This window comes from Ptychodera flava, chromosome 6 (assembly GCF_041260155.1).
Source record: "Ptychodera flava strain L36383 chromosome 6, AS_Pfla_20210202, whole genome shotgun sequence".
Lineage (NCBI taxonomy): Eukaryota > Metazoa > Hemichordata > Enteropneusta > Ptychoderidae > Ptychodera > Ptychodera flava.
Genome location: NC_091933.1, coordinates 4,030,962 through 4,103,050, shown reverse-complemented (window position 1 = coordinate 4,103,050; position 72,089 = coordinate 4,030,962). Strand labels below are relative to the sequence as shown.

Here is a 72,089-nt window from a genome sequence, read left to right as displayed (position 1 = left end):
TGCAAACTATGCAGTGAAAGTCTTACAATCCTTTCAACCTGATTTACACTTTGATGTAAAATACTGACTTGCTACAATGTTACATTTAAAGGTAGCACTGACAGTTCTTTTTCGCAAAAGGGCTATTGTATCACAGAAATTACAGGATTATCGAAAACTGAATTGAGTTTTGACTTGTCTGAATTGTCACCATTCATATAGAATTTCCATATTCACAAGATCTATTTCCTGAAAACTGATAAAAATGGGGGTAAAAAGGTCTTACAGAAATGATTTCCAGGTCCCGCGTAGTGATGACCTTTGAAGGCAGCAAAGAGTCCTGGATTAATCCCAACCTGAAAAGATATACAAGGTATTCAGTGTTGGATACAGAGGGCAATACTTTGAAAGGCAAGCATATATTGATAAGCGTTATTAAACGACTTAGCTTGCCTTAGATCCAATTACATGGGTACCAAGTTAGCAGCAAGCATCTTGTCACGTAAACCAGCATGCTGTAGCAATAATTTCTCAATTCTTTTTTTTGCTAGTTATCTTACCTTCATGGCTTATATGTATGTTATGAGAATGGAAATTATAAACATACACATGGCTTATGCTATCACATATCACATGACTCATGCCATCATATATCACATGACTGATGCTGTTACATATCAGGCAATAGGAATACCAGAATGACTAAGATAAATCTAACAAGGACACTGTCATGGTCATGCACACTGCCCCATTATGCTTTGCGAAGAACAGTCAACGATATAAGCAAAGAAGTTAGCACTGAAACAACAACTTACAATGGCTATATCAAGGTTATAATCTAAATGATCAGGTAGTGTTCTCTTCAGAACCTCTTCCTCTGGCATTCCTTGGAATCGGTCAACTTTCCTCCTTTTTTTGGCTGGGAATGCATCTGTTATTTTTTCTTGCTTGATTTTTTTCTTCCTTCCCTTTGTTGGAGTGTTTGAAACTGCCGGCTGCTGTTGCTGCTGCTGCTGCTGCATTTGGTGTTGATATTGAAGGTGTTGCTGTGGGTGTTGTTGTTGTTGGTGGTGTTGTGGGTGCTGTTGATGATGTTGTGGATGTTGTGGATGTTGATGGTGTTGTTGCGGGTGCTGTGGGTGTTGATGGTGTTGTTGTGGGTGCTGTGGATGCTGTGCTTGTTGCTGGTGGTGATACTGCATCATCATCATTTGTTGGTGATGATCCGGAGGTTCCATTTTAACCATGTTCTGGTCTGGCGGTTCCATCTTAACCAAAGGGTGACTAGATTTAGAATGAGAAAAGACATGCAGGGGTCGCAGTCAGAAAAATTGTAACAACTTAGCTCGGTCATTGAACCAATCTTTTTTGAGATTGGGGATATCGCCGAGCAGTTTTGTCTGTAGCTTCTCCACTAGGTGACTGGGTGCCGTACGTTGTGAGTTAGAACCCGATTGAAACCAACATATCATGCTAAATTGAGGATTACAAGGCATTCATATAATCATTCACACAGGATGAAACTGATCAATAAACAACTCTAACTGGTAAAATTCACTTGGCCAGAGTTTTCAATGGTATACATCTATATTCACAGCTTTACGGTGTAGGTACATCAACATTATTGGATAGGGTAAGGCAAATAAAAGTTAGTTCTTCACTAACATGTACACAGTTGAAATCTTGCTACTCTGATGAACACTTGTTTCCATGGCATCATAACTAGTCTTAAGTGTTGCTGATGATCAATCCTACCTGTACCTGTATTACTGAACCTCAAGTGAAAATAACACAATATTGACACACACTTTTGAAAAATCATGTTTCTTCATTCATCCACCACTTTCACTATGTGCATAGTAAGGTGTTTTCTCACAGACCATCTCAGATTGTCACATAGGCTCAGAAGAGTTAGCATCTTGCTCAAAACCCCTTCCCTTTCCCCTCCCCCTCCCTATGAACAAAAAGTTCAAGAGTGCAAAGCGTTGATGTCTTATAGGAGGTACCATGTAAAAGTCTGCATACAGCTACAGAATAATACTCAAATGTGAAACAAGGACATATTCAAATCAGGGTTACTCTACCCCCACGTAGAGAAACCATAATCAAAAGTACAACATACCGTACAGGATGAAATTAAGTTACAATAAAATATATACTGCAAGAAAATGTCAAAATTGCATTTAATGTCAAGTTCCCTTTTTGCTTTTACTCCGTTGTTTTCTATATTTGTGAGTATGGAACTTAAATTTATATGGGGTTGTAAATACAAATGTTTCACTGTTGACAAATTTATTGATACCTGCATGAGCTTGATGTGCAAGTCACAATCTTAATTTTGGACAATGTCTTTAGTTTTTTTTCTTCCCTCAGTCACTCACAAAAGTTCAAAGGGTTACTGAACCTTGTTTGCTGCATACATCTTCTACAGGCAGTATGACTAACCCTGAAGTGTGGCATGAAAGCACATAGACACTTGGAAATCATTTAAAATTTCATACTAAATATCATCATTCACCATGACATTGAGGTTATGCATGTTAACCATGGGATATTTACGAGCAGCACACAAAGCCACTGTCCAGAGTAAAAATTTAATTTGGTTTTGAAATAGTTTGTTTTTTGTTCTTTTAATAATTTTCCTGCCAAGTCCATATTTCACCACCAGGTAAAGATGGTTAAAATTAATGAAACACAACGTATTCCATATGATGTATTTTAACATAATACTGTACATTTGAAGGCTGTTGAAAACATAATACTGTAAAGTTGATTTTTTTGGACAAAAGACTCTATAACATACCAAGCCAAGTGGGTGAAAATATGTCATGTTTTGGCTCAATACGGCTTTTTACTGACTTTGCTGATGGGGAAGTGATACAGTTGTTACTGTCTGGCAGGAAAGGGTTAATAATTCTTGCAGCCACCAATTTATGAGCCAAAGTGAGGTTCACTGAGGATTTCTAAAAACAAGAGAATTTCACTTTTTGAAATATGACAATCTGAGACAGTCCCACATAGAGCAACATATACAATTTTTCTACCTTTCATACCATCAAGAAAAGTGACACATGCACTACTTCAGACAGTCACTGATTGACAAAACTACTGTTGTTGATAATTGTTGGTAACCTTCACATGGACCCATTGTGACCCATTCAAAGAAAAACAATGGGGTTCCCATTCAGTGTCTGTCTATACATGTGTCCTGACCAGCAGAGCCAGATGTTTTTACTTGTGAAATTAGTGGTTTCCGTATCAAACTAACTTCATATACTTAAAATTTAACATGTAAAGCTGAATGTGTACTTTTCTCATGCTGTATTATTTTTGTTCACATCTGTCAGCAGTGTTCAAGGCAGAATTTGAATACACTATTTCTTTTGAATTTTGCAAAGCAAACACAGCCTGCCACATTAATGGGGAAAATTGTGTCATCATACAATTTGCTAAACCTTTATGTGGATTTTCCTCAGAAAAAGGAAAGAAAATCCACAGAACAAAAACAAGAGAAATTAAACTGAAGGACGGCTGAGATATTTTCAGGAAGGTCTGGTGACAGTTACGGTTAATTTACATATGTTTTGTCTTTGAACGGCAATTTACAGGTGTGAAGCCAAATTTGCATGTGACAACATTGACTGCTGTAAATTTTGTACACAGGATTTTTGCCACTTTGGTACTTACAAATATGGGCTGGGTTGATGAGGCGGCTGAGGGTAGTCCATACCTGTCTCGTGGCTGTAGATGGGAAGAAAATAATAACCGTTAAATACTTCCTTAAAATGTTTTTTCGTTATGTTAACAAAGCGCTGTGCGAAGGGTTTCAGTAACACGAATAGACAAGCAGTGTATGCCATGTACCTTGCACCCGACCACTTGTATCGAGGTGTGATTAATCGAATACCGTCTGTATTTCAATGGAGAAATGTAGATCGAGATTAACAAAATTCATCTTCGGGATAAAAAGACGCATTCTATGAATCAACTGAACATACTTTACCTTATTTATGATATTTAAAGGCCACTCTTAATCCTCTGCGAGAACAATGAATCTGCAGACTGAAACCAGCAATCGGAAATTTTTTGTATCAGGTCACCGTTGGTGGCGTCCTTGTTTTCAATGTCCAGCAAATGAGTTATTAATAAACATCCAGACCTCAGCGTTGTCAGCCGTTTGAAAACGTTGTTTGTGTAACCTAACCGAATACCTATGCAAAATTGTCATTTTCAAATCCTTTTATCAAAGTTCTTTGTCCCATTGTAAGCCTCTAATACAAATATACAGAAAACTATTTAAAATTCCTCTCTGCCGTAAACCGTAGAGGGCTGCCATCGGCTACTTCCGGTACTTTTACATGCAGTTGGCTTTGGATTCCGATGTGGCACATTTCTCCTCTTTCAAGACTTTTTAAATATCATAAGGGAGCTGTCAGTTATTTCGTAGGGGGAGGCTCTGAGACAGGGGAACTCAGGGATGTTCCGCTATGTAAAATGTGATTTGACCCTCTCCAAAACCCCTATCTAAATTGTGACCTTCCCCCTTTTTTCCAATTTGTGAAACATAACACCCCCCCCCCCCCGCGGTTCCAAATTATAATAATAATAATATTTTTATTGCTTGCTTGTAAATATAGGATTTACATCACATTTGTGGCAATAAAAGTATGATACAAAAATAAGTTAAAATTTTCTTCAATAAAGATAAAGTATTACAGTATAATAATAGTAGCTAATAATAATAAATATAACTAGGTATTTCTTTGTTTATATAAATTGAGAGCTTGATAATGCGTTTATAACTTTACAGGAACTGCTTTGCCCGGCTGACATCCATGTTTACTAATGTTCACCTATGTCCTCACCTCTTTGTTTGTGCCCCTATCATTTGCCAATTCTGTGGAATTTGACCTTGTTTTTCATATATATACTTTATACTAGGTCTTACTTACCAGAAAACCCTTCAAAATTAACCCTTAATGGATCATGCACTACCTTGGGTGGCACTTAGCCAACGCACATTTTTCAGAAGCAATATCTCTATCAAAGATGACATGAAAATCCCTTCTTACTATATATTTTCAAAAGACAGAGAATCCAAAGTTAAGTATGGTAGGTTTACTTGAAGGATGCCCGGAGTACATTTTGAGATAGACCTCAATTTTTGTATTTAATGTTAAAAAATTGATTTAAGCAAAAAGTTGATACTACTCTGTGAAATTTAATATCTCATTTGAAAACTAGATTTGGAAATCTACATTTGGAACAATTTTGTCTGTATTATCTATTCTCATTCTAACAAATGGCAGGGGTTGAAAGAGTGACATTCCGAACAAAAAGTGATAAATCATGATATGCAAAATTGAAAGGACTATTAATCAAAATGTAGAAATTTTATTTCCAAAAAAAATGACCAGTTTTTCATACAGTATTTAAAGAAAATAATGTAAACATTTCACAGAATTTAATTAAGAGTGGAGGGCAGGTTTGTAAAAAATATGACACCCCTCCTACGCCCCATTCCCGACCCACCCTCCTAATAATAACTGAAAGGTCCCTAAGAATCAGGTTAAAAAATATGAGTATTCATATCACATGTCTTTGTTGCATGAATAGGATTTTAAAGAAATACTTGTTACAGGGAACACCCGTCCAATGGGCAGATGGAAATGAGTTAGTTGGGTAGACAGTCAAGATATAATTACATAAACGCAGGTATAACTTTTCACACTAGGCAGGAAAGCTTTCAAAAATACCTACCTAGATCACAGAGGGCTCAGTCTCCAATAATTTCTCATCGTTTGTGTGTTTGTTTGTTTGTTTATGAATACATACAGTAAAATCACAATATAGCTGAAACATGCATAATGTATGTTTGTTCCAAAATTAAAGTAATAAATAAAAAACAAAATGTAAAAATGAAAGCCAGAACAGCATGATGCACACTCTGCAAGAACTACCACTCTTACCAGACAAACAAATCCAAGTATTACTTTCTGTATACTTGAATGTATTTGTCTGGGCAGAATTCGTTCGGGTTGGATGCGTAAAGTTCTGGCTTTCATTTTACACTTCATATTACATTTATTGCTTATAATTTCAAACAAAACACTGAAAATATATCATCATGTTTCAGCTATATTGTTTTTACTCCATGTTTTCATTAAAATCAACACAAACAAGAAGAAAACATCAGACACTGAGCCCCTATGCCCAGATGTCTTGTTATGTTCAATGGTTTTCTTGCACTGGTTGGTTTATAGGGAAGAGGTATATTGAAAATGAATTAAAATGTAATAAAACTGAATTGAAATATTTTCTTTTCAAACTTTCAGACACTTTTTCGGACAAAGTGTGGTATGGTGAAAATCAATAATATACGTTTTGAATTACACTTTGAACTTTTGTAAATAAAGATTTCTGTCAAAACATGGAAATTTCCTTATCAGAAAATGTTGAAATAAACATAGATTATGTTCTGATGCTTAAACCTTGAGTATAAACTGCCATTCACCACAATTATTTTTCTACCATTTTCCCTTTTTTTATTTGTTTCCTTCCACTCTGAAATTATCAATTGCAACTTTGTGCCACTTAAAAGGAAAACCTTAGTATGTAACGATCGAAATATTTTTCTTTGTTAACCTTTCTCTGCAAAATATTTCCTGTAAATAATTCGTAAACACTTACTGAAAAAATTATGTATGTGACAAGACATCTATTTTGATGACTTCTTTAGTTAATGAAGCATCTCCACATGATCGTATCCACTATGGTACCCATCTTTCGGACATTTTAATAGTTTCAGGCTTTGTATTTCCTATCTGCATGCAGACTATTCCAACTGCACATGCACGTAGGTTTCACTGATCTCGAGCAACCAAATCCAAATCTGAATCTGAAGCAATGGCTAATATTTGAGCATGTTGAGTGCATTGATTACGAAATGATATGAATCGCTTTGACCTTACGCAAAGTTCGCCTCACGGTTGACTAGTCCTGCATGCCGGTTAATAGCTTATATAACACATAGAGTTTTTCCTTGGTCAATCGTGATCACGACTTACTCTTTCAGAGTAGTTTCATTGCATTCCAAGTGCAGAAGTAGTGCTCGACGAAGGAAAGGTCGACAGTCAACGGCTGCACACACGCGGTGCGTGTCCCACATGTCCGTAGTCAATGCCCTCTCAGTTGCGGAGCAGACGACTTCGCCGATTACTTCAGAAGTGGCCAGGCAAGAAGTATTTCGGGATATATAGATTCTTACCGGTTTTCTTTTTGGTCGGAGCGGCAATAGAATGGACCATGATAAATGCTAGAATAGCACCTGGTGGCGAAACGTTTTGTAAGTTTCATATCATTATAGACTCTAAAAAAACTCCGAACATCTCATCTGATATTCAGACATTATCAACTTGTAATGTTGGCTGGGATGAGATCTCCAATGATCTGTATCGTCACATGACAGTACCGTAGCATACATTTACTTCGATGTGGTGGGGCCGCAGAACAAGAGGCCTGTTTAATGTGAAACAGATATTCGTATGTTTTCGTGTCCTTTCTCTTTTTCCCTCTCTCTTTCATTTCAATTTCATTTGATATCTAGGGTCTATGGTTGAAGTTGTCAGTCACCATCCAACAATGAAGCGATACCTTTTAGAACCCCAGTTGATGTTTCCGAGTGAATAGCTTTTTATTACATTGATATTTATGTCTCTCAAATGTATACAGCACTGTCATGTATTGTGAACAAGGAAAAGTGTGTGGCACTGGCAGCTGCGTATATTTTTTTGCAAGCAGTTGTGTACGATTTACAGTTTATGGGCAACTTGAGTGCAGGCAAACATGCAACAGAGAAATATTCTTGTCATCAACTGTCGGCTACATGTTGTTCTTTTGGTATTTTCTGTAATTTTTTTTTTTTTGGTTGAGAAACAGCGGAAACGTGGTCAGCACTTTTGCATATGCATGCTCAGTTTTATTTCAATAATACAGGGGGTTTCTTGCCATCTCTGTACAAATATGCTGTTTATATTTTTGTGGGAAAGTCCCTGTGTAATTTGAAATGTTCCTGCATCAGCTGTTTTGCCATGATATTTGTAATTGTCATATGTAAAAGTCGAAGTATACAGTGGATATCTAGAATAATGGATATTATATGTCTTTACTCATCATATTTTTTAGATGATGTTCATCGAAGGAAACAAGCAGAGAGATTAGCAGAAGAAAAAGATCAACATTAATACCAGAGTCTCTGTGAGTAATATTATCTGTACCTAGGCAGACATCAAGACAGCATTCAGAATGCCTGCAGGAGTACCTTGGTCTCAGTATCTCAAGTTTTTAACCGCAGGGCTTGTCACCATGCTTGCAGGAGCCCAGCTTGTCCACGTGATTTACAAGCCTGACCTGGTAAGTATGAGATAGTATCAGATACCAATTAAGCAGATGTTCAAGCCCCTTGCTAAAAGTGCTTTTGATGCATGGCTTTCACCACTGAGAAAATACTGGGAAAATCCTTGTTGTATGTTTGGAATGCAAAGTAGTCTGTACTGTGATAGTTTGCAGTCATTCATTAACTTTTGCATTCTTGGAAATAGTTCAAGGGCACTCTTTGGACCACAGGCGACCCAATAAGTTCTGAGTTTTTCACACTGTTTTCTCTATCATTTTCTCTTCTTTCTTCATGCTCTGAATGATCGGAATAAATAAAATAAATGGTTTATATAACCTAACCTAGCCTCTGTGACTCTTTATTTATTTTACACTCCATTACAAGGGCGTATATCTCTCATACACACATGCTGTAATTAATTAGTCAACACAACTAATTATGCTAATCCGTGGACTTATCAGGGATTTTACGGGTTGTCAACATCGCGAAAGATAGGAATGGTTACTTAAACGGGAAGGTAAGAAGCTCTCCTGAAATGTGTCCAGAAATTACCAAATTGCGGCCAGTCATGACCATTTATCCACAATCTACTGCAGCCAATGTATTTTGGTGGCCGAGGAGAGTCAGCTACTCTAATTTCAAACGTTTAAATGGTCGCGAACAGTGCAAACCCTGCCAGTGCCTTGCCTGCAGTTCATGGCATGAGGACGTCCGTAAAGCAGAAGTCGGAATTGAAACCTTTGACCTTTACGTTGTTATATGTGGGCAAACTTGTAAACATATTTCCCGGGACAAGCCTGATTTTGACTAGGGTCAAAGTTTGTGTACGTGGTTAAGCGTGGTTCTCTCAATCGGGTGGTGTTGCTAAGGTTTTGTCTGCCCACCGTCCGTGGGTGGAGGGACGGTGGTCTGCCTTAATAATTTTGCTGTATTTTTCTCATAAACATTGGAAATTCGTTTGAGTTTTAAGAAACATTAATTTTATATGAGGAATATTCTAGCTCGTATCCTCGAATTAATCAGCCGATTTTCTTTGATACAGTTTTTTATATGGTTTGGAGAACTCTTTGGGGCGGCGTCAGATAACAAGTGGAATGAGACAACAACATTTCGTCCATGTAAGGAAATCATATAGCAAGTACTGCTTACGCTGGTGCAAACTCTACGAAATATTATGGTATCAAAGATGTTTTCCATGATAGTTTACAAGGTTTCTTGTCTAAATTCGCGGAAATAATCAAGAATATCTAAAAAATACTACACGTAATTATGACCACATTTTGTATGTGTGGGCCTAGAGGTGTTGTTTGCCGTTCCGAACGTATGTTCTACACGTACGCGACGTATGGTATCACTGATCAGCTGATGATGGAACGTAATTACGTGTAACTAAACTTCTCCATAACTATATGTTACCGGCAGACATGGAGATAATAGCGAGTGAATAGAAATGACGGTGACTGGTTTAAAAAATTCACAGTGCTGGTAAAAATTCTCACAGGCTTCTTAACGTAGTGGCCGACATCATCGGTGATGTCAGTTTGTGTGTCGATGTTGCGAGGTCACCGCTGACGTGACTTTAGTGACGGGCTGCACTGAGCCTCGTCAATCGCTTGTACGCCAGAAAAAGAACGGTCTGCGAGTAGTCATGTCGGAAAAAGCTGGAAAACGGCGATAGTTTGGTGATTTTTGAGCGGATTTCTGGTAGTGGTAGGCCCCTAATAACCATGTTGTCGATGAGTGTTGGCAATTTGGGTGGAAAATTTTCGAAATATCGACAAACAAAGTTGCGACAAGCGTGCTGTCGGGCAGAACATGGACGTTCCCATGGCTGTGGTGGTGACGTTAAAGTCAAAACCAGCCGTAAAAGGCAGAAATCCCGTCCGAAAACACCACAGCTATGGACCCAAAGCTAGCCTAACAGTACAAACGAAGTTTCATAGCCCGTGCGCCGCTTCGGGAATTTTGTGCACTAACAGTATAAGGCGCGATTGAAAATCGATGAATTCCCTAGACTAGTAGCGACCATGGAGCTAGAAACTAGCTCCATGTAGCGACCAAATCTCTTTAGGAGAAAAAAGTAACCGGCGAGATTAACTCTTTGACGCCGTAGAGTCATTCTAGTCATGAGCTTGGTTGCTACCGTATACCAGAAAACAACCGACTTTGACGTCAAAGGCCTGTTGCTGGTACGTACTTTGAGACAGAAAATAACGATATGTTACCGGTAGACATGGAGTTAATAGCGAGTGCAGAGAAATGAAGGTGACTGGTTTAAAAAAATCACAGTGCTGGCCAAAATTCTCCAGTGTGTGCTCCTGTTAATGTGTCACCATTGTGCCTTGAATCACGACGCGGTTTGTAAATTATACTTGGTATATACACTCCCAGAAAACGACGACATGAAACATACATCTATATAATGTTGTTGAAAAACTCATGAAACGGCCACTCCGGCAATCTTTTTCTGCTTGGTCGGTCGATACTTTCTGGGTGGCATTTGTTACATGGAGCAGGACCATAATTAGTTATGTTAGAATTTGGCGCTTGGCAATGAAAAGCATGCGCGTTTCCAGCGTTCCTTTCGATCTAACTTCCCGTTTATTTTTGAATAATGAGCAGTGTTTGTTTGCGCATATCATGAATATATAAGCGTCCACTAGGTTTACGGACGTCCTCGGGACATGTTTCCCAAGATCTTCATACCTTCTCCTTTTTCATTAACATCACTATCTTTCCGATGTTGACCAACCTCTGATAAGTCCACGGATTAGCATAATTAGTTGTGTTGACTAATTAATTACAGCATGTGTGTATGAGAGATACGCCCTTGTAGAGGCTAGGTTAGGTTATACAAACCATTTATTTTATTTATTCCGATCATTCAGAGCATGAAGAAAGAAGAGAAAATGATAGAGAAAACAGTGTGAAAAACTCAGAACTTATTGGGTCGCCTGTGTTTGGACCATAGATAATTCAAACTTAAACATGGCGGAAGTCATCGTGTTTGAATTGAGGCTGAGAACACACGACCCCAAATGAAATAATTAGTTTCAATTACTGGCAGGTTTATCACATGTATCGGAAGTTACACTATTTCCATGGTGTGATTGTGGCCAATAGTTAGAGTGAATAATCAAAATCAAAGCTGACTCTCACTCCTCTGTAAATACTGTTATCATGTCATGTGCATAATTTACAATATGACCCTTTGGACGAGGAAAAAAACATTGCTCCTCTGATTTTTTTTGCAAAGCTACAGGCGGAGCAAGCAAAATTTTAAAGGAACCAGCAAAACTCCCACTAGTTACATTGTTGCAGATGACTTGAGTCTAGATTTTACAAACTGTCCAGAATAATAAAGGCATTACAGATACAGGCAGTGTTAACAAAACAAAATCTTAGCATTTCCACATGCTCCAAGAAAAAAATACTGCACAACAAATAATCGCAATGCAGAAGTATATATTTGCCACAATTTCAAAAAAATTACAAATTGGCTAAAGTATTTAGTAGAAGTAGAAGTGGCAATTCAAAGTAACAGTCTAATTAATATTCATTCTTCCAGATCCATAGGCGCAAATGTTTATTTTATACCTTTCATGAACCTGTTCACTTCAAATTCCCAACAAGCAGGTCCACAATCGTCATTGATAACAAAAGGTATTGGCCAACCCATGGTGGTGAAAGGGTTAAAATTTACCACCAGTCTTCGTCATACTTCTTCCTCATATCAGTTCTATTAACAAGTTCCCTACCACAATATTTATTAAATGAATAACTTTTCACACTACTCATAGCTTTAAATGGAAATATTGGTAAAAACTGCTAAATTTATATTTCTTCATTGTTTTGCATTTGTAGTCAGTACCTGGTCAAACTGAAGACAATGGTGATGACCCTGACAAGCTACCTGCTGGGAATTCTACTGAGACTGCAGAAGATCAAAAGTAAAAACATGTATGCAGAACTGGACGATAAATTTATTGACATCAGAGTTAGATTCAGATTCTGTTGATAATTCCCTGCTTCTCACCATAAATCATGACAGTCTGTTAACTCTATCATTCCTAATGTGTACAACTATTCATTCATATTAGTGGGATATCTCCATCAGTTTTTGTCAAAATCACACTTTGCAAATGTAGCCCTTAGTCCCTGATATCACCCATAATACCATACAGCCCTTGGTCATTCCTTAAATTGAATTGAACATTGTGACATTTCTGTTATATGTGCAGGTAATTCAAAGACACTGCCAGGGTCTTATCCGGTCCTGTATCAATGATTGCATGAGAGCAACACAGTAGAATGTCTACATATTCAGTGTTGTCTGTCCAATCAGAAAAAAACCTTTATTAATAAACTAGAATACAGTTCAGAGTTCAGACTTCATCTACTCAGATTCATTTTCTGCTTGTACCTGGCATACACTGGAAATCCTCTATACAATACCTGTCTAGTTGTCTTCACTCAAAACCTGGAACAATTCAGCACCCTCTCAGCTCTCTCTAAAGAGAAGGCAGTTGTCTGTAGCTGTGTTCATTATGCTGTTTCATAAACCTCATCCTTCACTTCACTTGAACTTGACATCAAGGACACAAGGTTGCAATCTACATAGCGATTCTCCCCAAAGTTAAAAGACTAGTACCCACAGTAATTTAACGCCCCCTCAGACTAACACATCAGGTTCGGCATTAGATTCAACCTGTATCCAAAACATTCCCACATGCCCTCCACAAAGCCAAATGTTGGGTAATGCATACTATACACAACATAGCCATCTCATGTGCACACCCAATTGCTTTCCATAAATACATCCAAACAGCAATAATATGCACAAACATCCATTGTAGGACAGTATTCTGCTGGTGATACCAGAATGCCTATCAATTCAAAACCCTTGCATAACAGTTTTTACTAGTAGAATAAGGTAACTGTGGATCCCTGTAAAATATAGAAAAGAATCTTTAGCTCATTGTACATAAATGTCAAACTGTTTGAGACATTTCTTCCCTGGTTACTTTAATGAGATAAAGTCACCAGTTTGCCACATTTCAAAGAAATAAATATTATTGTATTGTGCAGGCTGCAAAGGTAATCCTAGATCATCAGTGTTTTTAAGTTTTCCATCTAAAGGCAGGTTGAGGGCAGTATTTGGACAATCTAATTAACTGTACAGGTCTGCACAAAACTATTATCCAAATACTGCCCTCACCCTGCCTTTAGATAGAAAACACAAAACATTGCACTGGGTAAAATGCTTGATGTATGACAATATTATACATACCGGTATAGTGATCTGGTGATTCTGTATATTGCTCAAATGTGTACGTTCAGTACACACATACGTATACAAGTAAAATTCACAAGTACAGTGTATGCATATACTCTTGTTCTGAATAGATATACATCACATACACCAGTGCATCGATATGTTCCATATACAAAGATATACCCTATGTATGCCATTGATGAATGTTGTGTTCCATATATGTAACTATACTGAACATATATCAAGCATTTTGCACAGTGTTGATGATATAAGATTTTTGGATTAATATCCATTCTTCACAGTAATTGCATATGATACCTGAGCTGTAAGTAAAGCTTGATTGGACATTTATTAATAGATCATTCATCATAATAAAGCCAGCAGAATAATTAAGACATCTTAGAAAGGGACAAAAACAACCAACATAATTTCACAAATTATGCCCTTTATAAGAATCAAACGATAATGATCAAAATGCTTTATATCCAGAAATGGCTCTTTAAATCAGTATAGACATTAAATTTTACTGAACAGCAAGTCCAAGTCAAAATCTTGCTATTTTCTTGATATCAGAATTCAAAGAACACAGTTATATAAACTCTCTCCAAAGATAAGTTATAAAATTTTGGAAAACATACTGGCAATTACAATTTTTCATATGTCCTTCAAGTATATAAATACCAATAGTGATAATAATGTAGGTATGTGGGTCAGTCAACAGGCAAGTATGTCAACCTTAGCATTGAGATGTGTAAGTAGATCTCTGATAATAAGATATAAACTTATTAAATTGATGAACTTTCATTGAGATTCACAGTGTTCTATTGCAATATTTCCACCCTGGCAGTCATGCTGTGCTTTAAATATTTGACTCGTAACATTTTTAGTTTCATTCAGTTCAGTTAATTTCATGTTTTCATACATGATATTTCAGCTACAACTTTGCCTGTAGAAAGTAGAACTTTCCAACTTATCATACAGTACATATTCTCCTTGAATTTCATGCTGCACCTACCAGTCTTCCCTTTTACATAATGGAATGTCCTCAATGAGCTGTTTCAAATTTTATATTCTTTTTGTCTTTCATTTATTGTTCACTTTAATTCAGAACAAACACGTGTCAAAGTGCGTCATACAATATCAAAACTTGTAAATACTACTGAAAATAATGTTCTCTAATTTCCTGCATCACCACTTAGATCTAGACATTAAAAAGTCCTAAGATACATGTGATGAGATGATATCAGTGCTGTTGCATAACGCAGAATATGCTACATCTTGTTAGAAGAAACCCCTTGATAAATTATTGTTCTTATTACAATGAAAGACCTGTATGAGTTGGTGCCAAGGACTCTATGTTAAGATTTCAACTGAGCTCAAGACATCTGTACACCAACAAGGAATGTTTTATCTTGCTTTTTCTCATTGAATATTCAGCAATGTTGATGTGAACATATTGTCATGACTTCAGTTATAGTGCTTATGAATTGAGTTATGTTTCTCCAAACACATCTAATTTTATTGAAGGTGAGTCATTCACCAACAAAGCAGGAGTAGATTCCGTATTGTACGAATGCCAGTAATTTTATTAGGAATGTTTTTGATCTGCAAAATGATGTACAGAAATGTAAATGTTTTCCCCATTTTTTGAAAGATATGCCATTGTGGAAGCTTTGTAAGTCTGTTGTGTAAAATTTGAATAAAATTTCATAAAAATGAAATACTGTTTTGCTTCATTTATAGATGTCTTTGCTTTAGAGAAGTACAGCAGTATTATTACAACTTACATGATATCATTTCAGCCAGACACTGGATATTTACTAGCTATTCACTGACTTTGGTTTGATGCCAACTTGGTTTTTACCCATGGATGTTTGAAGCTGCTACATTTTGACAGAATGCCATCAAAAGATTGTTCAGAACATGGGTCCATATGCTATTTGAAATTCTTTGAATTTTGAAGCTTCCAGGAACAGTCCTGAAAACGCCCTTGAAATGGAGTACTGGAAAGCCCAGAGAATTTATTATCCATCCAACATTTTTCAAAAATGACAAAATTATCAGTTGTGATATCGTAAAAATGATATGCAATTTGATAAAAAAATGAGACGTGAAAATTATATCTTGAAAATGGCATTTTGGACCGAAGAAAATCCTTGAAAATTGCTGAAAAAGTCCTGGAATTTTATCTGACTTTAAGTGTATGGATACAGGAATCCAACACATTACTACACTGCATTTTGTCAGCTAATCTGCACTATATATGATATGCATAAAATGATTCCAACTGACATCACTTCAAATGTCATCCAACACCATCAAAATGAGCAGGATGAATCACTCTTCCGTTCTGACACAGTCCCTCCACAAGAGGGACCGTGGTTCTGAGCGATGTCAGAGATATCACAATGACAAGTTGAGGGCGCCATTCATCTCCCATGACTTGTGGCAGACTTTCAAGCAAAAAGTGTTCTGTGCTGAGGTGGAGCTGCACATTGCCAGCAGTTTTTTCAAAGGAATATTTCTCATCAAAAATGACAAGGAAAGTCCCTCTTACTATATATTTTCAAAAAGCAGAGAATCTAAAGTTTTGCATGGTAGCAATAATTTACTCGAAAGAAGAAGGGCATGTATATTTGGGGTAAAAAACCTAAATGATAAAAATTTGCCTGAGTCAAAAACTCGGTACCATTTTCTGAAATGTAATATTTCACTTCAAACAAGAGTATGTGTGGAAAAATAGACTATTTTATTTTGCATTATCTATCCTCATTCTAAAATGGCAAGGGTTGAAAGACTTACACTCAAAACAGTTAATAAAAACATGATTCCGTAACAAAATTAAAATGCCTCTTATTCAAAATGTAAGAAATTTATTGCCAAACAAAACAGTCGTTTATAATATTAACCAAGCCAGAGTGGAGTTACATTCTTTGGAAATACTGAAATTGGGAGAAAAGAGAAGCCAGGAAATTGGGTGAGTTGCATACATTTGCATAGATTAAGACTTCTTTATGATGCAACTTACCACTGCTTGTCGAGCTAAAAGGTGAACCCAGCCAATATTTTAATCTTCGGTTAACAAATTAATTAAAGAATGAATATTTGCAAAAAAGTGACTTTTGAGCAAAATATGCTGTGTTGGGTGCAGCGCCCCCTTAAGCTACCTTCACAGTCTTGTCAGTGTAGAATATGAATTCACCAAAAAAATCAACCAGTAAACTACTAACTCTGTTCCTAAAGATAGTGCAGATCAGTTTACCAAAGTCAATGTCACACATGCAGAGTTTTCCATTTTCCTTCATCTTTGTCAAATCATTACAAGTATTCTGAAGCAATGATTGATTATCAGCCTGTGTCAATACAAGTACTGTATAAGATTCACATTTCTAATATCTGTCATTTCATGTATATCTTGTGGCATTAGTACGTACACCATGTATAATTTTCACAATGCAAAGCGCTAAATGCTAAGGTTTCCAGCATATAAACTTTGCTGTGAAAATGACATCTTGCAAACTCTGTCACACAACTATTACTTTACTCAAAGATGGTGACTTATCAATCATGTCATTATATTACTGTAAAACATTGTCAGTTTAGCTACCATCACCCGCAGGGTCCAGCCACTTAATACATTAACAGTAAGTATATATTATATATGTGAAACATTTTATAACACAAACTTGACCTTTTTTAAAAAGCCACAGAGATTGGAAGTGACCCTGTGCTATTATCCTTGCTGTGTTATGATTCTGGACCGTGCTATTACCGTAGCAATCTTTTGTCTAGTTCAATGCCAAACTCCACCATAGATGCTGGACCATGCAGCTCTTTATTTTTCCTTTTTTTTTTCTGAAATGTTTTTGAATGACACTTTATCAATACAAACCATAGACCCTAGAGAAAAACTAGGGTCTATGTACAACTGCACAAAATAGAAATGGTTGGCACATGGAATCTATGAACTGTGCACATTTCGTTCACATCACTCTTTCATTACTATACACTTTGTATGGCAGAAGATGTACAGGTCAAAAAATGTGCAATTCATGTCATGGTTTATCAATTATGCAAGTTATCACCAGCCTTCAAAAACAAAACCTGTATGTCATAATTTGAGAAACAATATCTTTTCTTCTCAATACTATTCTGTTAACATTGCTTTTGATTGTTTGCAAGAGGTATGATTATCTCTCACACATCAGAGTCATTCAGATTTTTGAGGTAGTACACAAACTCTGATAACTGAGAGACAATGGGAACGGAAGGTGGAGTCACATTGTTAAACTGTTTTTTTAATTGTCTGAGATATCTGTCTGAGATATTAATGAAGACACTATTCAATACAAAGACAACTTACAAAATGTAAAATTATTTTATTGAATCAAATTTCTGTAAAACAACATTAAAAGCCCATTGTAAATGGAGACGAACTTTATACATATGAAAACTTACATATCACTTTTCTAAAATTTACATGAAGTTTAAAGACAAACGAAAGGTTGAATATAATTATTATAAATTGTACTTTCAAAGTAACTTGAGTTTAAGACAATATACAAGGGATAAAAGATACCTCATGTTTTTTCTATAGTAATCCATGATGTAAAAATAACAATGGTTATAAATGTAATGGCAGTAGACAGTAAAAAGTACATACTCATATCAAAAGTACTCAACACTAGGGTAAACAAATCATTTTCAAGCCATTACCATACTGGCTGGTAAGTCAATTAAGATCACCAGCCCAGTCTCAGTTTCCTATGGCTAACAGTTATGTGACAAGCTGAATAATTGATCTATTGGGCAAGTAAAAACAACAAACTACTAACCTAGTCATTTAAAAAACTACTACCGGTAGTCCAAGAGTTCAAACTAGAGATTTGCTCATCCCTGATTGACCACAGCAGACAGTGAAACACAAACACACACTCTCTCTCTCTCTCTCTCTCTCTCTCTCTCTCTCTCTCGTTTTCTTCCTTTCTACATAGACACAAACATCGAAACATGATAAAAAAGAAACTCTGCATAAATATTACAAATGAAATGGTGTTAATCTGATGAAATTGGAATCATCTGGTTTGTGAAGAATCACTCCACTTCTGAGTAAAAGTTCGATGTACGGTGGCCAATATTTAACTTGTACAGGTATGTAAGGATCATGGGGCCTCTCAAGCTGGGCTTTCATTAACCTCTGATGGAGAAAAAATCAAAATGAAATATGAGCAACAGGAAGAATTTAGATTTGTGTACTTTTTGGGTACAATAGGTTACTAGTATTTCCAAGAATGATGAATTGTGAGAAAGCACAAGAAAAGTTTATTTTGTCACATCAAATTTATATTAAACCCCTTGGGAAAAGTACTCCATACTTTTCATAAAATTCACATTAAGTTTACAGACAAACAATACGCTAAATATAAAATGCTGTGGTTTATGGTGGTTATGATCATCATTAGCAATGGATAAAAACTGAGTTTTCCCAATTCACTGCGCAGAAGAAATATTTAAAGCGGTTTAACACTTGGATAATATATTACAATGCTTGTAATGTATTATAACTCAAGCATTGTAAGATTTGCCTTGCACTCTGTAAACAGCTATGGCATAAATTTACAAACAACTTTACAGCTGAAAGGCAGTGGCATGTCAACATTTATAGCATCCGCTTTAAATGGTTCATTCACACACCAGATGACTGTAACTTTAGACAAGGATTGTATGTCAGCACTGTTAGTGGTGTCATGTTTCATAACTAATATTTGTTACATGTCATTGCAACCCATTAGTCACATATGCTAAAATTGGCATGTTCTTGGCTAAGATGCCATATTTATCCTGGGTGGGATGCTACGACAAAGTGCAACATGAAGGTCACTGGAGAGCTACATTAACTGTTTCACCATCATGGTTTGGCCCCGAACCTGTTGTTATCAATGGTAATTGTGGATCAGTTTACAGGGAATGAGGAGGAAACAAGTTGAGATACAGTATTATTATATATCATTCAACAAAATTTTACAAAATAAGTCTGAGGTCCCAATTTGGAAAATATCGATTTTAACCCTTTCACAAATTTGGTTTGGTCTGAATTCATTGTTTTCAATGGTGAATTGTGGACATTCTGTACAGGGAACTGGGACTGAAATGACAAACTACCATGATTTTTCTTTGTCCTCACAATCAGTATGTAGCTGGTTCATATGTCATACAGTGAGCATTTGTTTACATGCAAAGAAAACAAATTGTAAAATATCAGGTGCCAAAAAATCAGCAAATTATCATCATACCTGAATAAGTCCTTGAAGTGATGTCATCTTTTTCCCATGCATGAATTCATCCATTGTGCGCTGTCCAGATGAAGACCTCTGTGTGATGCAGAAAATCAAACATTTGTTGAATATTACACCTAGATATCACTTCTAACACTGTGAGACACTTTGATCCAAATGCTGGTGAGAAATGAAAGATGATATTCCACTCTGGAACACTATTGCACAGTGCAGCCTAATGCTGGGCAGAACTAAACACACTGTTCTAGGAAAATCAGCACTTCTATTTCTGCTAGTTTTGACTCTATTCAAGACGGTAAAATTAGTCATAGAAATCCCACCATACAGCAATATTTCTCAGAGCTAAATCAGTTCTTCTTTCATTTCTTAGTAAATACATAATAATAGTAGCGAAAATGAAATATCAAAACTATACGTGACTGAGCATTCATACTACAAAACTATTTAGGAAAGTTGTTGATTCTCTAGAAAAATAAAAAAAAAATATTTTACTCTCCAACTGTTTTCCAGAAAATATGAGGAGAAATAATTTTCCAACGGCTTTATTGACAGAACTTTGATCTGTGGCCCATGAGAATTGCATGAATGAGAATTGCAATGCTGGATCTTGTATGCAATTTCTGAAGTTGCAATTAAAAATTAAGACTTAAGTATCTACATCAGTTCATATTCTCTGTTACCTTAGGAGCCAAGGGATAGCTAAAAATTTCCTGTCCATTACTAAATGAAATTTGTATATTCATGACCCCATGTCTGAGAGTTCCATTGATTGCCTTTCTGACAGTTATCTGCCAGTTCGCTGTTTGTTTATGTTACGCAGAACAGATACATTGTTTTGATGATGTAATACTAAATGAAATATTGCACATTTGCATTATAATTGGCAAACCTGACAGCTACAAGGACGTAAATATCACACTTGATGCAAAGAATAAAATTCAATTTTTGGTTTATTAAACTGCATGGTTTTTAGTGAATTGGGCATGGCAGAGATTGAGATACAAAACGGTATTGACAGTTATTGACAGTGCAGGAATGAGCCCCTGTACCACCAAAGTTTGGTAAGGCAAAATTGTCTTGTATGGCAAATATAGACCTCAGGGAAACAGGAGTGTGAAATGGTGAAAACATTTAATTAAAGCATACTGTATCTGTAATGTAATTTTCTAAGTTAGGCTTGAGGTGTATGAAAAGTAATCACACATTGGTTGATTCCCTTTTGACTGTGGTACAACCATTTCCATTTTAAAGCTAAAGTTGATATTCTGCACACACACAGACACATAGACACATAGACAACAAACACAGATACATTACACACTGTTGAGAATTCAGAACCAGCTACCTACCCTTCCCATGGACTGGCGGGCATCATCAGCTGTTGGTGACGGAAAATGTTCGGAAAGAAAGTCGGAGACCTTCTCATCAAGATCACTGAGGTACTTTTCTAATTTCTTCTGTTTCTTCCGCATCATTTTCCTGGAAACAACAATGATTTTTTTTAATTGAAGATAAGCCATGAAACCCTACAGAGTCTGAATGAAGTGCAGTTTACATATTCACAAAGGTACAGTAGGAGGAATACAGTCATTGTATGTATTAACACCAGATCCATACTTCATGTAAGTACTTGTTCTTTGTGAAGTGTATATTCTAAATTAATCACAGCACAATATTTGATTTCCAATAGTCCTAAGCTTAGTGAAGTGTATTCTAAGTTAATCACAGCACAATATTGGACTTCCAATAAGTTTTAAAGGGCCTTTTAACTGTTACTTTTGATAATTTTTCACCATTTTTGTGATGTCTGTTAATTGCAAGTTCTTGTTCTATTCCCCAAAGCATGTCAAAACACCTGTTATTTGGCTTGTCAATACCGTTGTTTACATTTGAATTGTAGTCCTGACCAGAATTCTCTTGTCAACAACAATAATGCAATCTACACATATACAGACTTGGTTGACCAGCATGATACTGTGTATCTCAACATGCACTGAGGAGCAGAACAAGAATTTGTAGTTAACACTGAAACCATGTATAATGACAAAATTAATCAAAGGTTACAGCTACTGGCCCTCTATAGCACATCATAGTTGTTGCAATATCCTACATACACTGTAGAACTAGCAGTAGTTTCCTCTTGGAGCTTGGACTTGATTGCTTCTTGCACTTCAGTGTGTTGATAGAGCTGTTCCTGAGCCCTGTGGTTCAAGTAAAAGGAAAACATATGTAAAATAAAACCAAGAGAATTTTTGTCAAAATGAGTTGGTTTTCTAAACAGCAAAGCAGTTTTTATTTTGAAGTAGATCCTAGCCTATGTAAGCTACACAATTTATCACAAAATCTTGATAGAAAAATCTGGACATCCATCATTTCATTGGCGGTGACAGAATATGACGTAAGCTTAAAATAAAGAAAATTGCAAATCTTTGTGGGTGTAGACATGATACCAGATACCAACAGTGTATAGTTATAAATCATTGGCAATGTTAACAGAGCTCATACATCATATAGGGAGTGATTTTTACTTTTCATGAAATGTATAATGCAATCTTGATGATCCTCATTGCAATCAAAGAAAAACAAGCAAGCTTTATTACTTTTTTAAGTCAGCCTGGAGTTCCTGCTTTTGAGCTTCCACATTGGAGAGGGTTTCCTGGAGTTGTTTCAGAGAGGTTTGAAGTTCATCTGTCAAGACTGCCTTCAATACATCAACATCCAATGGCAGAGCTACAGGAGATTGGAATGAAAATAGATACAACATCAAATGCTATCAATAACAATGCGTACCAGAAAGACACTTCAGTTTGAAGTCATCTCAATGGGTTGTATCTTTGCATGTTTTACAATTCATAGACTGTAGCCTCCCTTGTCTGTGAAACAAGGTCATATTAAAGCAGTGTTGACCATTTCATTATTTTCAAAAGTATTGTCTGGAAATATAGTATGCTTTGATTGAGTGAGAATGAAAAACAAAGGTTGTTTACAGACTCTCTGACAGCTCTTAGTTGCCCTTCAGTTTCTTATCTCTGACCTAGACTGATTTGCACTGTTAGGTCAGCTAAACCAGTCGAAAGGCAAACACATGGTGAATGCATGCTGGTTAAACCAGCTCAATGGGCTGGGCTACACTAATCATGGCAGGAGAAGCCCACACTGGGTAGCCAATGCAGGCCTGTAAGACAGTCTACGCTATTCATTATCACTTTTGATCAATTAGGCCTTTTTATTTTCAACACCTCACAACGTAAGATTTCCTTCCCTCATTAAAAACTTTCATATGTGACAACTGAGAAAATCTTTTAAAATTCAACACTGCATCTATTACTCATTGGACTTGACAATTAGAGCGTTGACAATTATTTGTAGGAGTCATGTATAGTATACATACTGTTCAATGGTGTCTGTTTGAAGACATCAATCTCTCCTTGTATTCTGCTCTCTTTTGCTTGAAACACCCTTACCATCTGTAAAAACATCAATGTTTGTTAATCTTTATGCTCCATGGAACCACATGCAATTAACTCGACAATATGTTGAAGAGTATTGTTTTTGGCAAAATAAACGTTAAAGTCCAGAGTGGTAACATTAAAATAATGCATTGAAGAAGATATCACAATGATATACATTCAAGCAAAGGAAATAATGAAAACAATCTAACTGTTAGGGGCCAGTAGCTGTAATGATTGACAATTTTTCTCGATTTTATTTTTTATGATATCAAATACAGTTTCTTGTTCTACTCCCCAAAGCATGTTGAGATACACAGTATTCAGATTGCCAACTCAGCCTGTACCGCACATGAGTAAACTGCATGGTTATCGTTGATAAGTAAATTCTGGTCCAGACTAGAATTCAAATGTAAACAATATATTGCATTTTACACGCAAAGAGGCTGCATTGACAAACTAAATAGTTTTTGCCTCAATATACTTTCGGGAATAGAACAAGAACTTGCATTTGACAATAAAAAAATTAAAATAGTGAAAAGACCATCAGCAGTTACAGCTACTAGCCCTTAATTATGCATCAACAAAAAAGACAAAGTTTAGCTTTATGATTACATATTAGATATATTTACGGTAATAGTATAATGTACTCACTGGGTTTGTTCCATTATCTGTTTCAATAGGCAGATTGTTTACAACATCATGGTGCACCTTAGAAGATCAGAAAGAAAAAATGGAAAGGGTATTATATTTCTGTGAACATATTTTAAGAGATCAAAGTCAACAACATTTTAACACTATCTTTTCTACAATATGCTAATTTCTCACTTGTTTCAGGAACCTATGATCTAACTAGTAACGATAATGGGATATTATATGTCTAACACATTAACATGTACATTTTCAATGCAAAATCATTCAGCCTGCAATATTGCAGCTTGATAAGCTAATCCTGGAGAATATTTTGAGAAACTCTCTGAGTCCAGAGACCTCCCATTTTGCTGATTTCTTATAATATGCATTTTCAGGAAAAGGTAGCACCATGCTTTTTGAATAATTCATCAACTTTGAAATCATGACCTTGACATATTGACAGTATGCATTTATGAATACATGTGTATTACATCATCAGCTGAACATCACCTCTATGCAGTATTCTCTATCAGTACAGTAATCCCCAACATCTCATATCAAATCTTTTCACCTGGGCATTTTGAAAATTATAACCAATGACACACAAAATAGGACGTGTTGTAACTTCTACATGCTGCCATAGACTCGAAAATCCCGGCTCTTCTCAAACAATTCCATTCAAACAGTGCATCTCATGTAACATTGAAGTTTGTGAAGAGATGTCTGACCAGTAGAATTATCTATATGCAAATATTGATGCTTTCTCCCACATTCAACGATTTCAGAAAGCGTACACCTACAACAACATCTATGTTAATCAATATTGTGATCTCCAAAAGGTTTTTGCTCATCATCATCTTTCTAAAGAATTTCCTACTCAATATTAAAATATACATAACCAACAGATGCCCTTTGGTAAATGTAGGACAATTACTACCGAGGTGTTTAAAAGTGCAGACTCAACCTCAAATTCTATATTAGTTAGCCAAGTCCTTCCTGTTTATAAATTTACCTACTGGTGGGAACAAATTCAAAGTTTATCTTTTTTGCAAGACTTATGGAATATTTCATGCAGATCTTATTAACACCCACTGAATATACCTTGCCTTAAATACTGAGATTGGGTAGGTTTAATTTACGTCACTTTTTTCATTGATTTCCTGATTGATTGATTGCCAAATTACCTTATGTATATCAGTCCATAACTGTTGACAGTCAGCTTTCAGTGTTCTTATTCCTTCTTGTTGTCTTCCTGAGATGGCTGCCTCCTTAAAATGTAGTACATTCAAAAAGTAGAGATATTATCAAGTGTATCTGCAGTATCATTTTCTTATGTTCATGATAGCACGGTTTTTGGCGGTAGGTTTGTTGTTAAATATAGTTGCATGTGCATGAAATTGGTACTGCTGCTAGAAATTTGGACAAATTTTATCAGTGATGCTTGTGTGGCAGTCGTTTGCACTTGTAGATATATTGGGATGCATTGGGCGGAGTTATCGGAACCTGGAAATTTGGAAACATGGAATCAAAGAAAAAAATATAAACAATGAGGGGAATATATTTGCAGTAGAGATATTGGCCGCTGCTCATTCATGTAGGGGTAGTTACCTTCAGCATGCCAGCTAAATATTGCCAGGAGCAGACCACAGTGTAGACCACTGCACCGTGCATTGACCATACTGATTAGTGTGGCAAACCTCTGAGTTTATGAGGAGCACAAACTTTATAACACTCTTCACTTTTGTTACACGTTGTCACAAATTTGAATCAAAAAAGTTTGTACTTGTTTTCATGGTATAGGAAATTCAATTTTAATACATATGAAAGAACAAAAGTTGTATTGTACATTTACTGTCCATGACCTTAAAACTTGCAATGTGTATAGTATGTATAGTCAATGGCAGGATTTTCTGCGAAATAAGGGAATCCATTTTTTGGGACACTTACTGCCACACATTTAATGTAAATTATTCACACAGAATATGTTAACATAGACAAGTTTGCGACAAGCTTAATCTATGGTTTTCTTCACAGTTAAATTTATTGGTGTTATAAATGTGATATGATTCCAAAGTAATTCTCTACACTACCAGATTTCCCATCACACCTTTCTACATAACCATGCAAACGGATGCAACATCCTGCTCTGTAAAACTGTTAGTTGTAATAATTAAAACCCATGCCATGTTTTTCTTGATCAACAACTGTGAGTTTCATTGGTGTCACATTGAATGAGCAGTGGCCCATGTCTGTACTGCAAATATATTCCCCACAGTGGTTTTTATTTGTTCTGTGACCCCATAATTCCATGTTTCTACATGCTATGGTTCTGGTAATTCAACCAAACCATTGGATTGGATGAACAGTCAGTTTGGATTCAGTATTCTTCAATAGACTTTGTTCATTAATCAGGTGCGTAGATGCACTATGAAACTTAAACTGCAAGTACTACAGGTTATATTACAGAAACACTTACCTGCTTCACATAATATTTTTGCCAAATTTATGATTGTAAACAACAAGTATATATATATATATATATATATATATATATATATGGTTATATATGGTAAATATATACGGTAAATATATACAGTATATATATATATATATATATATATATATATATATATATATAATATATATATATATATATATATATATATATATATATATATATATATATATATACAGTGTTCTCCCCAGGCCGTTTTAGCGTAGCGGTCCCGCTACGCTTTAGCCTCTCCCCGCTACACTTTGATTCTCCCCGCTACGCTTTAAAATATTCCCGCCATATATATATATATATATATATATTCACTACCACGTGATATATATATATATATATATTCACTACCACGTGAGATCTAAGGGGTCATCTCACCACTGTTTAGTGATGACACTGACAAGGGGTAAGTTTGCTGCGATTGAACTACAAAATTGCGTTAACCACTACAGCCGTCGCATGCGGGGTGTACGTGGTAGGCACAAGCATGGAGGTAGTCTGTATGCTTCCCGCCATAGTATAACTAATACTGAGTTTAGAAGTGCCATGAACGGCCGCACCATGGATGTCAAACGTCTCTAGTCCATGAGAGAAGAAGCGAGACAGCTGAACATCATGATTGCGGTTGCAGTCACCTGCCTGTTATGTTACCATGCATGAGTTTGAAAATATATACTCACCATTTTGTATAACGGAACTATGTATATAGTTCAAACAGAACTAGTCCCTGCTTCGGCCCTTGAGGTGAATTGTCACAGGTTCAAGGGCAATTAGAGGGATCAGAACAACAAAATTGGATGCAGGGAAACCCCTTTTGGAAGTTCCCGCTCTCCAAAAAGGCAGTCCCTCAATCAAAAGGCTGTTCCATTTTTACTCTAGTAGGTTGAAAATATATTATTGAAAATATCTCCTATATCTAAAGTAAATCGGAAAAAAAACCTATCATTTTCCATCATGTGAAAATTTAAAATCGAAGGTCAGCTGTACTTTCGATTAGCTACATTGTTTCGCCATGGGTGAAAAATATTTTTGCGAGGCAGCATTTTTGGGGGTGCTGACCGCTTGGTATACTTGTCCACAACAGCGTATGATTGACAAGTAAAAGAAGAGCCAGTCCTCTTATGTATGCAACATTTTAAAAAACTGACCAATCATGTTACTTTTACGAAGCCATGTGACCTACAATTACCAATAAGCTTGCGAGTTATTTACGGTTACTATGCGTCCCTACAGACGTTCAACAATAGCCATCATGGCGTCGGTTGTGGTAAGTATTTTGCCTATAAACTTTCTCGAGAAAAATTTTCAAAAACTTTGGTTTGCTGAACGGCTTTCAATCAGAAGAAATTACCAAAAATTCTGATGTAATTTTCTGAAGCAGCAGCATTTTTTTGGCATGCATGTTGTTCTTAATTACGACTTTCACAGTACAATCAGTTGAATAATCGCAATTACTACGTCTCTCGGCGATAGATTTTGCCGTCTGTCAGTCTTACTATTTCATTGATGCAGTTGAATAAGGGGAATTAGGTACTGGAGGTTGTGACAAGAGGCGAATATATTTTAAACGTCACACTTATAACACGAGTAATCACCATGTACCTGACGTTTTGCCTGATTCTGTCACTTTGTAATGATTTTAGTGTGTTCTTTCGGTGTTGTTTTGAATGAAGTGCGGAACCCAACACAGCGACTGCGGTTTCATTCATCGCAAACGAGCTGCGTTCGAGACAGCATTGGCCATCATTTAAGCCTAGTTTTACTATTTTACTTCCGTAAATCGACCCAGTAGCTGACGTACATCATCAGAAGATTAAAACTTGCAATTTCGAACATCTAAAAAGAAACACACCATGACATCATAGTTGCGTTAGGTTCATTCATTAGCTGTAATATTAGTGTTGGTGTTACATAGCCTTGTGTAACCTATGAAATGTCAACTGTTACAAGTATTAGAAACATACTTCTTGTAACTTAGTTATTATGCGAAAAATCAACAAGTCGTCATTTACATTACACATATTGTTTCTTTTGATGACAAAGTTTTCTACGCGTGTCGGCGATATTTTTTTAATTTAATGGCAATTTGCGTAGACACAGTGACCATCAGAGAAGCTACATGATAAACTGTGGCCTAGCGCCGTACCGAGGTTGACCGGCTTCGATATGCGAAGTCATACTTCAAGTGGCACAGTGCGCAAGAATTTCATCAGATATACACGTACGTTTTCTGTCATATTTCGCCGGTAGTGTCATTACATTTACACAGTGTATAATAGACATTTTAGCGAGCTACCTTCATGTGTAAAAATTCTGTGTAATATTTTTTTTTAATTTGTTTAAAATGCAGAACCACTACATAGAAAACATTGAATTCCCAATAGTTGTGTTGTATTATGTCAACTGCACGTACGCACAGAACTGAAACTCACGAGATAGGGACCCGGAGATCACACTGTGGTTTGCCATGCTGTTGGATAAATGCAATTGATATGAGGTGTGAAAGTCTGTGAAATGTAAACAAAGCAAATTAGGGCAGTCATGATAACTGTAAACAGTATTTCGATTGTTTGTATTTCGCAACCACAGTAGAATCTGAACGTTTGTCTGTAACCAATATTTCGACAGACCGTGATGAAATACAAGCAAATTTTTACTCATGTGAGATTATGTCCACATATTCATGCCACAGAAATCGAGACCACACAACAAAACAGAAAAAATGCTCCAGTTTGCACAGAATCAAGAGTCATCAACACAGAAACTTTTGAAGTGTCCAACAGAAGGATGTGATAAAGTTCTCAGTAGCTCGCCTGGTCTGAGGTATCACATTAAAACACACGAAGAAACAAGGCCATATTCGTGCAGCAAGTGCTTGAAAACTTTTAAAAGGTAAGGAAAAATGTTTTCAATTAGTGTTTATGGCAACAAATTTTATTTTAATGTCTTTTTTATTCTTTCCTTCTGAAATATTGGCTAAATGTTATTATAAAGCAGTGTTATCTGATATAGAATCAACATACAAGAATAATTGCATTTCCTCACATGAGTAAAATTCAGAGTGTTTAATATAAATTGTGATAAATAAATTCTCAAAGACAGGTATGTAAACTTGTGGACATGTTAATTCTAATCTTAATGTCAAGGTCATTGTATCAAATATTTGATTGCAGGGGTGCATACTGAATAAAATATATGAAGTTGTAGATTTATATATTGACACACCAGCTGATCTGTCATCAAGAACTTGCTATCAACAATTAATATGATATGAACAAATTTAATACTCTGCGCACCATTCATTTCAGCTGCCCTGGTTAAAATTTGATAATAACATTTTTCTTTCAGTGCCAACGGCCTTAAGTACCACCTTGAAAAGACAAAATGTGGGGGAAATATCAGTATTATTGAACAACCAGCTGTAAGTTATGAAGAAATCATCGGAAGAAATTTGCCAAATAACCAAAGTGGTAAGAGAGGTTTTCTTTCATCTTTAATTCATATATGGTGATGCAAGCAGTACATATAAAATAATGAAATTACATGTGATAATTTGTCAGAATCTAATTTAATTCATTGTAAAAGATGCCAAAACAAGCAAACAAATGAGACCTTACCCTGAATGGGAAAATGCTTATCAATATTTCTTGTTGCTTTCCAAAATGCTGTTCGAGAAATGCCTTACACTTTTGAGAAACAGTATCATAATTGTTTCACAGAAAAATCATACATCCTGTATTCATGGTATGTTGTCTCCCATTACACTTCAAGAAGTTAGGATAGTAATGCTGATGACCTCACATTACTGACCCCAGGATAGTTGGCAGCACCACTATTGGTTTCACTTAAATTACGTATGCAGATATTTATGCAAAGGTTCTTTGTGGTCCATTGTTAGTAGCTGAATTGTGGCTGCAAGGTTAACAATAGCTGTGGGTGTTTGAATAGGCATTCAGTGTAAAAGGGCTTTAATAGCATTGTTGGAGACCGGTACTATGGCATTTAAATTCATTCAAACTTTCCAATTTATCAGCTGTTAGTGCCCCATTTCAAAAGTTGATATTCAGCAAGATTTTAGAAATGTATTTTGAATCAGTCAGATGGTCTGACCAGAGTGGAGGTAATTATGGAGAAAGGTGAGGTTTTATTGTTTAACATTGACAAAGAACAGAACATGACAACCGCTGAGAAACTGCTTAAAAATTTGATGTGTTAGGCCATGAACAGTGTAATGTCTATCACAGATAAAGATCTGAAGAACAATCAAACTGATTTAATAACATATAGTTTTCAGTAATAAACCTTCAAAAAGGTTTGCAATATTACTGATTATCTCATTGGCAGAGGGTAGGTCTAGTTATTTTGAATTGTATTGCTCTCACTTAATTATTTCACTTTCACTTCAGGCTAGTTTCAATGTCAATCTGATAAACCGGTAATATCAAGATCCCCTTTTGTGATTTTGTGTACAATTATTTTGTTTCTCAAGATTTCTGTGTCAATTTGGTGAATTTGATTCCTAAAACTATAGCACAGATTTAACAAGCTTCTGTGGCTCATTAGTAAACAAAGTAAATATTTTAATATTGTTGGTTAATAAGCAAACTGGTGCCTAGATAACAGCTAGAGAAGTCACAGAGTTAATGGGGATAATAGTTTAAAATCAATGGATGAACACAAAAAACTCTATAATAATTGAAGATAAAGTCTTGGATAATCCGTTAATAGGAGGCAAACTTTGCCACATTAAGTGGAGGTAACAGTAGTTATCAATTGCAACACAAAAGTCACAAAGTGAAGTGTATCTGTACAAGGATAATTAGATCTTGATAAATGATACTGTGTGACCTTTCTACAGCCTCTAATCGATAGTGTGACCTCTTGTACTCACAGTGCATATCACAACTGTAATCATCAATTAACATTACAAGTCTTGTCATGGCTTGGGTTCAATACAGAGTTTAGTAACTTAGTAAGGAGATTTATTTTTATATAGGAAAGCATTTGAAGATAAACATAGACAATGCAATGTGAAGCAACAGGCATATGAGTAGCCAATATGCAGCTTGTATACTAACATCACAAATTCAAAATTTACTACTGTGGCGTTGTGGACTGTTCACTTTTATCATGGCAAGTACAGAGACACACCATCCATTTTCCAATACAAAAACAGTAGAAACAACCTGTACTGTGACCTTTTCAATTGGTTTGCAGTTAAGGCATTCAAATCAATAGTTTACAAGTCAAAATACAGTCAAAACAAAGGGTGACTTGCTGCACAAGTGATGTAATACATTATCAAATCACAACAATAATTTTTGTCCTTACGTTAAATTTTAAAGTATGTTTAAGGTATAGTCAAGTTGTCACACTTGTGTAAGTATATTTTTTAATGTCATGTCTGCTACTGTTTTTTGAAATATTTGAAGTCTTTGTTTATCTATACTGTTTTTTGGTACAATACTTCCCACTATGAATGCAATTTACCTACAACTGAAATTCATTACTCTGATACCTTTATCTCAGTATGTCAGCACTTATCAAGAGGTTTATTATACCTGTCACATACAATCCATCCTAGTATCGGAGAATCTTTACCTGTCTTACACATTCTAATCGTAATGTACACATGCTATTTGTTTTGGCTGAGTTTGACCATATTTTAGGGAACTGTATTTTGCAAGAGGTATTCTGTAGAGAAACATAGTTATTTCAAATGATAAACAATTTTCATTGTATTTCACCTACCTGAAACTTTTAGGTATCCACACAACTGTTCATGTTTATTCATAGTATCCAAAATTTTCCTAATTGTTGTCAGTTAGGTTGATAATACATGTTCCTTCTTTCTGACCTGAACCTGAATGTGATAACTGGAAGTCCTCAGCATTGCTGAAGTTTCAATTTCATTTTCATGGTAATTTCATTGTCATTGATAAGGTCCCTGGCCAAGATACAATTCAGGTCATACTGCAAGAAGAAAGTGCATACTCACGGCAAGATGTCACTATCACAGTTCAATGGAGCAAAATGATATCTTAGAAATTGAAAAAGTAACTAGAATTATCTAACCTGCATGTAAAACAAAAGAAACAATGCATACCGCTTATAGAGCTGCAGAAGTGATAACTGAAAAAGTTGGTACTTTATTGTAATTAAAGATATGTCCAAGTAACTGTTCAATGCACATCATCTTTGCTCAAAAAGTCAATTGTAAACTCTGTACTGTACGGCTATGCAAAGCTCTAGTTTGATACAAAAATACAATCATGAAATTATTGAAAAGCAGGTCACAGTACACTTCTTCAGTTCTTGTCATTTTTTGAAATTGATGATGCACTTCCTAATATATTTTAAAATGAATATATCAAATCAATTATAAAAGTTTTGATGTACTTTTTATTAATGATATAATATGCTGACTTTATTTATCACATGTTATCAAATTTCTTTAGAATCTCTATATTGGCAAGAGGTCATTTTTGAAAATCTTTTGTTTGACGATCTCACTAAATTTCCTCAATAAGTTAAAAAGTTGCCAACTCAGTTTGAAAACTGTAACTAAATTGTAATAAAAAAAGTTTCAAATAAAGGATTGGTTTAATTACAGTTAAAACCTTCGCCTGATTGTGGGATTCACCTTTTGACATATAGACACAAAGATTGACAGATAGGACTAAAACACAGAGTAACAAAACATGTTGTTAAAAAGTACAGGTCAAAACATTTAGGCTTATGACCCAGTGCCCTGTAGACAGAAGTGTCATAGCTGAAGGAATTAACATTACTAATATATCACTGTATACCGTAGTGTGGGTATTTATTTATAGCAACTCATCCATTTTTAGAGTTAGTGCTATTTTCCACTTTAACTGACAGATATTTTATTTTTTTCATTAATTGATTTATTTAATATAATTATGATGGTCATATTTGTGATAACAGTTTATCAACTTTGCTGTTGAGTTATTTGTTGCTCAGGTGTTTTGCTCAATAGGAGTGTTCGTTTATCGCCAAATCTACAAGGATACCTATCTAGCCTTTTAATATCCAAAATGTTCTTAATCTAGATTTTGAAATATGCAAACAATTCACACAATTGATATTGTCAAGAAAATAATCAGCAACTTAGAATTTAACTTCTGATTCTACACATTTATTGATATCATATGTGTAAATTTGAGATGATAGTATTCTGTTATCAAACTATTGGCATCAACCATAAAAAACAGTTCAATTTTTGGAATTGAGCTGAGGAAGAATTATTGAAATTTATGCTAATTCTTTCACCTCATTTTCTCATTAACAACAAATAATAGGGTACTATAGGCATAGCTAGTTCTGGTTTTGTTAAACTTAAACAGTAGGGAAAGAATATGCTCGCTAAAAGAATATGCTCGCTATTTTATTTTTCACATCTGTTTCATGGTAGTGATAAATATTATTTTTCCAGCTGAAACAAGTGATCTACCTTCGATGGAAACTCCAAAGAAAATGAAATACATCCCTCATGCTTTAATGATAGACACAAGCGCTTCGTACTTTGAGGAGCCATCGACGACAATTCATGAAAGTGCCAATTCACCAACGTCAAGCCATTCCCCCATGTCAAGCAGTGAGGAGACAGAACCTGGCACCAACCACAGCCAACCAACCAACATGAATTGGTTAACTGAGTTGGCCATCATTGCAACAAGTCCACAAAGTCCCTTGCTTCAGAAAACATCTCTCTCAAGGTATGCTTAAGAAAAGTAAAATAATGATGTTATGTATTGCCTTCTTTATGAATACTTCAAAGAATTTTTCCTTAAATCAAAACTCCAAGGTGTACCGGTATATACATGCTCCGGTTTGTAGTGATCTGATGAATTTTGTCTGTTGCATAAGCTTCTTAGTGCATAAAGGGCACATCAACTATGAGTAAATGTCAATTTACAGTCTGCATCCACCATACTTCACAGTTTCCCATGTATAATCAGTAAACTTTCAACATAAAAGATCTCTGATTTTGTCAGGAGAATATTTTGCATAAACCCAATACCAATACATGTTAAACTTTTTACACACCAAGGAGAATTCTCACCATCAGTATTATATTTTCAGAGGCAGCACTGTTATTAACCTCAGAGATGCATAATTTATTTTGACTGATCAATTCTCCTTCTATTGCAGAAGTTCAGTATCCACTATTGATAGATCACTACATAGCTATGCCAAGCCACCAAGATCCCCAAGTCCTCCACCAGCCCTTATTGATCATTTTGAAGTTATCTACCCTTCGTCATCAATTTCAACCAGCAATGAAGCTCTTGTTGAAGACGAATCCAGAGTTACATCATCATCACCATTTCCAGCGTCACCCAAAGTCAGTGAAAGTTCCAGTGGTACCTGGTCCCATTCCTGGCCAACTGCTGTGTGGCAATGTTTTCTGAAAGGTAATGTCCTCATAGTGCAAAGGAAACCAAGATAATTCTCACTACAAATGGTTCAATTTACAGCCAGTTCCTGTATAGCAGTGATGTTCTTGAAATAGCCATTTGCTTCAAAACTAAATGAAGACACTATACTAGCAATTACATCTATATGGTTTGCCTCATGACCAAATGCAGAGTGGCAGCACTTTTCTGAATTATTTTAAATTTATTTATAGGATTTATCAAAACTTGGCATCTATTCAAGTGTCAGGTATATACCTGCCAGTCTTTGAAAAGTGTCGATCTAACATTGTAATTCTCTTAATTATGCAGGAACAAGAGTGCATTTTACATCAGGGCCAAAAACTGATTGGCGATTGGCTGAAGACATTGGCAACAATGAAACTCTAGCAGCACAAGCCAATCAGCATCAAGACAGTGAGGGCAGGGGTCAGTCTTCAACATCAGGGTATGCACCCAATGGTCTGCGAATCGTCAAGATTGAGGAACCCAACCCCCACAAGGACAATATCATAACACTAACAATGAGTCCAGATTTACCCAATCAGCCTTATATTGTCACAGAATGTGAATTAGAACATCCATTCTATGTGAAAGACAAAGGTACGAAACAACAAGCAGTTTTGCTTTTGTAATAATGTGTTTGAAACTTCAAATGCTCAAACAAAGACAGTCTTGAGATGTTTGATATTTTTGAATCTTGTCTGTTTTACATTTCCGACAGAAATATGCTTCAAAGTTGAAACAAAAAGTGGCTGTCTTTAAGCTACAAACAGACCATGACATAGACATGTATTCCTATTCTATACTTGTTAAGCGAACAAATCAGAAATTTCTTTATCTTTCTTCAAGGAAATTTATGCGTATTTCAAAGAATCGTTGTTTAAGAGCTTTAAATTTTAGATTCTTACTAAGTGTGAAGTGATTGCTAAATGAATACCTATCTAATCACACTTCATGTATTTAATCACAGACTAATGCATTGATATTCTGGGTAAGGCATATAGCATGTCATAGCAAACAAGATAAGCTGAAATGTATAACAATTATAGCACAATTTGTTAGGCTCTATTGCTCATCAGGTTCCTCTCAGTAATGGAAACTGTATCAGTAGTATTACTGTATTACTGTATTATTCTACATAGACTCCATTGTTTCAAATTCAGGTTTTACACTTTTATTGCATGATATACTGTGATAATAATCAGTTTGTAATTCCCAGCAGAGGTATGATTAGTCAAAACATAACAAAATTATTTATAAATTATGATCTGGAAATATTAAGGTATTATTTTTCATTGAATAACATATGCACCATTTTTGGACTTTTTTCTTTCCTACAGGATGGTCCTCTTATAATCCATGTTTGACAGTGGAGAAGTATGGTATTCCATGTTGCGAGTTAGAATGTGGTGATATGTGCCTTGCACCTTCACATCCAGAAGCTATCAGTTTTCTGGATTCTGAGGTTTTTGAAAGCTTCAAAAGGTAATTGTTATTTACTGGTTGTGGTAAAGCATATCACATCCTACTTTTAACATCAGAAATGACCTCTCATGAGTACAGTATTTATAGCAAAGAACATATGTATAAAGTTTGCTCTTAATCAACATTATTCTTTTCAAGGCACTATTACATTGATTACATTGATTACATTCAGCTTTAGTATTATAGCCTTTTTTCAGTGTCTCCATATAGTTCTGTTTCATCAAAGTACATCAGGGATTTTTCATTATGATATTGTTTCTATAAAACTATGCAGCTTTCTGCTCTTTCCTGTAAAATATATTAAGCTCTTTTCCATTTCATGTGCAGTTTTGACTTCACACCAATGGACTCCTCAGCTGTCCTTGCACTCAGCAGCATGGCTAGACACCGCAGAGATTTAGAAACAAGTCCCAAATCACCCACATCACCTACAAAAACAGGCACTCCAGTCTCACCAAACAGACAGAAGAAATATAAAGCTGAACCCAGCCGTGGCAAACGACCAATGAATGCATTCATGCTGTTTGCAAAAAAATTTCGATTAGAGTATACCCAGCTCTATCCTGGCAAAGACAACAGGTAAGTGATGACGTACTGTAGAATCCAGTTTACAAGTTACATTTCATGACTTCTGTGCAAGCTGTGAATGAATTTCCTTGAGTGGAGTTGAAATGGTGCCTAAAGGGACAAAGTCGCTCTTTTTGACCTTTTTGTGATATCACGAAAACATGGAATACTTGCATGAAGTTGTTCAGTGTACAAAATGACAGCGGTGCATGACAAAAGTGTCAAAAATTCCCCCTTTGCTGAATCACAGTCCCTCCACTGTTGCTGAATTCAAACAGATAATTTTGTTTATGACCATTGAGGTCCCCACTTTGTGTAACAGTGTATGTTCAGCAGTTTGCATAGTGAGAGTTGTACACTTGGTACAGACCATAAAATGTGTCACTGAATGTTTAATCTTGTCTTGCTGCAAGCAGAGTTGAGGTTGTGCACAGTTGACCAGTATTTCAGTATATTTGAAGATGTCAAACCACACAAACTTTTCATATCAAACAAAGTTAATAAACAAACCTCAAAAAAGAGTTACATTGCCCTTTTAAAATGGAGTGTTGTACCAACCATCAGACTGGCAATCACAACCTTTATTGCATGCTCCTGCTATCAAACTGGTGTAAAATTTTATGCATTTTAAATAGTAAACGGCATGGACCAATTAATTTGCAACTTACAAAATGATGTGAAGATACATATCTAGGTTACACAGGCACATAGCCCAATGTCAATATTCGAGGTGAGAAATTTGCCCAGTTGATAACAATAATTATTAAACAATTGCAAGCTGTTCCTGTGGAATCAGGATGTCTTTGAACTGGCTTTGGTTCTTGGTTAAAGAAGTCACAGGGGGCATCAATGATGGTGTTTTACTTCACTGTTTGTAGGGCTATCAGTGTGATACTTGGTGATCGATGGAAGAAAATGAAAGTGGAAGAAAGAAGAGTTTATGCTCAGGAAGCCAAGGTGCTAGCTGAAGAACACAAAAAGATTCACCCTGATTGCTGGAAAAGAAAGAGGTCAAGTTCAACCGTGAGTGTAATACAACTCCTGTTTCATGACCAATTTACCATGATGTAATTTAAAAGTGTAAACCCTTTGAGGGCTGTAATTTTTCCCACCAAAATTCTAGTGCAACGTATTACCAATTTTTAGAAATTTTATGTCATTTTTTGGTAATTTTTGACCAAATTGACATTACTCTTCATTGGCAACAGTGTTTGAAAAAAAAATTTGGAAAAGATTTAACAAAAATTGTCTAGGTCACATTTTATACAGTCGACAAAAATTGACTTTGGCACTCAAAGGGTTAAAAACAAAAATGAGTTAGAGACTTTGCCATATCATAGAAAGTTTTATTGATTAAATGTCAAAATGAATTTGTAAACATGAGTTGAACCGGAAAGCCAGTTGAAGTACTCATAACTCATCTGATGAAAAATGAATTATGAGAGATGGTATAAAAGTTGAAACCATGTGAATGTAAACAACAAAAATGAAAGTGTATGTTTCATTTATTCTTATGAGCATGTTCATATTCGTACCCTGATGAAATGATTATAACCTTATATATAGAGAGAGAGTCCAGAATAAGCCTCCAAAGTTTCACTTTCTGTTTTGATTTTTTGCAGTCACTTTGACATCAGGGAAAACCAAACTGCACCTCCCCATCAACCACCACAAACACTCCATGGCACGTATCATCGGACAATAGCTCTCTGTGGCTAGGGTGCCATATGTATGCCTACCAAGGTGCTGACCACCACAGTTGATATTATTGTATTATTTTGTACAAAGACAGGGGCTGTATATTGTAAATAGCAACTTGGGGATGTTACACACAATGTGTGTCTCTTTTAAAATAATGTTGCAAAATACAGTGTAAAATATTTATTGATACAGTACTATATTTTACTTTGCAACATCTATTTGTATAAAATAATAATAATACCAAGTGTGTCTTTTAATTATGAATACAGAATGTTTTAAATACTAATATTTTAAAAGTTTGTAAATTTTGATTGTAAAAATTCTGGCTGAGTGAATCAAATGCTTTTTTTTAACATAAAGAACTTATCTATGCAGGTGTTATTTATGGATAACTGTACAGTGTTTGCTATCTTTTGTGTTCCTTGATACTCTAAAATATCATCATAATTACAGTATTGCTATTGTTTGCTATGATCCTATGATGAGGATCTCAGGGATGGGATTTTGTTCTGCTTTGAAAACTTTGCTAAACTATAGATTAAGGGATATATCGAGAGTGTCTTAGCAACCAATGATACATTAATATAATTTATGTTTCATATTTGTTGTTGGAAAGTCCATAATAATCAAGAATTTACTGGTACTAATTGTTTACCATGAGAGCAATACAAATGACAGTGCAGGAAAATACCAAAGCAGTGTCCTTTCAGCAAACAAAGGCTATACCGTGAGTGGTTCCATGGTTTGGACTCTCAGGATGTACCGTATTCTACAGTATAAAACATCAATGAAAATCACATGCCAAGCATGTACTATTTGTAACATTTCTCCATGATTATCAGCATAAGAGGCAGTAGTGTGACTGGTGAAAGAGTGTCAATACTACAATATGGTTGTTGTCTTAAAGTAAACATTACAAGATGGATGGTTTTTTGAAAGTCAATAGATACAAGATGATGTTATTAATTCAGTGAAATAGTATTCAGTAGAGGTTTAATCATCACCTAATTAGCCTTATCTTATGGTATTTGCCAGCTTCCAAATTTCTTATTGCATTTTTTTGAAGATTTGTTGCCAGAGTTGTATTTTTTCCTGTTGTGTTTCTGTTACTGTTAATATCTATGTATAATGTCAGCCACCTTTTTGACTCAGGTGGTCTCTAATTCATCTGTGTAGTTGTAGAAAACATAATTTACACAAATCATGTCTTTCATGAGTATTTCAAAAATTCCCTTAGCAATCATTTCTAAGCTGTACACATATCAGGTTTCATCAGATTTTACTGAAAGATCAACTGTTCAAATTTGACTTGGTATAGTTTCCATGTTTTGTAACGGCCACAGTTTTTGCTAAAGCCACATTATGCACAATACACGTATAAAGAATTCTCAAGCATACTCGTATCAAAACAGAACTCTGCCTTTATTCAGAAAGAAGCCGGATCAGTCCTGGGTTTGAAATACTTTAAAAATCTTCTAACCTTTTGACAAAACATCTATGCATGTGGCATATGATAAATGATGTAATTTCAAATATTCTATCTGCCCTTAACATTAAACAACCAAAACTTTAAAATGCACAAATTCAAACTGGAACATGAAGCAAACACAAGCAACAAAAAGGAAGAAAGGGGCAGGGTTTAACAAGAAAAAAAGGAACAGGGGTGAGTTATTTTGACATCATCTCTCTGAGAATTTTGCATATTTCATAAGTGCAACAATATTATTAACACAGTCCATGGTCAACAACAAAGCAATGTTCTCTCCATACAATGTGTGAACTGTTTTCTTGATAAAGAATGACTATTAACGATTGAAAAAACTATAATACAAACATTCATTAGATTAGTTTTGTTGCCACAGTTGTATGATCACATTTAAATTTTCCTTGAGTAAGTTTTTTTAGCCTGTGGTTAATACACAGCCAACTTGGCTATCTTTGCATGTTGCAAATATTTAAAGGGGAAGGGTAGATAAGTGATGTAATTGTTTGTAATGAGAATCAGGAATTCAATGGTAATTTTCTTTCTCTCAAGCATGCTCATAATAAGATTTAAAAATGCATCGCAAGCTATAATTGTCTTCTTATCAACCTCACTACTGGTCAACTTGAAATGTGTTTATTTGTGTCACTGTTGTATACCAATTTGAACAGAACCAGATAGTATCTTGAGATGCCAGAACCACCCCATTTACTTTGTTTGGCTATATACACTTTGTGATGGAGGGACTATGGTTTGGCCAATGTTTATTGGTGGTGTTTGCATGTTTTATTGAGCAGGTAGCAGGTACTGAATGTAGAGGGGTCATTGGCTACACTTGTTAAATGAACAAGGAAGCTTAGCCCTGATGACAAACTCTACCAACATCAAAGCAATTTATGGGATCAATGGTGAAAATATGAGATATATGCAATTAACCAACCTTGCCCTTGAAGTTGCCTCAATTAGATCAGTAGTATTAGGGGAAGCCTATATTGTGAGTGACTTTTTTCTTACACCAGCAATTTGATACAAAATTTCCATTTCATAACGCCTTTCTTTAGGTTTCAAATTAATACAGTTTGTTATATTATCGAAACTCTTGAAAAATGGAAACTGTCATTACATATACAAGCAAAGTTACATTTTAGAGTTTGCCTTTCTTTGGTGATATTGTAATTGCCCTGATAGCCTTTTCTTTAGATTTCCTTGCATGCATACAGACTCAAAAGTTCATTAATCCATCAATCCTTTCAAGAGAACTTGTCTCAAGAAGAAAATTTGTACAATTTTCTGTTTCACATCACTTCATTATTCTTTGTTGAGACAGTGTTTAATTTCTGGCAGCTATTGAGTATATCCAGCATTTAGAAACATTGAAAAAAAATATTGTACTCTTTCTGCTATTATGCTGTAATATTTATCAGTGTGGATGAGATAATGCAATGAAAATCATTTCTCTCTTCAAAGATAGCTTAGTTTTGCTAGAGAAAGCATAGATTTCCAAAACATAGCTTTGCATTTATCATTCAGTCGACCACCCCTTTGTTTAACATGTCTTTTATATTTGGACCTAACTAGATAATTGGCAGCTAAATTATGCATTTTAAGCACACCCTATCATTCCACTTCAGTGCAAAATATCATTAACAATATTAATTAGCCCTATCACCACCATGGTTTTGCCTTGTGCTATTTGTTTTGAATGTTGATGTTGGACCTCCACACTTGGAAATAGGGGTAAACTATTGAAAGGTCAGAATCACTCAACGTCTATATAGTGTACTTGAAATTGATAATTACAATACATGTATTGTCATGATAATGTTAATATCAGTATCAAATGGTTCTTTGATTTTCAACTTTTTCAAGTTTGTTGAACCTTAGAGATTGAAAATTCTGTTCAAAGAAATCAAGACATGCCGTTTTCAGCAATATTGATTCATTCTGGACTTTGTTGATTCTGCATGTCACAGTGTAGCAGTGAATGATCTAATGTCAACAATGTCAATATGTCAGTCACAGAATGCCGAGATGTATCCATCACTAAAGATGCCATGCATTCATCAAATAACTGAAATATTTGGGAATGCTCATCAGTCTAGCTGAAAATTTGTGCCCAACAATCCGGAGGTGTTTTCATGTAAATGTCCAACTGTCAAGTGGTGACAAGTTTTGTTAAACCTAAAGACTTTTTTAATGCAATTCAGGTGGGTTTCACCAATGAATTAAGTTTAAAATTGCAGTGCTACTTTGTGCATAGTGTAAGTTTATGCTGGAAGGTTTTATAAATTGTTTGCATACATAAGTAATCATTTGTGACTATGACTTTATGCCTCATTAAACTGAAAGACACAGCCACATAGTGTGTCTTAATGCCCTACAAATTCATCTTGTAGATCTAATTATCATATCTGTTGCATTCCACTCAGTCAATTCAGCTCAGATCCTTGCAAGGCACTCATTTCACCTTTACAGCCTGGATGTTGACATTTTTCTCATCTTTCTTAAGTTTTATGCAAGTAGTATATCTTGCTTCAAAGCAAAGCAGAAGTCCTATACAGGTATTCATTGTCATCACAAATTAAGTACTAAAAATTGCAGAAAAGAGTGCTGCTGAAGTTTGGATATAGCAAACATGATCCATGTACACAGATATCTCTATGCAAACGGCAGTTTACTGCCATGTTATTATTTGTTGTTATCATGTTTTCTCATTGTCTTGTACAACTTACTTCAGTGGTTCGTATTATTGTTATGCCCTTGGATTGTTGTTGAGTGAGTGAATAATATTTGTTGACACAGTATTTATTTGTGAAAAGTTCCCTGTTGGAACTGATTCTGCAGTGATATTTTATTGGGATCCAGTTTGCCATACAATGGTAACAGCTGAATTCCTACTCTTAAGTAATAAACAAGAGGGTGGCCATTAAATTCTACTTTGTTATGTGTGTACATTTCTTTATTGTTGTATATTTACAAACACACAAAAGACACCATTAATACACTCATCTGTGTTCACATATACTAGTTTGATTATAGTGAGTACATATGTGTGACTGTACATCAAAATGATCGGTGACCAATACAAACCGTACAAACCGGATCAAGCTCTTCAAATATACTGTCAAAACACATGACAAACTACAGACCAGATTACCCTGACGATTCTACAAAGCAATTTCAAGGTCAATTGTACAACATCACAAAACAATATGAAAATAACACGAGAAAGACAGTATGAAATTGGATATTTTTTTTATTCAAAGCTGTAAACTAGGAACTACACAGCACTTACAGTAAAATAAATACAGCCCACGTTGACAGAGGAGCTAGCTATCATACTGATTATCCAAATAAAGATAACACATCCTATCAATATTGCTTGAGAAGTTTTTTAGAACTGTTCTCCCAAATCTGATATCACACATCAATATTGCATGTAGTTTATTAATGAGTCAGCTACAGTAATTGAATCCATACATGTTTTCATGAGGTTTCAGGATGGCGGTACCCTGAATATTTGCCATTGACTGGTTGGATTTTAACAAGGCAAATGGCCCGGGGTTGACTGTTCTAGGACTTTGTCTATGTTCTGCCATTTCAAGGAATTCTGACTCATCATTACAAATAAATTTCCTGAAATTTTACACGGAAGTGAAGGAAAGGTAATCACTGTTCTATGGTCACTTTCAATATCTGCTATTATGGTAACACAGCCTGTATGTCATATGATGGCATGTGGAGAACAGTCCCATGTTGTGTAAAGAAAATAAACTATAGAAAATAAACATACATGTGAAGGAAGTAATTTAGAATGTTATTGGCAAACAATTTTTAAAAATACATAGGTACTGATAATACGTTTTTTTAATATTAAATTGTCCATAAGTAGAAAATAAACAACCTGGCACTGAACGCTGAGGACTTTCAACTTCTGTCTGCAGATGAGAAGAGAGCTTGTATGCCTTGAAGGAAATGTTACCATCTTCAACGATGGTGAATGATAAAATAACACTAATTGCACAGATCTCTCCCTTTCCTATGTGAATGACAGAGCTTGTCCAATCTGCAGACAAATGGAGAAAAAAGATGCCTTACTTGGATATGATCTGCTTGAAATGAAACAAGAAGACTAGTTCTGAGCCACATTGATGGATTTCACGCATAATTCTAGGCAACACTGCAGAATAGGTGTTTTTTTCTGAAAATCTTTGCTGCAAATCACATATTCATTGTGATTACAGTACACGCATATGAATTAAGCTGATGGTAAAATCTTGCAGAGCTTTCTCTCTTTTGTTTGGTGTTGCTTTTCGTTTTTGTATTTTATTCTGGAAATAGGGTTCATATGAATTTTGTTAAAGTCACGTGAACCAGTGAATTTTGTGTACTGCCATGATATTTCAAACATCGACTATGTGTGTACAAAACATTGCAACTAGTGAGTGTCTATATCTGCACATTGCAGTGCTATTTTTCATTGCATCTTAATGATACAAAACATCTTTTGATAAAGATATGCTTTTCACCAAATGGTTACTTACAAACATGAATGTCATTACTGCGTTATCTTTCTTATGCATTTTGTTTGACATAACCATTCCTGCTGTGAAATTACTCCACAAAAAAAAACTGATACAGCAAAACTTTCCACCAAATGCTACTGCATTTGGTTCACGATGATTAGTTGACAAGCTTTATTGAGAATACATCAAAATGGAACTCAAAGAAGCACTGAGCATGAGTAAATTTGCTTATAAGTAAGGACTCACCTGGCCCTGGTAAGTAGTTGCATAGGTGATGCCTTGTGATGCTGCCTGTGGGTCTATCAAGTTCCCTGCGGCTGCCGCCAATGTGTGTGCAGCTGAAAAGAGCCAAATGAATCAACGTATAGATGAGCTGTCAACAAACACTGCAAATCAATTAATCAATTGACAAATGAAAATTCTGAGGGATACTGAACTTTCTCCATGGTCACAAAGCTTACCCAAGTATATATACAGCGACTTTTGGCTACAGATTGCACTAAAACCACAGTTTCTTTAGAATAATTGTCAAATGCAGTGGTCTTCAATAATGAACTGCTTGTGCTTAGTGTCTTAGTTCTTTTTGAAATATTAAGCAATATATTTATATTACTGCTCAGGATTTTTTCTTTTTCTCTAAACTGCAACATGGTGAAAACTGCCCAGGTTAAATTTTATCACATCAGAACAAATATACATTTAAAGGTCGGGGATTCAATCCCAGGGATTGAGTTTGTTCTAGTCTGTAAGAGGATTATGGAGGTGTCATAGCCTTTTATGTTCCACTGAAATTGTAATCTAGTAAGTAAATTTTCTGGCAAGACAATCTGACGTCTGACCGATGCCGTTAAGAGGACATGACTTTCTTGATAAAAATATTGACTTGGCAAGATGTTGCTTACAAAACTGATCTTCTTCCAATTCCTCTGCTATCCTCTCAGGTGCACCTGATGCAAGTGATTTTTCTCCCTTCATTGACTGAGCAAGAAAAAGGTGTACATTAGTGTTGATATGAATTGGTGGTACAGCCATACAACAATAACCAACAAGAGGTTTTCTCATTTCCTTGACTGATGGGGAAAAAGATGTCCTGCACTTAGTGCTATGTTCATATTCAGTTTCGCTTTCAGCACATCAATTTTTATTCACAACATGTACTTTAAAACCTGTCAGCAAAAGTACATAGTAAATTGTTCAGGGAATAATAGTTTTTTATAGTTTGAAATGAAATATTACCAACGACAGAGACAACTGAATACTGGCACTGTATCAACAACAGTCACATCATTATGAACATGTTCTCACCTCTCTGTATTTTTGAAGGTATGTTTTGAGTGGTTCAACATAGTTATCAAAACCCAGCGTCGACATTGCAAACAATATGTCTTCTCCGTTAATGGTCTTTCTTTTCTCTTGATGACATCTCTCGCTGGCTCTGATTGGCACTTGGAGTCAAGGTCATGCTAAAACTTTGAATCATCAGATTTTTCTCGATAGACATTCATAATTTAGGTCAGCAGACCAGGAACCAGACACTTCAGCAACATACAACTACGGATGCTGTCATCAACTTTATCAACTTTTTGACTAACACATGATTTCAAAGGCATAAAGCCTACACTGGACAGTGGGCTGAAATATTGACTCACTTTCTATCAAAAACTTTCAAAAAGTTTTTTTTTCATGAACAATGAGACAATATGCAAATGGCAGATGTACTAAACAACTTTGTAACTTTGTGACACCTTCACAATTAGAAATGTACTATAATATTCATTGACTTTTGTCTGCTGTCAGATGCTATCTTGTTCTTTTGGAAAAAAAGACTGGTCATATGAATCTGATCCAGCATGTGTCTAGAATCATAGAGAGAAAATTCTGTAGTTTTCTTCTTGATAACTTTGCTGTATTAGGAGGAAACAGATAATTTCCAAAGATATGCATGGAAACAGATCAACCTCACACAAGATTCAATCTTTCAAATTGTCAGAAAACCTCCAGTAGCAATCAATTAACAAACTAATTACACTGTTTCAAGCTATGATTAACGGTACCGGTAGTTGGTTACTATACCCATTGAATTTCTGGGAAATCTGAATCTTAAAATTCACTCCTTTTTAAGATTTATATGTAATCATGGCCTCTCAATGTATCTGACACTAATATCTCTTTGTGGAAAGTGGAGGGAAAATTTCCATGAACAGCATATGCAATGATAAAATGTACTTCACTAAATGAAATTTCAAAGATACTGCCAAGTACAAAACTTTCTGATGAGCTGATATATCTAAAACTTCATGAGTTTTCAAAACTAAAAGGACAATTGAAATCACCATTCAATTGCAGAAAATCACTTGAAGAGTGAACAAATACCACTGCCTGAAGCAATTAGAAAGGATACTCGCTGGTTATAAAACTGATGAATTCTGACACACATTCTTGGACACACTCTTTGGCATCTTTGGCAATCTGAAAAAAAGTTGACCTCAAAGTTTACTGAAAGATATGCAGCTTTTGTTGACCTTGTAGATGATTTTATTGAAAGATACATATTTTAGCCAAAAAAAGGAAGTTAATCACATTTACGTTCTATGTCACATCGTTTGTTCTTCTGTAGTCGGACCAGGCACATTTTCAGATCACTGAAGTTATAGTATGCAGTATACTATAGTACCTTAAGCTAAAGTACCAAAAGTACAATAATTCTCTCTACTATCAACAGCCTTTGTTTACAAAACCCTGAAATGTAAGGGACCATTTCAGATTGTCCAAGAAGTTCAAAAAGTGAAATTATGTCATTTAGGCAGAAATGGTTTTCCACTTAATTTAAAGGCGCCCTTCTCAATCCCTGGTTCTTGCATTAGTAAATGTGTCAATAGCCCATTAACAGTTTGTCATTCTTTTGTTTTCCATTGAATATTTCATCAAGTAACTAATATTTATATTAGATAAATCTGATAATTGAGTGGGGGCTTTAACTGTGAACTTTTGCATTTTCACTTGTGACCCACAAGCATTGTTTAAAACTAAAAGCTACTTATACTTTCTATTGATGGCTTTACTGCAATGTGTTAATAGATAGAGAGTAACACAAGACATGCAAAGTGGGAACACAACATTGAACAACCCCTGGCGACATTTTCTTTACGGTAAATATCACATATTTTACAATATGTATATACCCTTTATGTGTGTGCATATAATACGGCTGTTGATATTTTGTATACAACTGACAACTATCTGACAACATTTAACCCTTTCACCACCATGGTTTATCCCGAATCCATTGTTTTCTATGGTAAAGTTGGACCTGTATAAAGGGAACTGGGGTGAAAGGGTTAAAACAAACTATGCAAATCATGTCCAATCTTTCCAAAGCAAGATATATCTTAACAGCACAGAATTATTGAAGTATGTCCGGTACTTGAATTCTAAGGACTAACCATTCAAGATATCATGGTCAATCTCTAAAAAGCAAGAAGATACTCCTATGTGCCTAAGAAATGCAATCTTTATGTAACAGAGAAGCTATTCATAATGAATGCAGATAAGTCCAACATGTTAAACAGGCATTCTGAGTTGGTCTCAAAGAAGGCAACAAGAACGCAAATTTTACTTGTCAAATTTCCATCCAGCCAATCACCTCAAATGGTTTGACCCAACTTGATACTTAGCGCCTGAAGCATATTTCAGACGATAAAATCTATCTGACGATCATGTGATTGCATGAAACTCAAGTAATAGGTACCAAACATACTTTGTGTGTGTGTGTGTGTGTGTGTGTGTGTGTGTGTGTGTGTGTGTGTGTGTGTGTGAAAGAGAAAAGGTTCTATGATGACATCTATGAATTACCTTGCCAGTTTTGGGGATGGATTTCTTCATAATTCTGTTGACATTAGCAATTGGTAAAAATCTGTCTTGTTCTCTGAGAGGTGAACTGCCTCCCTTTTCTGTTTCATCACCTTCACCAGCAGCACTGTGAATGCTCTCATCTGCTGCAGTACCACCTGCAATTATATTGTTCAACATGAGGGGAAAGTATTTTAAATTTTACAAGCACTTTGTTTTAGTAAAAATAACTTCACTTGTGAAAGCATGAAATGGATGCAATTTTTGTCATAAACATTTAACTGCATAGGGTTAATCTCAGTGTTCTCCCAAGCATACAATCATAGTGGCGTAGTCACCACTCTGTTTCAATGTGCTGTCACTATGCTTTGGTACACTGTGATCAATCAGGTCGCCATTGTCAATACTTTGAGCTTTGACTTCTGTACTATTGCCAATTATTATTTTTAATTTGAAATAAAGACTGTAGATTTCCATGAACACAACACCCTTTTTGTGTGAAGTATTGTACAAGATTAATTTTGAGGTGAATGATTGCTCCGCTCACACAATCAATGGATTGGATAGGAAGGTCTATCCATGAGGGCACTCCTACACTAACTTCCTTCCAGCCTAGTTTACTTGAACCTTAGATCATTATGATTGAGGAGTTTATAAACATATAGAACCCTGATTATTTACATAAAATTGTCAATTCAGATGGTTAAGCTTTCGTCCTTATTGTTTTCAAAGGTGAAATTACACTAAGATACACAGAATTCTCAGTAACAACTACAAACCTGCCTTCACAGATAGATAACACTTGTAAACAGGACATAAACACAGCCATGCACTCTTTTCTACCTTCAATACAAACTACATTCATGGATCATACCATTGACATCATTAGGGTAGAAATCTTTCTCCTCTATCATGCGATCATACACAGAAATTCCTACCATTGTCATACCTTTTTGCTCTAAAACCATTGCATTGACAAGACAACTTCACAAAAGCTACAATCTTATAGCATAACATTAAGTTTTTCATGGTTGGTGCAATTTCTGCATGAGTAAATATTTGAAGATATCATTGATTATAGAATTATATTACCCAAATTGACAGAACAAAATGAGTCACTGAGACTGATTAAAAAATGTCTAGACTACTTGATAATGATATAATCATAAGGGTTGCACAATGCATTACTGCCGAGTGCTTGTGCCTGTTAGCCGAATGGGGAAGAGCGCCCCCAATCAATGACTTTCGATAACATATCATTCCAATAGTGCAGTGTTTAAGCGGACAGTAGCCGTAATTTTTGATGATTTTTGGAGTACTTTTGTTTCGTCTATTAATGACAGTTACTTTTTCAACTCATTAAATCATGTTGAATTGCCCAGTGTCTGGATTATTAACACAGTCTATATGTGTAGCCAGGCTAAGGTAAAAAGAACTCCGAGCCAAAACACTTTGTCTAGAGTCAGGGCTAGGACTGTTATTGTTGACAAGTAAAATTTATCACAGAGTAAAATGTTGATGTTAATAATAATATTGTACTTTACACTTTACAGACTATGTTGACAAGCTGAGAAATGGGTATTTTAACGTGCTTTAGGCAGTTAAACAAGAAAGTGTGGTTGGTTGACTCACATACTGTGTACCGGTAATAAGAATACTCAAAGATATTGTCAAAAGATGTAGCTGCTGTTCGTTTAACCCTTTTCCTCCCAAGTCCATATTTCACCATCAGGTCAAGATGATTAAAATTAATGAAACACAACATATTCCATATGGTGTATTTTAACATAATACTGTACATTTGAAAGCTGTTGAAAACTTTTTACAATACTGTAAACTTGATTTTTTTGGAAAAAAGATGCTATAACAGACCAGGCTGATGGGAAAGTGATACTGTCTGGCAGGAAAAGGGTTAATGAGATGTACAGTGTAAGTGAAATAGAATCAATTTGAACACATACCATCAGGATTTGACTGTACGTACAAATTGTAGTCATTTGATATGCCAAGACTTGCTGTGTCACCATGGTCAGCACCCTCTATGACAGCCATGCTATTGAGAGACAACAAAACAATTGCAACAATTACTTGTGTACTTGCATTATTGGTAATGTTTTGGTTGATATTAAATTTTAACTTCATTGTAGATAAGAGTCAAGTCAAGCTCCACTTATACACTATATAGTAGCACTGTTCAAACTGAAGACAGGTGACTTACTCCAATGCCTCTGCTCCTTCTCCATGTGCTTCTGTTGCCTGTTGAAGAGCCGTTTGATCTTCAACTGCCGTATTATCTGCTGTGCCTTCCATTCTATGACTGTAAAGTTAGAGACTTTTGAGTCATCACCAGTGGTTAAGTGACAATACCTTACAATAAGGGATGGCAAAGTGAAAGGAGAACATACACATAGCAGCACTTTGGTTTCAGATGGGCTGACCTGAGATTTTCAAAGTCATTATTACCAAGTTTGGCTTGCCGCATTCCAATAATGAAGTTACGTTAGGGGACGAAAACATAACCACAGTTTCTAAAAATATTTATCAACCTCAGTGAACTTAAGTAAACACCTGTATAACATGTAATTTCATTGTTACTCTTTCTATGTTGAGTTTTTTTTTCCACTGATGAATAAATTTTCATTGATTTTACATCAATTTGCAGTGTTTCCTCATTGTTCAGCTGTTGCTTTTTATTACTGTTCAACATACACAGGGAGAAATTGCTTTATGATACATCTGAGACAAAATAAAAAATGTGAACAAAGTTGGATGAAAAGAAAAAGGATAAAAGATCCATGCCATACAACAGAGTGTGTTACATTACAACTGCGAACGACCTACCATTAAGTTATGAATCATAAAAAAGTGGCAAGTCTTTGAATTCTGAGAGTTACTGAAAGGTTTAGTAACTTATCACTACAACCACTATTCTCCATGAATGAAGGAAGACTTTAAGAAATTGGACTCCATAGCCCCTTTAAGTATTTTTTCCAAATACAGAAAATGGGTTCGTTATAAATTTGAATACAAAAATATCATTTTTGAAGTGTCATGCTTACTTCAGCATTAGGGCCCTACATTGTGTTGATTATTGAAATCATGTCAATATGACATTACAAATACTGTTAATGTCCTAAAAAGAGCTACATAATTCATTAAGGGGACAAAGTTGCTCTTTTTTAGCTTTTTCGTAATTTTGTTTGAAATAAAAGTAGTTTGTGTTGTTTGACTTCTTAAAATATGCTGAAAAAGGGTCTGCACAACCTCAACTCTACTTGCAGCAAGACAAGATTAAACATTCAGTAAAATATTTTACAGTTTGGAACAAAAAAATCAAGTTCCGTGCACAACTTTTACGTTTTACCATGCATTGCTGAACATACAGTTTGGATGTCATACAAGCTTTTGTGCAGAGATCTTAACTGACACTACCCTTCACATCATAGATGAGGATTGCAGCTTTCTTTCACATTGTGGCAACATTTATTTATCATAAGAATGCATGTAGGTATAGGAAAAATTCATTTTGCCAAGAAGTCAGAAACAAAATCATCTGTTTTGCACTTTTCAAAGCAGTAAGTTTTGACACTTTTTTCAGTTACATGTATATACTGTTTCAATATTGTACGCCTAGTGACTTCATGCAAGTATTCCATGTTAATATCAAAAAAAGGTACAAAAAAGAGCGACTTTTGTCCCTTTAAAGCTTGACAGTCTATTTGCCATTACTTTTCTGAGATAGGGAATGATTTTGTGTATTGCAGAGACAAGTCAGCAATCTTTAGTATTAATTTTTATGGTTTGTTGTGCACATGACAAGAAATTTACACTATTCTGTCGAAGAAAATAATATGCCAAGTGCTCAAGAAATGCATGTAATTCAACCACATAAAGGATTCCATAATACAATTTATCTTATGTATAATACATATTTCATCATCAAAGTCAACATAAATATGTGCTATGGCTTATTACATAAAAGAACTGCCTTGGTAAATGGCAATCATGATGTAACCAAGTTACTTTCTGAAACCGTTGCTACTGTTACCTGTAGTAAATTCACATCTACACACAAGTACAAGGCATGCTGTGTTTGTTTCATCATGGAGGTAGCAGAGAAACTCCATGGTTTCATTTACATGTAAGGGATGGGGAACATAACAGCAGGTAACAAAATTTCGTCCAAGTGAGTAGTTACATCATAGTACATATAATAATGGTAGTTGGTGCCCAGGATTTTTACACGTTTGAAAAAGTCGAAGTGAAACTGAAAGCGCAGCCTGTACTGTTGAGCTTCCCTGCTTTTTGAGATTAATAACTCTGTTCACAATCTACTTGCACTTTGCACTGTTACTGTGTTAGCATGTACGTCTTACATTCTCGACATCAGTGTAAAGAACATCCGTGAAATTTGCATTCGTTAAAATACAGGAATTACGTTATCATTATTACTCAGATACCGGGGCCAGATACTCTATGAGTGGTAAAAATCTCTTTTTTTTTTAATTCCTCCTTGGGTCAACGATATATCACAGCTTTACGCGGCATGGCGTCTGTCAACAATGAGCGGCCGCGATCACTCGAGAACAAAGTGATGCATGATGAGTACGGCGGGACTGCGATCTGCACAGTCATGACTCATGCCTAATAATCTTTAAATTTGGAGCTCAAAAGAACTCACCGTAACTATTGGTGAAGAATGACAAGGCCTGGATGATTGTTGATCTACAAGTTGGTTGGTTGGTTTGGGTATTTTAACAAGACAAACTGTCAGCCAGTAAGCAGCAAGTATGACACTATTGAAGAACGCTAATGGCTGGTCGTGTAGGTGGGAAACAAAAGACTACATAGTCGCCGTTACCGTTACCAACTTGCACCCCCATTGTTGCAACCATGGCGTTAAATATGGAGGTAGAACGGAACACATGCACATCTATGCGAGTATAAGAAAGCCTAGGTACACTGCGGTTCCAAACATGGGAGAATCAGACGAAAAATTTTACACAGATTTAACACGACATCATCGGCTTGTCGTTTTGAATGCAAAAGTCGACCTCTTTCTGGTGAAATTTCATATTAGACGTGAATAATCTTAATAAATAGGCGGTAGAGATGAGTGTTTACACATGGCTCGTGCAATATACGGACGTCTTTTTACCTCCATGTTCGCTGCACAGGTCCCTTGCGAATGCATCGAATGCATAGACCCTCCAAATGGTAGCAGTTTCAATCTGGTTTACAAGTGTGCGGCTCTGTTTGAAATGTGACAGAGTTTGTCAGTTTGGGATTGTCATTTTATTCAAAGATGGCATTAAATAGATTAAATGAAAGATATTGTTTACGAATTGGGCGTACGAGGGGAGAGTAAATGATGAGATAACTCGCACCGCCGACGATTTTATGGTTCACCTCTGATTAGAGACGCAGCAAGTTCAGAGAAACTTGGGAGTGTACACCGTAAATGGAACAGCGTAAGTCTCCCCAGCTAAATCGGGAACTTTGAGTTGGTCGCAGATATATCTGCATTTGGCGACAAATTGGAGTTATTATTCAATGCCTATGTACTAAATCTATATTTTTCTGGTAAGATAACGTAAATGAAAACTAATGAGGTCTGAATCTTTGGGGCTGAAACGCACCATTATTTATGCCCTCTTTGCCGGTATTTGACCCCGTGACATCGTCGTGTGAGGGCAGCAGTATTTCCGGGTTTGTCGCCATCTTCAAAATTCAACATTTCTCGACTTTGTACTGTAAATCGAAACTTCGACACGAAGCTGTTTCCGACATTTTTTAGTTTTCTGTCGATCACGAACGAAGTTTACCAATTATGTTAATAACGGTGAAGATACTTCAAGCTCAAGGAAAAGAATGTAGTATAGAGGTGTGTTGAAACATGAACTCGTGTACATATTTTGTTTCCGAAACATTTGCTCAGTAATGATGATGGAGGTCTGAACAAGTTGCAAGTTGCATATATTGTGTTTACTCAAGCTTTCTTCTTGTTGAGAGTCGCTCACTATACCCAAGAGAGGGTAGACTTGTGCTTTGTTTGGCAGTAAATCCTATATTCAATTCGGCTGATGAAAGCTGGCCACTTAGTAATGGTCAGTCTCTTGCCCAAGGTAGCACTCTTCCCAATGACCTACAAATGACAATCAAGACCCCAAGCTCAGCTGATCGTGGGTGGAAGTAGAGCTCTTCGCGTCTAGACAATATCGGCACAGAATGTGTGGCCCACAGTCCCTCTGTGTGTGGCCTAAATATGAGACTGACAGAATCTGAGGCTGATATAGATTTTGGTCCTTATTTACGGCTGGGTGAGAGAAGATATCTACCAAGCTGTCATTGTTTCCTACCCAAAACTATTGATCTTAAACTAGCAATCATAGTTTTGGTATCACCCTCACATTGCACCGTTTGCTATCTTGAACATTTAAGTCAGGATATGCCAGCCTTTCTTGTTGGTGGTGTACTCAGTTTATGTTAAATGGAATGAGTGTTATGAAATTAACTTCCCTAGTTTCCTCTCATACTTGATGTTACTGCACAAAGGACACAAAGCATAACAGAATTACTGTCAGCAATTCAAGTACAAATGCTGGAGCAGGCAGTACACATAGTGCCTGTTTGAACTCAAACAAAATGACTCATCTACTTCCAGTCTAGCGTTGAACCATAGTCTATGATTTGACAAAGAAAGTGATTCCACTCTTTGATAGACTATTTCAGTTTCAGTTCAACTGGTGCTGCACATTTCTCCTTGTCACTTGTTTTTGTGAACTATATGTAGCCATATATGCCACAATTACACTCACTAGATATATGTCTAATTTCTTTCTTCCTAGATTGATATCGGTAAGGTTGTGTTACTTGATACTGCAAGACTGCAGCATCAAACCACCAATTTGCTGACATACATAGCAGTTTATGGCAGTGAATCATTAATAATACACCCAACTTGCATTATAGAGAACAAACAGAGTTCAATGATTATTATATGCCACTGCATTACATAATAAGGTTATCATTTTCAGCAAATTTCACCCAATTAAATTGGGGAGTCAATAGGCATGTAGTGAAAATATTTAATAAAGACTAGGAGCATGCTGAGATGTTGCACCTTGCAAGTAGAGAAGTAAAGGCACTCATATGCCTAGCATTGAGCCACAGTTTGTCTAGGTATTGATGTCCAACAGAAAATTACGTCATCTCATAATAGAAGGATCCTTTTTCAGTCAGTCTATATGATACCATATTTCAATTCAGTCTATTTGATATCATATTTCAATTTAATTACCCAGGCTTCATGTAGCACATACCATTCATCAAAGCACTTGATTACACATATCATCATTAAAGTCATACCATTTCAGACAATGAATGATAAAATTAATGTCACTGCAATGGCATCACAACATCTGTGCAAGAGGTATAGGGTATCTTTTCTAGTTTCTAAAGGTCAGTGCAGTAAAAAGAGTATTCATCTTATCGTGCCACTCTTTGCAGAAGTAATTACTCAGCTTTCATGTGTAGTTTATACAGAGTGATTGCTTGTCTGTTGATTTTTATCCTGTCACAGTGATATCACTTTTCATTTCTGATTCACACCATCCAGGTAACAGCCACAGACTCAATTTCATCTGTCAAAGAATTAATAGCAAGAGAATTAGATGTTCCTGTAGATCAACAGAGACTAGTATTCAGAGGTAAAACACTAGCAGGTAAGCTATCAATGAAACTGCAATACTATAGCACATATGCACCATTCACTACTTTAAGGAAACCTGTTATTTTTCCAAACACCAACACATAACGGTAACCTCACCAGGGTCTTTAAATTTAAGACTCAGTTTTTGTTTTGTCTCAGTAGATGAGAGGGAATGTGGCCAGAACACTGTCTGGTATATTCAGGAACTTTGGAAACGTAAGGTGGAGCTGCACGTTGCTAACACAGTTTTTTCAAAGGAATGTTTTTTATCTAACATGACAAGGGAACCCCCCTCATACTATATATTTTCAAAAAGCAGAGAATTTAAAGTTTAGTTTGGTAGCAGTAGTTTACTCGAAGGATGAATGGGTGTATATTTGCAGTAAAAAAACTCAATTCTGGTACTACTAAAAAAATTAATTTAAAAACTTGAAACTATTTTCTGAAATGTAATATTTCACTTGAAATGAGTATATGTAGACAAAAATGACTATTTTATTTTGCATTATGTAACTCATTTTAAAATGGCATGGGTTGAAAGACTGACAATCAAAAAAGTTATTATAAACACAATTAGTAAAATTAAAATGACTCTAATTCAAAATGTGAGAACTTTATTGCCAAACAAAATAGTGTGTTTGTATTAGAGCATTTAAAGTACATAATGTGAGAATTTCAGAAAATTTGACCCGGCCAGAATGGAGTTGAATTCTTTGGAAATCTTGAAATGGGGGAAAATAGAAGCCAGGAAATTGGGTGATTTACATACGTTTGCATAAACTTAAACACTTGTTTATCATGCAACTTACAACTGCTTGACAAGCTAAAAGGTGAACCCAACAGATATTTTAATCTTGGGTTAACAAAATCATTAAAATCATATGAATATTTGCATTTTGATCGAAAAAAACAGTGTTGGGTGCAGTGCCCCCTTAATTACTTGGTCATAAAAACCTTAGTGTAGTAACCCCACACAAAATGTTTTTCTGTTGCACAGACTTGTTGTGACAAGAAATATAATAACCAGACTTTTGCGAGAATGCCTTCTTTCCTAACATAAGGTTCCTTCAATTATATGGAAGGTGTGTAAGCATTGATGCTGGTCGCTGAATAATCAGTTTTCACTTGAGTTTTAGGGACATATGTGAATGGTAGTGGAAATACTTTTGACTCCCATGTAAAATTTTTCTAGGTGCCACCCTTAACCCTTTCCCCACAAAGGATTGGCCCAAACCCATTGTTGGCAATGGTAACTGTTGACCTGTTCATAGGGAATTTTTAGGGTGAACAGGTTAACAAAAACACTGAATCAGAAACAGTTACTGTTTAAACAGCAAAACCGTATTGAAAAACGATGAATAACGCAATAATGTTATCAGTACACTGTTTTATACTAATGTGAAAACTATCCATTTTCTGTCCTGAAGATGGTCAGAGCCTTGGGGACTACAACATAGGACCAGGAACAAAGCTTCATTTGGTGGTCAAGAGGTCTCAGGACGAAAAATCAGGAAATTTTCAAAAAATACCACCACAGACAACTGCCCTTTGGGATCAATTGAAACCAGTACTGAGTAAGCATTTCAAAACAGAAGATGTTGACAAAGTAATACATCATTTTCAAAAGGTATGTATAGCCATTTTCATGTATCATAGATTGTGGTATTTCATTATAGATCATTTATAGGTGTGTTCAGAGTTTGTGCGTGGAGGGTGAAAATTAGCCACTTTTTGTCCGCTGTATACTTGAAGAAACTATGAGGCTATGCCATGATTGGGGTTTCTAAACAGAATGGAATAATAAGTGAGTCCAGGTGTTCAGTATTTAACTATGTTTAATGTACTGGCCATCACAGTGTTGCTTGAGTGAGCTTTAGGGCAGCTACGAATCATTGATGAAGCTCCACCACCACCATCATAAGGTGCTTATGCTGTCATGAGAATCCATGCATGTTTCATTGAGACCTCTAGGTCTAGGTTCCAAACTCTTTGAATTGATTGCTGGAAGTTTCCTTGAGTCAGTCCTGTACTTATACATGTAATTTTCTTAGGTCAAATAACTCATGAGTCAGTGACACATCATATTGGATTAGCAGGCGCAACTATGTTTGCAGGAAAGTACGCAGGTGCTTGTTACAAGATTTCATATACAGACTGGTATGGGTCTGTTATAGATTGAATTATGGGGTATTATCATAAAATTATTACCAGTGTGCCTGCTAAGCCAATTTGATGCATCATGACGCAGGACAAACCCGCCAGACGCATTGAAATAATAAGTTATCTGACGTGTCACTGATGCAGCTGTAAAAAGCCCACCAATGACTAGAAATGCTCACCAGATTCACAATTTACTCAGATAACATGTTTCCCTGTAGTTTTTAGGTGAAAAAATATCTGTATATGCTATTTCTTTAAATCTCCTCTGTGATACTGTGTGCAAATAGACTTATCTTGCTGATGGATCGACAGGGTAGGAGGCCACCATTGTTGTTTTCATTGTCTTCTCATTGACTCACAATGGAGAGTACCAGGAATCAGAAAGACGTACAACCATAGAGGGCGCTATACTTACACCTGCTGACTTTTAGTTATATACCATTTTCATGCATGTGGTGGCACACAGCAAATCAAGTTTTCTTCAGCTTGACTCAAAAAAAATTTTTTTCACTTCCCCTCAGACTCTTAGAGAGCACACTGATAAGTAATGTATGGAGTTGTTAGTGATTAAATTGTGATGCATCCTGGGTAATGAGTTCTCTCAAAGTAATAGCTCTTTCAACACTCAATTCAAAAAGTGAATGAGTGTCACTAGATTATCTTATTCACGTGTTAATACTCAGTGAACAAGCTAATGATAGCAGAAAGGCTGAATATGAGTATAGGGCCTGTAAGTCACAACAGTGTAAATACTGTGTATCAAATTAAAAGACAGTTTAGATGTAATCAAAAATTTTAGTGTTGTTTAGTCCCCGCTTCCGATGAAGTCAGGCAGGAACTTATAGATTGAGTGGCATGCATCAGTGCGTCTACAGAGATATCTCAGACACACCTGAACTGATTTCTTTCAAACTTGGTAGAAGGGTAATACACTACGCAGGCGGACACACGCCAATTTTTTGGATACGATCCAATGTGGCTGCCTGGCTGCCATTTTGTTTCATATCTATGGGCATTATGCAGCTTTAATATGAACCAGTTTCATTCAAACTTAGTGCAAGGACAATACACTGTGACTCAAACATGCTTATGAAATTATTTTTTGATACAATCAAATATGGCTGTCTGGGGGCCATTCAGATCTAAATTTTGCATGTCCAAAGCTGTAACTCATACATTCCTGCACTAATTTCCTTCAATCTTTACACAAAGGTAATACACTCTGATATACATATGCTTGTCGATTTTTAGCTCATATTGGTTTTGTATATAAATCAGTGTTTCCGTTAACGCAAAATCCTGCGTATTTTACGCAAAATTGTTCTGAAATACGCAAAAAAAATCATGGCTGCGTAAACTAATACGCATTGAGAAATCCCGCCCCATAAAATGATGTACTTGGCCAGCACTACATTGCCTGAATGTGGTTCAATGCAGGACAAAAATAGAACATATGCACCTGCTTTAAAGTGACATTAACATGATATTGCAACATTTTAGACTTTAGCAGACTGCAACTCTTTATGCAACATTGTATTTCATCATCACAAAGCATCATGTCAATCATTTCTGTACAGACAATGACACTACAGATGCAAAAAATTCGAGAATCGACCGAGTCTACGTTGTTGGTAACACAATACAGTCAATGGTCATTACGTCGCATGTTGTTTGGAAAGTGTTTACGGGTGACGATTTAAACTCTGTCGGGTTTCATTCTTGATAGGTCCCCTGGCCTTTTGACGAGTATCTGCTTTTTGTTGGCCCTTTGAAAACACTAATTTCGTAGTCAGAAAGAATTTCTTTGAACATGAAGTCATTAGGCAGCTCAACGATCATATACGAGACATGCATTACAGCATTGCCAGCGTTCAGCTACATATGCCTTGAAGCCCCCAGATTATTGTTTTTTACCTTCTCGTGTCTATTTATAGACAGAGAAGGTATTAGAGTTGAAAACCAGTATGCTGGTGTCAACTACTTCCGTCTGTCAATACTTCCGTCTGTCAAGATCCGTTGACGTTATGCCATTGTGATGGGTCATATCATAAACTGGTGGGGGTGTTCATGGTTCAGGTTGAGGTGTAGGAGAACGATTTTGAGCTGTGACAAAAATCAAAAGGGACTTAGCGGCATAGCCACAGTGTTACATGTAAGCCTTTCTCCAAGGTTCTTCGTTGACTACGATCTATTACAGACTACTGAGCTGACGTTAGGGGTACTCACTTTGTGTTTGCTCACTCTGTGTGCGCTGGTGTTTGGTACTGAGTTGCGTGGATATCCCCTCATGGCCTCACGTGATATGGGCCTGTTGCATAATCTGCAGATGATCATATGCCTCTGAGTGTGTAAACGGTCATTGCGTAAGCCTGTCGGCATTTTCCTTGCATTTTTTCTCATTTAATTTTGCAAAATATCGGCGAGTACCTCAATATTTCAAGATAACTCTTTCTTCCCAATCGTTTCCTTGAGTTTCAGAGTCATATGAACGAAAATGAGTGAAAGTTTTAGACAGGAAAATCGGACGTCGGCCATGTTCAATGTTTACAGTACAATCAGAAGTTTATGTGGAGGAAATAACTAACAAACACTATTCATGATGCCCGCCCTCTAGAGGCAGACCTTCCTATATGAAGTACAATATTTGATGCTTGTGGAAAGCTTGACCACACAAAGGAGCATTTTAACTTTTAGAAAATGACAAATTGAATAAGAAGCTATTCTGAAAATGTCAAATACTGAGAAAAAATGCACAAATATTCAAAATAAACAGGTTAACTGACTGGTCAGCTATAAAAAACAATGAAAATGTTTATGATCAAAAGTTTTTGAGATGCGCACATTTTAACAAATACAGAAACATAAGCAAATCAAATCAAATTAGAAAAGGATCAATGCTGTTGTGTGGATTTTGCTGAACACGGCTGATTTTAATATTTCGCCCTACATATTTGGTATCCAGCAAAGGCATATTTTGATGTAAAGTCAAAATTAGCACTACATTGCTGACAATATATGTTACCGTTTCTGCATGAACTTTTCTTTTTTAAATTATAGAAAGTACTTCGAACAGATTAACAATTATCGTGATGTCAACCCATGATTTTACATCACAAAGACTGTAATTCTGCCAATTTTTTTTATTTTTCAGTCATTTTATAAATTTTGCACTGCACAAGATGATTGAACAAATTGCAATGTTTGAATTTGTAAACTCAAAGAACAAAAATCTTTTGGTCACAGATTAAATTATTTTTTGAAAAGAAATTTACTCTAAAAACTTTTAGCACATATTCTTTACACGGTCATGTATTTCAAGGAAGAAAATCTGCCAGTGTTCTCCCCAGGCCATTTTAGCGTAGCGGTCCCGCTACGCTTTCACCTCTCCCCGCTACGCTTTGATTCTCCCCGCTACGCTTTAAATATTCCCGCCATCCTTTAGTTCACACGCTAGTGCTCTGCGTAGCTACCAGCTGTTGCATGCATTGTCTACACATTAGCGCTCACTACAACTTTCAACCTGGTGAAAGAGTGGAACGTGTGAAGTATGGTATGCGTCCGATAACTTGTCCGTAAGTGTTGAGAGGAACGTTAAAACAATAGAAGAATCGGCTGGGTTGTTCACAAGTTTTCATTCTACAACGACTATTACGACCAACAAAGACCTTTAGTCGGTATACATCGAGGACAAGTATTCACAGAGTTAGGCGGTGTAGCACTAGCGGGGCCTTTGATCACATTCCCATGCTTTGATCAACGAAATGGACCGCAAAAGAAACAAAAGAAGCAGTTGATTAGTGAGGTTGATTATGATTTTACAACGATGATCTCTTTTTTTGTCCGAGTACGATCACGATCGCGATCGAGTTCACATCGCATAAATTCCAATATGGCGGCGGCCATGTTGGCCGACGTGTTTATAACGTGTTGACATTGATCCTGGCGTCGCGTGTGGTTCCACTCTGACACGTTCTCTGAAAGATTTTACACCTGATTTTCGAGTGATTCTAGTCGTACTGAGTTCATGTCTTGTGATCATCTTGGTGGTATTTTTAAAATCAAGAATCGAACGACGATGTTCAGTGGCAGTGGTAGTTATGCGGGGGGGGGGGGGGGGGGGGGGGGGGGGGGGGGGGGGGGGGGGGGGGGGGGCCGCTGGTTGAAATTGATCCCCGTGATGAAACATTATTCGCGGTGTTTGTCGTTCAAAAATGATATAAAACTCAATTACATTTGAATTGTGTAAAGCTTAAACTTATGAATTTTCCTCTTTGTTGGCAATTTTTGACAATTTTATTAGCAATATATGTATTAATGAAACTCCAATCAGACGAACCATTTCTTGCTTTCAATCTGAACTTGCTGTTACTGTTTGAATCTTCTATTTTAATTGCAATTGTACTATACTGTGATGATTTATTTAAGTGTAATAAAGAGTTTCCATGATGTTCAAATTGCATACTTGTGTGTTACCATTGCATTTTGTTGTGAGTGTACATGAATGCATGGGTGCATGTGCAAGCTTATATCCATATGCAAATGTAAATTAATGATATGCAAATGATTATGCAAATTAGCCGCTACGCTTTTGCTTGATCCTGGGGAGAACACTGAGACTTATAAAAACAGTAATGTTCTTCACTTTCAATTTTCTTTTGAATACTATGACAATTATCAGCCATGAGGTTTTACAAACACAAGACCAGATAAGCGTTTTCATCATTTCCACAGGACTCGTTGGAATATCCCTTAAAAACAGTTAAAGTGACTTAAAATGATCACTTGGTATACATTAATTTACAGATGCCAGGTTGTGTATTTCACATTCACTCAGGTCAGTAGGGAAGTGCGTCATTACTATTTTGGACTGTTAATTCTTATTTCTGAATTATTTAACCTTTTTCCACACTGAACTATCTTTAGGCAGTTTATACTGTAGCTTGGAATCTTTTTTGATTGATGTATTTAATCATCTTTTGGGTTCTTTGGGTCCATATCTCACCTCATGCCCCTACATCATCAACTATTTACCAATAACTCCATACCAACAACCAAATACCTGACCTGGCCACACATTAGAGAAGGTACAAGCGTCATTGACGGTATTTTTGTCAATAGAGCATGCGCATTAAAGGAAACCCCCCAAGTTCTACAGAAAAGACTGCCCAACTCACTTAAGATAAGGATCTCACTGTACGCATTTTTGATACATTTTACGCAAATAAAAACCCAGTTGCGTAAAATCGTACGCAAGTTTTGAAATTGTAACGGAAGCGCTGATAAATACCAAAAAGAGCTTATATGATGAGTCGGTGGCGTCTGTATGTCTGTATATTTGTGGGTATGTATGTGCGGATGTATGTCCGTCACACACAAAGGCTCCCATACCGCCAAAGCTACCGTCTCAGTATTTGGTGTACAGGTAGATGCAGGGGTTGAGATGTGAATTTGTTCAAATGAAGATGTCAGTGTCAAAAATGTGCAAATGAGGTAAGAAAAAGGGAGATCCTGCAAATGTGCAGGAGTGATGGCATGAGTGTCTGAACCGCTTGAGTCATTTCCTGTCATTGTTTATGAACTGTACAATATTAACAGACCAGCTCAAACTATAGACAGCAGAGGGGGGAAGACTGTCTATGGTCCCGCTAAGAGGGACTAACTGTTTCTGCTATGCAGGTTGCTTAAGTTGACCTCCAGTACTAAAGTTTCAGACCCTATTTACTTTTGTCATTCTTTTTTCTGGTTTAAATATTTCTTGTCGTTTTTCTGGTTGTACTGTGCAGAAATCATTGTCATAACATCAACATAGAATTTTCCTGCTCTGAACAGATAGAAACAATATTTATTGTTGATCTTTGGTACCATACTGGTATATTACCAATTCTGATCAAATTTTAGCGACACCGTATAATTGCAGTATTTTTGTTGTGATATGATTTAACAATTTACCATTATTTGATGAGGAAATTTCTGAATCAAAAAACCGATGTGAATCCAACACAATTTTCTGAATCCCATTCCATACAAAAACAAATCTGAATCAGTTGCAATGCAAGATGAAAAACAGAGGCGAAGAGAGAGCCATATTGGCACCTGCAAATTGAAATCATATTTGGCGAACTTTTCTTATAGACCTCATTCACCATGGTGGCAAATTGAAATTTTGTGTGAAATTGAAGCTAAACTGGTTGGTAAAAAATTGGTTGCAGTTTGACAGGTAGCAGCTAGAACATTGCCATTTCGAACCAAGTGATTTTGCACTAAGCATGTCTCACAGGATCAACCCTCAAAGTTTTGTGTTTTTAAATGCAGATACATGGATAATCACAATTTTTCTGAAAATTATTTGATAAAATGAAATTTTGATAATATTAGTTGAAAATTCGGAGAAAAAACTGTGAAAATCTGATTAAGCAAACAGTATTAGTTGAGGTCAGTGAGAGGTTGTGAAGTCACTCCACAGCACTGTACTCAACGTGGAAGTTCAAGACGCTGATGAGCGCACCAAAAATCTATGTAGTGTCGCTAAACTTCAGCGAAAATTGCAAAAACGATTACGGTAGAGTTCTTCTTTCAAAGCTAAATTGGCTGATTTTGGATGCAAATCAATAAGTCTGAAGACCCCGTAAACTATGTATGGACAGTATGCACAGGATTGCATATACTGCCCATACATAATGATTGTATAGGATTATGTCCTTTCACCAAGTTGAATAGAATTAGGTATGTCATTCCTTGACTTTTGAAACTTGGTATCAGAGTAACACACTACAGCTGACATACACATCACACATGCACAGCGTTCTGAATACCTGCTTCCATAGATGACAGATTAGAGCACTCTCCTTATCCTGTATGTGCGTAAACATTAAGCAGTATCATGTCAATTAATTGCAAATTTGCATTGCGTCATTAAGGCTGATATGTCAAGAAATAGTTCATCACATTTGTTGAAACTTGGTATAGATGTTGAGCTCATGTTGCTCTAAATTGGGTATAATGGCATTTATCAGTATCATTTTAATTAATTTCTAATTTGCACATTTAATTAACCTTCCTAATCAGTGTGATATGTCCAGAAATGCTGCATCAAATTTGATGAAACAGGGCACAGATGTTGATCATGGTACAGATATTGATCTTCTAGTAATGTAAAAGTGTATAGAGATCGATGTATAGAGATAGATCTATAAAAAAAGATCTATATCCTGAATGACTGCACTAAGTCTGATGATACGTGCTGCAAATGTTGGTCATACAAAGATTTAACAGTCAAGACAGGCATTTAGCAGTATCAATAGCTAACTATAGGAAGTCTCTTCAGTACTTAATATGGGGGCATTTTGGGTTCACATCTGGCATTCTGACTCTTTTATTTCAAGAACCAGTTCTCAGACATGCCTAGACCAGTTTCTTGCAGATTAGTGGAATTTTTACATTTCAAAAGCGGGGGCATGACATACCTAATTTTGTTCAACTTGGTGATAGGACATAATCCTATGCCATTCATACTACAATCCAATCCAATATAGACATCAGTCACAGACAGGGCTTTTGTACCCGCATTTCTTTTTTCATGCGCATCATATCGACTTCAATTTTTAGTCACTTTCAGTGACAAAATCCCAATTACAAGCAGGGACTATATGTCAATGACTTGTTTTTCTTGTTAAAGAGAAGTGATATTTTTATCTGTAATTTTATTAGAAATGGAAGAACAAAATGCATCTTTGAGGATCAATTTTTCACTCTGTGTAATCAGTGGTATATTTGGTAACCAGTGTGCCCTCTAACAAACCTGTCTTTCTGGGAACATTGCATTGATTTTGGGATTTATAGAAAATTCATTGTGTAATAAGTGGTATATTTGGTACTTGATTTTCATTTTGTAATGATAATGTACCAAGGATTAGGTCACCTAGTTGACTCAGAATATTTATTACATTAAAAAAAAGGATGCATCAATACCAATTGTTTTTGTCATAATGATAAGTAAACAAGTCTCCAATTATTGTGCTTCTCAAGGTCTACTATGTAAATCTATCTCTCAAGACCTTTCAGGCCTTTCCCTTTCTCTGTGGGTTCAGGGGTCACGTAATGGTCTGCCATGTCATTTTGCATTCACACAATAGATTTACCTTTTTCAATACACATACTCTGTTTGCTGTGAAAGTAGAAAGAAGAATGTGGTGACCCTTACATGACCTAAAGCAGAATAAGCTGTTCACAGTCTTAACAAAATCAAACAATGAGGTAGTCTTGGAAAATTCCACGCTGAAGTTTTTTACCCTTATCTGATCGTGTCTCCTCTGTAGAGAACTAAAAAGTCCAAAAGTTATGAAGTGCTTGTTTCAACTTCTAATAACTTTTGCACATAAGTGTTTGTTAATATTTAAATCTGAGAAATATGTAGAATGATAAATAGGCCAATGGTCACATTTTGTGATATGATATTAGTGAAGTTAAACATTGACAATAAAGTCAGGCCTGTGTATACTAGACAGCACAGCAATGTTACTTCTACACGACACAGTTGCCAATTGTTAGCTGAAGTGTGTTTCAGTTATGAGATTCCAAGCTCTCGTATACCTACTCTCCACTCCTGTAGCTACTACTGAAATTGTACCATAACTTTTGATTTGTCATTGGACATGACTTTCATTTAAATGAGAATTTAGATAGTGTTCTTGGAACACAGATAAAGTAGAAACTCAGTACACGTACAGATCATCAGAGACCTAAGGAGTCTTAGGACATACAATTTCAGCCTCTTTGATGGGAAAAATTCTGTGAAACCTTGATATTTGGACAGCCTTAATCAGGACTTCATGCTGTTAATGACTTTACCTCTAACTTCAGGAAACTACTGCTATTCCATGGTAGGCAGTTTGTGTATTTCCAGCCATTGAGCTGACATATGGATTTCTTTGCATAAATTACAATTAAATATATTGATCATCAAGTCAGAGAAAATAAAATAATGGGTTGAGAATATATTTCTTGGTTATATCTTATTTTTTCAGAATCAACAGTGCATCTGCATAAAGGGAAAGTGGCACCAACAAAGGTTAAAGGTCAAGCTTTTGCACAGAAGCAAGATATCAATTAACATGTCTTTTTCTTCTTTTCTTTCAGGAATTTGAATCAAGTATTTCAAATTTAAGTCTTGATGACTTAGAAAGGATTGCCATCTATAATCTTGAAAGAAGGCAACAAGACAGTGACAGTGCATCATCCAGCAGTTAGTCAATCTCTCAACATGACATTCTACATGGACTATTAAAAAACCCTCCTGGGATCCTATTGCAAAACATGCCTTATTGTATGCAAGGAAAAGACAGAAATGACCTTTGGACCTCTTTTAGGCATCGTGAATGTGGTGCCTGTTCGATTCCTCCAATGTCTATGTGACAGTAAAAAAGGCTTGTTGACAAAAGCTGTGTTTCGCTTTGTTATCATACCCAGACAGTGGTCTGACTCAGAATGGAAAAGTACAAGCAAAAATACCTGTGAAGATCTCTCTCTCTCTCTCTCTCTCTCTCTCTCTCTCTCTCTCTGTTATTTTTTAATACCTGCAACTCACATTGCTGCACTTGCATTTTCTGATCTGACTTGCTTGACACATTGTATTCAACCGTGAGTCCACAGTGATTTGACTTACGGTACTTCGCATTGTAACACTCTGTAGATGCCAATAATTTTCTTGAACAATTTACCTTCCTTGAAGTGAGATTCTGTGAACACCTCTGAAATAAACCTGGTGGCTGACTCAACAAGGGTTAGCACGCCATGCCAATGGATTATTTGAACTGCCAAGAATGTCATTTGTTAACATAATGTGCTATCAATGTTGCTGAATTGCAAAAGATATGTTATCATGGGCTGTAAATTTGAAGGAATTCATGGCCAGACAGTGAATGTACTATTACTATTGTCCATCATGAAGATATTGACTGAGTATGAAAACTAAGGCAGGAAAATTATATTCGTGTTTCTATCTTTTTAGATATTTCTGTGTTTCTACAGTTATTGAACTAAAAAGGGGAAAGTCGATAATGATGCGATGGTTTGAAAATGATCAAAACTATTTGTCAATGTCACTCTCAAAGTCCTGCTTCTTGATTGAATTTATTCCCCTGAAATCGTTTCACTCTACAATTATAGAGTAAGGTTGCAAGTAGCTGTTTTTAAATGTGATTTCTATACCTTGATTGCCTTTTGTTTTTGACCAGGGAAAAAGAAAAGAAGACCTGTGCAAATTTGTTTGTAGGTTTGATCCAATGTAGTAGCTAGACACCAATGATATAGGGAGTCAGAGCTTATGTATGCACATGTTGATTTCTGTCAAGCATTACAGATAGTCAGGAACAATGCTTGGTCCCATATACATGTACACTCCTCTAGGCTGACACAATTGCTACCTTTGGCATGTTTCTCATCATATTTCCTATCACCACCATTAATATCATTATTCAAAACATGGTCAGTGCTCCAAAGCTTTTCACAAGCTAAATGCAGTGACATCATACAACCCCCCCCCCCCAAAATAAAAAAAAAATCTTTGAAAGACTTCTTAGAATGGCTGTCTATTTCCTCCTCAATATCTTTGTAAGAAAACAGAGGACTTATGATCTCAAACATTCCTTTGTGCTTTGATTATTCAAAGCTGTCATTGTACATGGTGTTGCACATGGACACGAACTTTATGTCAAAAAGCCACTGTAAACCAATCATGAACCTACTCTAAATTATGCAAATAAGTAACCTCTGTACACATTCTCTTCTGTAGTTTCAACGAAAGTTTGTGGTTCCTTTTGGGTCAATAACATGAACCTTTGATTCTTCATTATCTTGTACCAAAGAATGTTGATTTACAGAAACGCTTGTCTTCAAATTAAGATGATATGTGCAGACACAGAAACTACAAACTTCAGAAGTGTGCATGAAATTAATGGAGCACATGTAAAAGACAGTAAAGTTATCTTTACACATGCAAGACATACTGAGCAGGAAGGTTCACATCTATTCTGACATTACTCTTGATGTCAGATTACTGATAATGATATCGTGATATTTGATGGTGCTGTTGACTAGGTTACTTACAGTAATGCAACACTGTGATTAGCCAAGAAAAGTGTACTTTCACTGAGATAGTAACAAAAGACACACACAAGCACAATAATACCTTACATCTCCAATCTTGTAGGTCCTCAAAGACAAGGTCATTCCTGTTATTTCATATCTTGAAAGGTTACAATTTAGCATTTATTGACATGTCATATTCTAAGCTGTATTGACAGCAGATGTATCAACATTCTTGGCAGTTCCCCTAAATATTAGCACATAGCAAATGTGATGACACTTTGAAATTTTCTGCTGCATGTGTCACTACAGTGCACACATGGCACTATGACTTTTATACTATTGTTAGATGGACCAGATGAATTGCAAGGTACCCAGTGCACAATGCACACACTTTGGTCCAGTGATATAGCATATTCTGATCCAAACAAAAAGTCAAAGATTGATTCGGTCACAGTTTGTGTATGTATATTAGTTCACTAATTCATATTTGCCATCTGTAAAGTCAAATGTTATGGCAGAAGGTCATGGTAATGAGCCAATTCTGTATCAATCTTAAAATTTTCACATTATTGTAAGTACCAGATCAAATTGAAACATTACTAATTGCTGTAAAAGATTGCCATATCTGCAGTGTAAGTCAAAAGATTTGTACCGTTCAAATATTCAAAAACAAAAGAGCTGTTAATACATTTTTCCCAATGAATCTTTTAAGCAGCTTTGACACCATAGTAATAGCTGAAAAAATTGTTTGTGTATTTTGTGTTATTCAAAGAAATAAGCTTGTAAAGCATTTTATATTGTATTTTGAGCGATGGTGTCAGAAGAAGGGATGAATATTGTTTCATGGTACAGTTAAGATAATTTTTCAATGGGTAATTCCTTTATGGGGGGAGGAGGGATTTGCAAATGTAGTTGTATATTTACAAATCATGAATAAAATCAAGGTTTTTGAGTTTTCATTAAGGTTATGATGTGGATATAACAAAGGTTGTATGAATTATTTTCAGGTGAGGAAGGTTCAGTATATGTCTGTTTTGTATCAGTATAGCATCATCATGTAAGAATGCTCCATCCACAATTTCCACAATCTCATTTCTGTGTGTGTGTGTCACATATGTGTATTTGTGTATATGTATTGTTGCAACAGCATGTACGTTTGCTGGCTATTCTTCATGGGCATTCATTCTACTTTTTGTTTGTGTCTGCCATTTTCTGTCTATCTGTCAACTGCAAAACTTGAGAATGGTTTTGTGCATTTCCATGTTATAGAGGGGCATTTGTGTGTGTGTGTGTGTGGGGGGGGTCCTGTTACGTTTAACTGTCAATTATGAAAATGAGCTAAAAGGTGAAAATAGTGGAAAAAAACAATCCGGCTAGTCTAATTGCCTTCATTTGGAGTTTGTAACTTAATTGTGTTTGATTCTATAGAGATCACATCGTGTTATGTTTTAATTTTCTAACTTTTTGTGAAAATTTTTAAATCCCCGGGTATGATTGCTCTGAACTAAGGCTAACACAGCCCTACATTGACTTCACTGTAGAATCTCTATGACAACTTAGTGTGACTTTCTCCCACCCTGATTTTCACCTTAGCAGTAGCCCGGCTCAAATAACTGGCCTTGATAGGGGAGTAGTCTGCAAGGTCCGATTTTGTGAAGCATTTTGCAATTTGCTGACATAGCCAAACCATTGAGGGCACTTCAATTTAGGTAACAGATTAGAAACGAGCAACTAAGTGCTGTGAGATGATCTACTGATAGAAACAATGATTTACCATTCTCCAGAGGTGTCCTCGTTAAGAATTGCTCAACTGATGGCAAAATTAGCCAAACTATATTTGTGGCAGACTTTTTGTCATTTTCGGTGTGAAAATCTTTTTACTCAAAACGTATGCCGCTCATTGCTTGTATTGTTAGTTGCCTAAGTTTATCCTGATTGCCTTGTTCAAATTTGTTGAAATTGTGATGCAAGTGACAAAATTCTGTATAAATTACATGCATTATGTAGTGTAGGCCCATTATCTGATAGCATTAACTCTTTGTGTTTTGATGTGTAGGCAAGTCATGTAAACAGTGTCAATAGGGACCAATGTGAGAACCAGAAATTCAGGACCGTGGCTTGAAAACAATTTCAAATACGCCCTTTGAAGGAAAGATGGACAGCAATAATTAAAATGTGACTTTCACATAAATAAACTAAGCTTCTGAACCTGAAAGTTGCTCATCCCCCATTCCAGTATGGCCGCATGAAATATGGATCTGAAAAGAGTACTTTTTACATCCACAGATTCAGTGAAGTCACGATGCCAGAAGCTGCAATTTACTTTTCTGTTCCAATAGTTTGCGCCCCCGGACATCACAACCCTAAAATTTGATCCCCCCCCCACCAATTCATCTATTGTAAAATTGACCCCCCCCCCCCCCCCCCCAAATAAAAAGTTCATCTACTTTGATTCATGAACTCTGCACCCTAAGGCCCTGGAGTGAACAATAGTGACCCTTCAAAAGTGTTTGCAAGAAAAAGAGTGATCCTTCCCAATTTTCATGCA

At 35.9% G+C, this 72,089-nt stretch overlaps 5 protein-coding genes across 7 annotated transcripts in view; 2 read left to right on the top strand and 3 right to left on the bottom strand.

Moving 5' to 3' along the window:
* The window catches only part of LOC139134638 (G/T mismatch-specific thymine DNA glycosylase-like), a 10,763-nt gene extending 6,611 nt beyond the window's left edge, over nucleotides 1-4,152 (bottom strand). The window contains exons 1-4 of the mRNA XM_070701588.1: nucleotides 3,983-4,152; nucleotides 3,667-3,720; nucleotides 795-1,263; nucleotides 266-335 (exon numbers count right to left, since the gene is read on the bottom strand). Of these exons, the coding sequence (XP_070557689.1) occupies nucleotides 266-335; nucleotides 795-1,263; nucleotides 3,667-3,707 (580 nt within the window). The 5' untranslated portion in view covers nucleotides 3,708-3,720; nucleotides 3,983-4,152. The remainder of the gene's footprint in view (nucleotides 1-265; nucleotides 336-794; nucleotides 1,264-3,666; nucleotides 3,721-3,982) is intronic.
* Nucleotides 4,153-18,012: 13,860 nt separating this feature from the next.
* On the bottom strand, nucleotides 18,013-27,353 carry LOC139134630 (centromere protein K-like). 2 transcript variants are annotated; one of them, XM_070701564.1, is made up of 9 exons: nucleotides 27,214-27,353; nucleotides 25,212-25,295; nucleotides 24,049-24,105; nucleotides 23,337-23,412; nucleotides 22,546-22,675; nucleotides 22,060-22,146; nucleotides 21,295-21,424; nucleotides 19,943-20,020; nucleotides 18,013-18,846 (listed from the first exon to the last, which is right to left on the bottom strand). In XM_070701564.1, exons 1-9 carry the CDS (start codon nucleotides 27,214-27,216, stop codon nucleotides 18,688-18,690), a joined length of 804 nt encoding a protein of 267 aa, XP_070557665.1. In that variant the 5' UTR covers nucleotides 27,217-27,353; the 3' UTR covers nucleotides 18,013-18,687. The 2 variants fall into 2 exon arrangements, with proteins under 2 accessions (XP_070557665.1, XP_070557666.1); XM_070701565.1 differs by lacking the exon at nucleotides 25,212-25,295 and having other exon boundaries at nucleotides 27,214-27,343.
* A 369-nt stretch (nucleotides 27,354-27,722) lies between these two features.
* On the top strand, nucleotides 27,723-40,124 carry LOC139134628 (HMG box-containing protein 1-like). 2 transcript variants are annotated; one of them, XM_070701562.1, is made up of 10 exons: nucleotides 27,723-27,800; nucleotides 29,226-29,425; nucleotides 29,882-30,003; nucleotides 33,990-34,272; nucleotides 34,709-34,971; nucleotides 35,284-35,574; nucleotides 36,315-36,459; nucleotides 36,787-37,038; nucleotides 37,905-38,049; nucleotides 38,649-40,124. In XM_070701562.1, the coding sequence occupies exons 1-10, from the start codon at nucleotides 27,753-27,755 to the stop codon at nucleotides 38,655-38,657; spliced, it is 1,758 nt and encodes a 585-aa protein (XP_070557663.1). In that variant the 5' UTR covers nucleotides 27,723-27,752; the 3' UTR covers nucleotides 38,658-40,124. The 2 variants fall into 2 exon arrangements, with proteins under 2 accessions (XP_070557663.1, XP_070557664.1); XM_070701563.1 differs by lacking the exons at nucleotides 27,723-27,800; nucleotides 29,226-29,425; nucleotides 29,882-30,003 and adding an exon at nucleotides 30,539-30,669.
* A 2,642-nt stretch (nucleotides 40,125-42,766) lies between these two features.
* LOC139134631 (nuclear transcription factor Y subunit beta-like) lies at nucleotides 42,767-53,438 on the bottom strand. The gene is made up of 9 exons (XM_070701566.1): nucleotides 53,267-53,438; nucleotides 50,804-50,902; nucleotides 50,547-50,638; nucleotides 48,589-48,743; nucleotides 47,138-47,205; nucleotides 46,042-46,171; nucleotides 45,639-45,714; nucleotides 44,983-45,074; nucleotides 42,767-44,276 (listed from the first exon to the last, which is right to left on the bottom strand). Exons 2-9 carry the CDS (start codon nucleotides 50,893-50,895, stop codon nucleotides 44,250-44,252), a joined length of 732 nt encoding a protein of 243 aa, XP_070557667.1. The 5' UTR covers nucleotides 50,896-50,902; nucleotides 53,267-53,438; the 3' UTR covers nucleotides 42,767-44,249.
* An 842-nt stretch (nucleotides 53,439-54,280) lies between these two features.
* LOC139134627 (ubiquitin-like protein 4A) lies at nucleotides 54,281-70,500 on the top strand. Its single transcript, XM_070701561.1, has 4 exons — nucleotides 54,281-54,469; nucleotides 56,204-56,309; nucleotides 57,724-57,923; nucleotides 67,592-70,500. The coding sequence occupies exons 1-4, from the start codon at nucleotides 54,416-54,418 to the stop codon at nucleotides 67,700-67,702; spliced, it is 471 nt and encodes a 156-aa protein (XP_070557662.1). The 5' UTR covers nucleotides 54,281-54,415; the 3' UTR covers nucleotides 67,703-70,500.
* The last annotated feature ends 1,589 nt before the right edge of the window (nucleotides 70,501-72,089 follow it).

Bases quoted from the DNA above. Each gene is read 5' to 3' on its own strand.
- LOC139134630 (XM_070701564.1), bottom strand. The intron at 22,676-23,336 runs GTATGTATACTA...AATCTCCTGTAG, and splicing joins CAAACAGACACCATTGAACA to CTCTGCCATTGGATGTTGAT. The intron at 22,147-22,545 runs GTAATAAAGCTT...CTTGAACCACAG, and splicing joins CTCCAGGCTGACTTAAAAAA to GGCTCAGGAACAGCTCTATC.
- LOC139134627 (XM_070701561.1), top strand. From the start codon at position 54,416: ATGTTAATAACGGTGAAGATACTTCAAGCTCAAGGAAAAGAATGTAGT. The intron at 54,470-56,203 runs GTGTGTTGAAAC...CACACCATCCAG, and splicing joins GAAAAGAATGTAGTATAGAG to GTAACAGCCACAGACTCAAT. The intron at 56,310-57,723 runs GTAAGCTATCAA...TCTGTCCTGAAG, and splicing joins CAGAGGTAAAACACTAGCAG to ATGGTCAGAGCCTTGGGGAC.
- LOC139134628 (XM_070701562.1), top strand. From the start codon at position 27,753: ATGCGTCCCTACAGACGTTCAACAATAGCCATCATGGCGTCGGTTGTG. The intron at 34,972-35,283 runs GTAATGTCCTCA...TTAATTATGCAG, and splicing joins GTGGCAATGTTTTCTGAAAG to GAACAAGAGTGCATTTTACA. The intron at 37,039-37,904 runs GTAAGTGATGAC...CACTGTTTGTAG, and splicing joins TATCCTGGCAAAGACAACAG to GGCTATCAGTGTGATACTTG.
- LOC139134631 (XM_070701566.1), bottom strand. From the start codon at position 50,895: ATGGAAGGCACAGCAGATAATACGGCAGTTGAAGATCAAACGGCTCTT. The intron at 48,744-50,546 runs GTATGTGTTCAA...ATATAATTGCAG, and splicing joins CGTACAGTCAAATCCTGATG to GTGGTACTGCAGCAGATGAG. The intron at 44,277-44,982 runs GTGAGTCCTTAC...ATTTGTCTGCAG, and splicing joins CAACTACTTACCAGGGCCAG to ATTGGACAAGCTCTGTCATT.